The sequence below is a fragment of the Ahaetulla prasina genome, chromosome 2, assembly GCF_028640845.1.
Source record: "Ahaetulla prasina isolate Xishuangbanna chromosome 2, ASM2864084v1, whole genome shotgun sequence".
NCBI lineage: Eukaryota > Metazoa > Chordata > Lepidosauria > Squamata > Colubridae > Ahaetulla > Ahaetulla prasina.
This window is the reverse complement of record NC_080540.1, coordinates 83,108,394-83,180,482: the sequence shown is the minus strand read 5'-3', so window position 1 is coordinate 83,180,482 and position 72,089 is coordinate 83,108,394. Positions and strand designations below refer to the sequence as shown.

At 38.4% G+C, this 72,089-nt stretch overlaps 1 protein-coding gene across 2 annotated transcripts; it reads right to left on the bottom strand.

Moving 5' to 3' along the window:
* Positions 1 to 34,956: 34,956 nt before the first annotated feature.
* Positions 34,957 to 69,249, bottom strand: LOC131192077 (serine protease inhibitor Kazal-type 5-like). Of its 2 annotated transcripts, none has more exons than XM_058170878.1 (15): positions 69,098 to 69,249; positions 67,341 to 67,366; positions 66,169 to 66,299; positions 63,835 to 63,898; positions 58,017 to 58,147; positions 57,866 to 57,926; positions 55,156 to 55,289; positions 53,260 to 53,377; positions 44,848 to 44,951; positions 41,279 to 41,363; positions 39,440 to 39,567; positions 37,371 to 37,434; positions 36,450 to 36,571; positions 35,715 to 35,763; positions 34,957 to 35,243 (listed from the first exon to the last, which is right to left on the bottom strand). In XM_058170878.1, exons 1-15 carry the CDS (start codon positions 69,147 to 69,149, stop codon positions 35,232 to 35,234), a joined length of 1,281 nt encoding a protein of 426 aa, XP_058026861.1. In that variant the 5' UTR covers positions 69,150 to 69,249; the 3' UTR covers positions 34,957 to 35,231. The 2 variants fall into 2 exon arrangements, with proteins under 2 accessions (XP_058026861.1, XP_058026860.1); XM_058170877.1 differs by having other exon boundaries at positions 55,156 to 55,292; positions 69,098 to 69,247.
* Positions 69,250 to 72,089: the final 2,840 nt, after the last annotated feature.

Below are 72,089 nucleotides of genomic sequence, written 5' to 3'. Positions count from 1 at the left end.
AGAATCACATCAGATACCTGTACAATTAGCACAGGGGGCCCACAAGGCTATGTGCTCTCTCCACTTCTCTTCTCTCTATATACCAATGACTGCATCTCAAATGATCCATCTGTTAAAACTACTGAAGTTTGCAGATGACACAACAGTGATTGGTCTCATTCGAGACAATGATGAATACGCATACAGAGGGGAGGTTGAACAACTAATCTCGTGGTGTGACCAGAACAGTCTGGAACTGAACACACTCAAAACCGTAGAAATGGTGGTGGACTTTAGGAGAAACCCTTCCATACTACCACCGCTTACAATACTAGACAACACAGTATCAACAGTATAGACCAGGGGTAGTCAACCTTTTTATACCTACCACCCACTTTTGTATCTCTGTTAGTAGTAAAATTTTCTAACTGCCCACCGGTTTGGGGAAGATGCACAAGCTATTCTGAGACGAGGCTCTTTTGTTTGCGGTCGCACTATAGCGCCATTTAGTTTCACTTACGTAACGTGAACTAAACTTAAGTGCTGGCGATACAAATGGTATATTTTCAGAAATTTAAATTGTCATGGGGAATTTTATGAAAACCTAATGAAAATGTTTTTAAATAATGTTATGAAATTTTTTTTAAAAGTCAATTAAATAAAAAAAAATAAAGTGCTTCAGTATTGGACAAAACCCATACCGCCCACCATAAAAGCTGGAACGCCCACTAGTGGGCGGTAGGGACCAGGTTGTTAGACCTTCAAATTTCTAGGTTCTATCATATCTCATGACCTAAAATGGACACCCAACATCAAAAATGTCATCAAAAAAGCACAACAAAGAATGTTCTTTCTGCACCAACTCAAAAGGCTCAAACTGCCCAAAGAGCTGCTGATACAGTTCTACAGAGGAGTTGGTGAGTCTGTCATCTGCACCTCTATAACTGTCTGATTTGGTTCCGCAACCCAACAAGACAGACACAGACTTCAGAGGAAAATTAGAACTGCAGAAAAAACAATTACTACCAATCTGCCTTCCATTGAGGACCTGTATACTGCACGAGTCAAAAAGAAGGCTGTGAAAATATTTACAGACCCCTCGCATCCTGGACATAAATTGTTTCAACTCCTACCCTCAAAATGACGCTACAGAGCACTGCACACCAAAACAACTAGACAGAAGAACAATTTTTTCCCAAACGCCATCACTCTGTTAAACAAATAATTCCCTCAATACTGTCAAACTAGTTATTAAGTCTGCATTACTATTAATCTTCTCATTGTTCCTATCACCCTTCTCCTCCCACTTACAACTGTATGACTGTAACGTTGCTGGTATCCTTAAGATTTATATTGACTGTTTCCCTATGACTATCATTAAGTGTTGTACCTTATGATTCTTGATGAATGTATCTTTTATGTACTCCGAGAGCATATGCACGAAGACAAATTCCTTGTGTGTCCAATCACACTTGGCCAATAAATAATTCTATTCTATTCTATACCTTTATCACCATCAGACAATATATGCTTTTTACAGGTCCTTGGGAAGGACTTAATATGTGGACAAACATGCCAAATCCATTCTGACTCTCTGTCAAGCCACAGTAATAATAATAACTTCCTAATAAATGAGTCACAGCACTAGACAATTAAACAGAACAAACTTCAAGGTACAGTCCTGAATTATCTACTTATTGAAACCCTGTCTGCAGCAATGAGAGCCATTCCTTCATATAACATCTTATATAAAGATAGCTGCCCCTCAAAGCGTGATTCTGGGCAACAAACAATCATACAATTAAGACACAATTTTGAAAAGAAATTAATTACAAATATCAGCCAGGATTTATTATGATCCATCAGTATCAGCATAATCAGAAAATGGGGATCTTCACACATTCAGAACCTCAGGTCCAGGTACATTTCAAGGCATTTCCAATGCCAGCAGAGTCATTCTCGTAATTCTCACGAACAGAGAAGAACTGATAGAGGGAGTTGAAATTTCAGGAACCTTGGATGAGAATGTCCATGTCATATTGGAATTCAATATAATGCAAATACAAGCAATAGAACATAATGATATCAGAGTCTTAGATTTTAAAAGAGCTGATTTTGGCAAACTCAAATTTGCCAAATTTGAGAGAGCTTATAAGAGATTCCTTGGATTAAAATCCTAAAGTGGAAAACAACTCAAGAAACTTGGGAAACTCTGAAATATATGATGATAAAAGCCCAGTCCAGCACAATACCCCTGAAAAAAAAGAAAAAAATCCAAGAAGAAATCAGTATTGTGGCCCAAAGACCTGTCTAATAAACTGAAAGACAAAAAGATAAGTACAAAAAAATGGAAAGAGGGACATATAACTATGCAGAATATCAGCAGATAGCCAGAAGAAAGCAATGGCTCAGAATGAACAAAGACTTGCAAGAAAAGTCAAAGAATAAAAAAAAAGTTAACTTCAACTTTTTGACAAGAAAAAAAATCAAGGAAACAGTCCAGTAAAGAAAGGAAGTAGAGAGGCAGTAGAGAGAAAGCAGAGCTGCTTAACTCATTCTTCACATCAGTCTTCACACAAAATATATTTATATATATATATATAGCCAAACCTACCAAAAACGTAACTGTAAAAAACAAACTAGAAATAAAAATTAAAATAAGCAAGAAAATAGTAAGAGAACACCTGTCTGATCTTAATGTATATAAATCACTGGGACCTGATGGATTATATCCCAGATTTCTAAAGAAGCTGACAGATATCATTTTAGAACCATTGCACCATAACTTTCAAAAATCCTGGAGCACCAGGAAACTACCTGACGATTGGAAAAGAGCTGATGTGGTCCCCATCTCCAAAAAAAGAAGGAAAAAAACATATCCAGGAAACTACAGACTAACATCAATATCTAGGAAGATACTCCATATTTTTTGGAGTATAAGACACACTTTCTCCCCCCGCCCCTAAAAGTAGGTGGAAATTGTGGTGCATCTTATACAGAGAATGTTGCTGAAGCCCCACCCACCTTCCGGCCCCCAACCTGCAACCAGTTTTGGCCTATACAAATCGCATTTTCGGCCTCCACACCAGTGTGGCAGGGGAAAGATACTGTAAAATCTCCATTCCCTTCCCACTCCGGGGGAAGGATATTGCAAAATCCCCATTTCCTCCCAATCAGCTGGGACTCGAGAGGCAGAGAATAGATGGGAGCAGGGCCAGTCAGAGGTGGTATTTACTGGTTCTCCGAACTACTCAAAATTTCCACTACTGGTTCTCCAGAACTGGTCAGAACCTGCTGAAACCCACCTCTGCTCCTCACACTCCATTTTAGATTGGTTCCTGGCTGTGGGGATCACCACAGCACATTGCCGCCAATCGCTGCCTCTAGGCCTCCGCATGGCCCATTTTTGGCCTCTGCACATCACGTTTTTGGCCGGTTCCAGGCAGCTGGGATCAGCAGCAGCCGACCCCATATTATATTATTATATAGGATGTAATAATATATATGATATAATATCATAATTATATGGAATTATACTATATAATTCCATTATACTATATGGACAAGTGCTTATGCCATTATGAGGAAAGTTCTCCTGATTTAGCTGATACCAGCATTTAATTCTTGGTTCCTGTTATTTACATATACTACATAGAACATTAGTCCACTAACATATTATGTTATATAATTATAATACAATTAGATGGAATTATGCTATATAATTTCATTATACAATATGGAGAAGCCCTACAAAAAAAATCCATCTATGGTATAATATAATATCTTTTAAAATAAATATTCACAAGAATAAATGTAAACATTAATTTATAAATTTATTTGTTCAAGAAGGACATTGCTAAATGTAGTAATGCTTTCTTCTCTAGCTAAACAGACTACATCCTATATTTAGAAATACTTCCTGTAGAAAAAGACCATTGCAGTAATTTTGGTGGCACAGTCTGATGGGATCTTGAGAGGGTAAATGCCTGTTTTGGGCACTGGAGAACTGAGTAACGTTATAAAGCGAATGACAAATTATTCACTTTATAGCTTTAATCCATCTTTCTTTTTAATGACATAGAAAACAGGATCTATTGCTGTAATTAGTATAAACTGTGACAGAATTATTGTTACTAAGTTGCCAAGTAGTAACTCCTTCCTATGTAAGACTGAAGGGCATAGGACCATGTGGTCCTCTCCTCTTCTGGGTAGTCCTCCCTTCCCCAATTTAGCCATCCTTCAGAAGTGACCATTTACTCCTTCTAATAGGGAAGCTATTAAGAGGGATGGGTAATGATATCTCAAGTGGACCCCAATCTGCAATAAGAGCCAAAGGGAAAAAAGCACAAGGAATCTATGAAGGTATTTTAAATTAAATTTCTTAATTCTGCTTCTGTAGAGATTTATTTTTTTCTTGACTGTATTATCCCAAATACTTGGCTTTCTTCAAGTATGAATAAAAAACTTATCTAAAAAATCCAGTATGGCAGAAACAAGTATCAAAAGAAGATTCGTGGAGAAATAATGCTTTGCTTTGTTTATTGATAAATTCACCAAAGGCATTTAATAGAGCAACAGGGCAGAATCGGAGGGAAGAACAAAAGTTTGTATGGGGATGAAGGCATGAACGGGATGAAGGCAAGGCATGAAGATGGTGAAATATTCTTGATAAATGTTCCTTAGCCTTCTGCATTTTAAGATTTCAACAAATTCCTAAGCATTTCAGCTGAAGTCTTCTTCCACTGCGACTAATGGGAAACAGGAACAAAAATTAAATTAAAAACCAACCAAAAGTCTGTAATAGTCAGCAATATTACTTGGCATTTTTTTTAAAATTTACATTTATATCCCGCCCTTCTCCGAAGACTCAGGGCGGCTTACATTGTGTAAGGCAATAGTGAATGAATATGAATATTTTAATTTGTATACCGCCCTTCTCCCGAAGGACTCAGGGTGGTGAACAGGCAGATAAAATACAGATATACACAATAGTTAAAACATCCCTTAAAAAACTAATTTAAATGTGCCCAAATATTAAAATAACATACACCCCCATAAGATTACAAAACTTTAAAAACCCATCAAATTAAATTAAAAATTTAAAGGTAAAAATCAAGCTAGTCCAGCCATACGAAATAAATAAATTTTAAGTTCGCGGCGAAAGGTCCTAAGGTCAGGTAGTTGTCGAAGTCCGAGGGGAAGTTCGTTCCACAGGATCGGAGCCCCCACAGAGAAGGCCCTCCCCCTGGGGGCCGCCAATCGACACTGTTTGGTTGACGGCACCCTGAGGAGTCCCTCTCTGTGGGAACTCACCAGACGATGGGAGATAGAGGCCGGCAGTAGACGGTCCCGTAGATAGCCCGGTCCTAAGCCATGGAGCGCTTTAAAGGTGGTAACCAATACCTTGAAGCGCACAAATAGTCTCATCCTATTTGTATATTTATATACAAAGTCAACTTATTGCCCCCCCAACAATCTGGGTCCTCATTTTACCTACCTTATAAAGGATGGAAGGCTAAGTCAGCCTTGGGTCTGGTGGGACTCGAGCCTGCAGTAATTGCAAGCAGCTGTATTTAATAACAGGCTGTCTTACAGCCTGAGCCACCCACTGAAAGTGACAACTTGCCTATGCTTCCCTTTCCCCCTAAAATTAGTAACGTATTCTCCTTGGAACCCCCATGCAACTTATCTGTGGCAGAAAATGGTTTTTGAGTGAATACTTGAAAGGAGGATAAGTTGGCACACTTCTTTTTTGAAGCCTAGAAATCCAGGCCTACCGATCCAAATGCTTTCTTCTTCAGTTGCACTGAGTGAAACATCTACTTACACATAAGCATTGCAGAAAGTACATTTGTTAAAATAAGTCTTGTCATCAGAGCCACAATGGGGTTCATAAATCAGGGTGCAGATATCGTTTGGGTACCCTTGACAATAGTCCTATGGGAAAAAGCAAAAAGCAAAAAGCAAATTTCATAAGATTGCCCTGCCTTTCTTTTTAAAGGGGCAGGTCTGATGATAATTTGAATGACTTGGGCCTAACTGATTATGCATTTTTTATCCTGTTAGCTTTTAATTCTTTTACTCCTGTTCCATATGGTGCTCCTTGTACTGTAGTACATCAGCAATCAGAAAATGGATCTGGGTTTTTGATGAATCATATCTTATAGTCATTATATTGCTGTTTAGATCCGCATGGTTAGCAACACCTGTCCCACAATCAGAAGTGGCATTCAGCTGGTTCGGACTGTTTCAAGTGAACCGCTAGCAGTAATTTTAATTGGTTCACCAAACTGGTAAATGCTACCTCTAGCTGGCCCTTCCCCTGTCCATCCACTCACCCCACCCACCCCCACCCTATATATGTTGCCTTCACTATGCAGCCCAGCTAATCGCCTCGCCAGTCGCCTCCGTGCCTTACCCACTCTGCTCAGCTCACCAAAGGTAAGCATGCCACTCACTCGCCCTTTGCTTTGGGTTGGAACCAGGGACCAGGGATGTGCCCGAGGCCCCAGAGTCTACCACCCGCCTTGACTGGATCAGGGAATGTGCCATTCCCCGGCTCTGGCCTTCCCGGGGCCTCCTCCTGATGCTGCCTGCTCTCCCTTTGCCACACATCACCCATTTCCCCTCCTTCAGAGGCCCCGGCCTTTACTCAATCTCCCCTCTTACTCCCCCACAACTGCCTCTTTCTTCATCCTGCAACCTTATCTTCCTCCCATGGCTGGCAGCCAGGGAAGGCAAGCCAGGGCTGAGCCATCGTCACTGGACTCCCCACCAGCCTGCATTTGTTTGGGCCCCCCACTCCTTGTCATGAGATGCCTGCAGCTGCCACCTTTTTTTGGGTGCGAGAAGTCTGCCAGCCGTCACTTTGCCAGCCGGAACCAAGCCAGCAGTAGCAACTGGCTGCAGGCTTCCTGCACTGAAAATTACTGGCCTCCACTTCTCAAACATGCCAAAAAAGAGCTTACAGTCAGTCCCATCACCATTATCGCCAATCTGTTCTTCGCACCGGCCATACACATGCACCCCTCCAGTTCAGCAGGCAATGGGGTACGTGTGTGAAACCAGCACAAAGAACAGGGAAGTGATGGCAGTGACAGTCATGGGACTGAAGCTCTTTTTTGGCACGTTTGAGAAGCGGAGGCTGGTAGTTTTCAGTGCAAGAAGTTTGCAGCCAGTGACCACTGCCAGGTCATTTGGCGGTGGCTGGGAGGCTTCTTGCACCAAAAAAAGAGGCTGTGGCTGCAGACATCTTGCAACAAGGCTGGCGAACAAATGCAGGCTGGCAGGGAGCCCAGAAGTGATGGCTCAGCCCTGGCTTGCCTTCCCTGGCAGCCAGCCGCGGGAGGAAGGTAAGATCACAGGATGAAGAATGAGGTGGTCATTGGAGATGAAGCAGGGAGATTGAGTAAGGGCTGGGGTCTCTGAAGGTGGGAAAACAGGGCAATGTGTGGTGAAGGAAGAGCTGGCAGCATGCCAGAGGAGACCTTTGACAGATTCTGAGTTTAGGCACCTCAGACCCTGGGCAGAAAATAGGTTGAAAGGCTGTAATAGCTTATTACCCACACTTCTGGGTCTATCCAAGGACTTCATTTAATAACTAAAATTTAATAAGTAAAAGCATTCACCGCTGTATCGATTCTTTGCGCAGCAATATCTGGGAGAGAAAACCATGCCAAATGTGAATGTTTGAAACAATTCCTTGTTATCTCCTATTTTATATATATAATAGGTGCATTTCAATTTGTGCTGTTGCTTGCTCCGTCTCTCCCTTCCATTAACATCCTTGATTGGCTGAAATAAAAAGAAAACATTAACACAAAATCCAGTGAAAACCAACCGTTACAAGTGATGGGGATGTCAGTAGGAACTTCAATACTGTTGATTTCTACAGGAATTCTGCTTCTATTACACCTGAAATTCCAACTATTGGGAATGCTGCATCAGACCTCTTATGAGTCACAACTGGAAAACCCCTGGTTAGGGGGTCTATTAGTGAAATAACCAATGCTGCACACTTTTTATTTGCTTCTTGGGCAGATCCCCTGAGCAAGAATTAATTCCCACTGAACTGGCCTTGGGAGTATCTATAGACTATTGTCTGCTTCTTCCTGGAGACGAGGGTGTCCTCAAAACTCTCAGAAAAGGAAGTTAGAATAGTAAACAGAACTTACCAGAGTACAAGCACCTCAGACCCTGGGCAGAAAATAGGTTGAAAAGCTGTAATAGCTGTTAAGTTCAATTTTTTTTTCCTACTGGGTTTTCAGGGCATGGCTTGGTGAGCATGGCCTAGTGGGAGGGAGGGTCATGTGACTGAGTGGGCATGGCCAACTCGATGTCATTCACAGTAAGATGCCACCACCACCAAACCACAGCCCACAAGCCATGCCCACAGAACTGGTAGTGGAAAAATTTGAATCCCACCGCTGGTACGTATGCATGTAAAATCGTCTGAAAGAAACAGGTCCATAACAGTAATATAAAACAGAGAGACTTCCGGTTTGACTCCGCTTCGTGGAGAGCAGCTATGATTTAGCTGCTAACTCCCTAGTCAGTAGAGCTGTCAGGACATTGTAAATCTGGGTCCGACAGCTTGGAATTCTCTCCTTCGGGCAAAGAAGGAAAGATGAGCATTCAGGTTTGAAGTTGAGAAACCCTAATAAGGGAGTTCTCCTTCTATAGCCTGATAAGCTCCTGGCTGGGCGAGGCTTCTGCCTTTATGGCGGACAAACAAAGCGTCCAATTTCCATGGCTGGAGTTGATTTATGATGGGCTGTAACATGGGCGGAGCAGAAACTGGAGTTTTAACACTTGTTTGTAAGAAGATTGCAAGCCCCTGAGGATATATTTGCTGCGAAGATAGGAGAGAAGAAAGCAAATGGCAGTTTTGTGGAATGTGTGTTTTGAAAACGAAAATTAAAGCTAACAGCTAGTGTCGAAATAGAAGATATATAGGAATGATTAAATGGAAGAAACGAGAATCTTATGATTTATATTTTTTCTTCTTCTTTGGGATTATAGTGATTTAGAAGAAAAGTTTTTTGAATTTTTCTTTTTGAATTTTTTCTTTCTTCTTCTTGATCCATTATCAAGCTATATTTTTCTTTTTAAAAAAATGGCTTTTAAGCAAATAGTGCCAAAAGTCATTAAAAACTTTGAAATTTCTTCAGATTCAAAAATTAAAAGAAGAAATTAAAAAGGAATTAAGAAATTCTTTACAGGAGTTTTTGGAGAGTCATTTTTTAGAAATAGATCAAAAATTTGATGAAATAGAAAAAGAGATGTTGGACTTTAAGGAAGTGGTGGAAGAGCAGAAGAGGGAAATGAAAATAGTAAAGGATGCAATTGCGCAAATATTGAGCTCTTGTATTCAGATGGAGGATGATCTTGCAGAAATTAATAAAGCTAATTTAGAGTTGAAAAGGAAAATAGAAGAAATTCAAAAAAATCAAAACAATTGGAACTTAGATAATAAGATGGAAGATATACAGGCAAAGGTAGATAGGGCAGATGAAGAAAGAGTAATATTACAATATAGATTAATGGAATATGCTATAAGGGTGAGGGGGTTGAAACAAAATAGGAAGGAAAATTTAAAGGAGATTTTTATGCAAGCCTTTGCTCAGATAAAGGGTGTGGAGCCGGAAAATTTTGAGACTAATATTGAAAGAATTTATCGTGGGCAAGACAAAATAGAGTACCGAGGGATGTGGTTATTTATTTTACAACTAAAAAGGTTAGGTATGAAATTTTGCAAGCCTTTTATAAAAATAAATTCCAAATATTGGGACAAGATATAAAAATGATGAAGGAAATTCCTCCTAAAATGTTAAGAAAGAGAAGAGAATTTGCTTTTTTAGTGGATGAGTTTAAGAAACATCAGATATATTTTAGATGGGAAGTCCCAATGGGTTTGTCAGTGAATTTTAGAGGCAGAAAGTATTTTCTTAATTCAGTTATGAAAGCAAGACATTTTTATATTAATGTTTTAAAGAGTGGGAGTCCTTTGTTGTTAGATGCTAAGTTAATTGGTTTGGAAATGATGGAAAATAGAATGGGAGAGGGGAGGAATGTTTAAGATGTGAATATGATGATTATGGTTAATTTTTGGAATTGATTTGTTTAGGATATATAAATTATAGGATTTTTGTTATTTGCTATTCGTATGGTATAAATTTATGGGATGATATTATTTAATTGTGAAGGATGGAAAATGAAATTTATGAATTGATAATGTGGATGTAATGATTTTAACTGCTTACTGTTATATTATGGATGTAGTCTAAATGATTATTTGTTTTAAATGATATGTTTATAGATAGTAAAGTTGGAAGTTAAGTTGGAAATACTATATGTGAGAGATTTTATTCGAAATGATATTTGATTGATGGAGTAGTATTGGAAGATTGGATATTAAATCTTATGACAATTGAAGAAATATATAAGTGATGAAAATTTGAACTTGAGAAGCTGGATTGTAAATTAAGAAATGGACTTATGAAATTTGAAGGTATATACAAGTGGCTGAAAAAAAAATTGAACTTTAGAAGATGGACTAATTTTTAAAATGGACTGTAAGAAGAACGGACATTAAATGTTATGGCAATTGAAGAAATATATAAGTGATAAAAATTTGAGTTCGAGAAGATGGACAGTAATTTGAGAAATGGACTTATGAAATTTGAAGGAATATACAAGTGGGAAAAAAAATTGAATTTGAGAAGATGGATTAATTTTAAAAATGGACTGTAAGAAGAAGTAATATGTGAAGTTGGTATTGCTTCTCTTCTTTTTTTTATTATTCTTTCCTATCTTTTTACTTTTATTGTGAGGGGATCTAAAGTTTTAAATTTTTAAAGGTGGAAGGTTATGTATATTTTGTATACGTTAGTTTGTGATTGTTGGTCATAATACCCGGTATTTGCTCTGGGAAGTCTGGGGGAGGGGAGGAGGGGGAAGGGGGAAATGATACATGGATTGATTATTAATGTACAGTAATTTTGAAGATATGAAATTAAAATTTAATGATATTGGGGATGCTCGACTGCCATTTCAGGAAGAAAAGGAGAGAGTAGAAGGAGGGAAGAAAGTAGGTAGGAATGAGTAGAGAAGGAGGAGGGGAATAAGAAGGTTAGATAGGGTGGAAGAAGGGAGGAGTGGAGAAGGAGGAGAGGAAGTAGTAAAGTGAAGGAGATGAGGATGGATGGGAAAGTAGTAGAGGGTAGAGAGGGAGGTTGTGAAGAAAGGAAGTGGCAATCGGGCAGGCCTGAATTAGTAATAAATAAAAATTTAATGATTAATGATGGATAATTGTTTGTACATAAATATGATGTTAGAAAATGGAAATAAAAATTATTTATATAAAAAAAAACAGTAATATAAAACAGTGGTTAGCTTGTTATGTTTCCGATTTTGCAGTGCAAATGTTTTTAATTTTTATTTTTTTTATTTATTTGTCAAACACAACAGTATATATAAGTATAAGCATGAAATAACCATACGAATTGTATACAATCAAAGGGAACATTAGGACAGGAATGGTAGTCACGCTCATGCTCTTATGCACGCCCCTTATGGCCTGATGGAGGAGGTTTAGAGAAACTGTCTGAAAAATCGTTCTTATTGTATCTGAGCTTACAATATGTTGGCCACAAAGGTGGTGGTGATGGGGAGGAACAGGCATGGGCTTATTACCCACACTTCTGGGCCCTATCCAAGGACTTCATTTAATAACTAAAATTTAATAAGTAAAAGCATTCACCGCTGTATCGATTCTTTGCGCAGCAATATCTGGGGGAGAAAACCATGCCAAATGTGAATGTTTGAAACAATTCCTTGTTATCTCCTATTTTATATATATAATAGGTGCATTTCAATTTGTGCTGTCGCTTGCTCCATCCCTCCCTTCCATTAACATCCTTGATTGGCTGAAATAAAAAGAAAACATTAACACAAAATCCAGTGAAAACCAACCGTTACAAGTGATGGGGATGTCAGTAGGAAGTTCAATACTGTTGATTTCTACAGGAATTCTGCTTCTATTACACCTGAAATTCCCAACTATTGGGAATGCTGCATCAGACCTCTTATGAACTATGAGTCACAACTGGAAAACCCCTGGTTAGGGGGTCTATTAGTGAAATAACCAATGCTGCACACTTTTTATTTGCTTCTTGGGCAGATCCCCTGAGCAAGAATTAATTCCCACTGAACTGGCCTTGGGGGTATCTATAGACTATTGTCTGCTTCTTCCTGGAGACGAGGGTGTCCTCAAATCTCTCAGAAAAGGAAGTTAGAATAGTAAACAGAACTTACCAGAGTACAAGAAGAAGATCAGCAGAGTAAGCAGCAGAAAGCTTCCTGGCTTCATGACTCCTCACGGAACTTGGTTGAAATAGGATTCTTTAGAGTAGTATATGCTGAAGGAGAGACCTTTAATTTTTCTCCTGCCCTTCCAGGCTATATATGCATACCCTGACTACTTTGTTGAAGAAATTTCTTCCTCCTGGATGCAATTGCTATTGCTGAAGTGGGTGGCAAGCTTGCCAGTTTGTAAACTTCCTATTACACAATTAACCCAATATTTAAGAAGCACTTCTCTTCTGATTAAAATATTAACTCAGTGCTAACAGTGACAACAGCTCTTTATTAGTAGATCAGTACAATCCAGCAGCCAGCTTGTCTGATGGCTTGCCCTTTTATAGAGATATTGGGCCACCAGAAGTAGCTCCGGGCCAGGGCTTTCATGACTATTCCAGGATGTACCTCATGTAAGACTTCCAGCATTGCACGTCTTAATTTAGGGGGTATGATAACTATCTCCCCCCATAACAGACATCCCTTCAATACAGACAGTTCAAGAAAACACATAATAAGGTTGCACAGACCCCAGAATAGGGCTACCCGGCCACCCCAGCTATACAAAGTTTATTATTTACATCAAATCTCTATCTTTAGCTGGGTGTCTAGCAATTTTGGCTGCGGTAAGTGCCCAGCAGCAATGTCCTCAATTAGGGGAATTAGGGCAAATGGGGGCAGGGTCTTCGACCAGGGTAGGCAGCGGGCAGTGACTGAGCACATCTGCGTGACCCAATGACTTTTCTGGCCAGTAAATCAGCTGGTAGCTGTAAGCCACCAGGAAAATAGTCTACCTGGTCATTTTGGGGGTCAAAATTGATGGAGTGGGGCTTTCTGTCTGCTTCCCCACTTCAGAGCAACGAGCTGGCCTTCAGCCAGTGGATTCACGGCTGTTATCAGTCCTGGCAGAGAAATCGCAGCTGCTTGCCAAAGTTTGAACAAATGACTCACAGAGTAAGACTTTCAGCTCTCTTTGAAATGGTTCAGCTAATTTTTGCTTCCCGTGGAATGAGAGCAGTCCCAAAGCTCCTTAAATATCCTGTGGGGTGGGGCTCCTGCCCCACCCTTCCCTTTAATGATGCCGACTCTCTAATCTTCTGAAGCACAGGTCGATCCAAGCTTGGTTATTATCAGCTGTGTTTGAAGATGTAGCCAGGGGAAGGGAGGAATCAGGGGATTACGGCCTCATTACGTCCTCCGACTGGTCTGGTTCTGGCTCCTGGAGCCAGGCCAAAAGCATCGATGCTCCCAAGGTAAGCCTTACTGGCCCTTCCCCCTCACTCTCGGAGTCACTTTCGGGCATGGGGCCAGATTCGGGGGCTGGAGTCACAACAGGGGCGGTCTCTGGCCAATAAACCCAGGAGGGGCTTATAATCAGTGACAAGCACAAAGTCTCTGCCATATAGGTAGTCTTGGTAGTCTGTCCAGCTGGCTGTAGTTAAGCTCGGCAGAGGGCAGGGTCCTAGAATAAAATGCAATTGGCGCCTCATGTCCATTGGGCAAGCGGTGGCTCAGGATGGCACCAACCCTGAAAGGGGAGACATCACAGGTCAGGACTAGAAGCAGAGTCTCGCTATAGTGGACCAGCACGCTGTCCGAAGATAAGAGTCCTTTAACTGCTTCAAAAGCAGCAGTTTCAGCATGATCCCAGACCCAGGAAGCCTTTTTTCCTAATAGCCTATGCAGAGGTTCTGCCACAGTTGCTTTTTGTTTTAGGAACATGCTATAAAAATTAAGCAAGCAATGCTTACAATTCCTTCTTATACTTGGGGGTGGGCACCTCTTTTATTGCCAAAACTTTGCTTTTAGTTGGGTATATCCCAGACCCGTCAATCATGTACCCCAGGAATTCTACCCTAGACAATCTGTCATTTTTCGCATTTTACTTTAAGCCCAGCTTCTCTGAATTTATTGAGAACGGTTCTCAATCAGTTGAATAGAATTGTTTCATTAGCTGCAGACACCAGGACATCATCAAAATAGGAAGCTACCCCAGGAATGCCCTGTAATAGCCATTCCATGATGCTCTGAACCAGTCTGGGTAGCACTCTTACGCCAAATTATAGCCGATTACATCTGAACGCACCTCTGTGTGTGACAATCGTTTGTGCCTCGGCTGTGCTGCTGTCGACTGGCAGCTGCTGGTATGCCTATACCAAGTCGAGCTTTGCAAATGTTTGACCCCACCCAACGAATGAAGCAAATGGTGAATGATGGGAACCAGATAGGTACTCTGCTGGAGGGCCTTGTTGATTGTGCACTTATAGTCTGTGCAGACGCGGACTGATCCATCAGTCTTGATAGGTGTGATGATAGGTGTTTCCCATCGAGCATGATCAACGGGTTCAAGGATTCCCTGGCCAATTAACTTATCTAATTCTTTGTCGATTTTAGGTTTGAAGGCAAGGGGGACCTTCGTGATTTAAGCCTAATTGGGGCAATTTTGGGATATAGGCTGAAAGAAATAGGCATTCCTTTATACTTGCCCAGGCCATTGCTGAAGACATCTTCAAATTCTCAGATGAGGTCATCTGCGTCATCGTGGTGGATGGTGTTGATTCCGGACACCCTGAATCCCAGGGCTTCTAACCAGTCCAAGCTGAGAAGGCAATGCTCCAATGATGACAGTTAGTTTTAGGGGTCCAAAGAACTCCTTAAATCTGACCTGGAAAGTCCTGCTTCCCATGACAGGGATGCAGTTCCCTTGGTAGTCCTTTAGCTGTATTCTCTGGGGACTCAAGTCCCTTAGTTTGATGCCAGGCACAGCCTTCTGGATTATTTCTCAGGACATGATGGTCAAAGAGGACTTGTATTGATCTCCATGTCACATTGCGAGCCTTCTATCTTTACAGTGATGTGTATTTTCTTTGCTTTTTTTTTTAAAAAAATATTTTTTAAGACAGACAAACATAAAAACCTCTTCAATGCAAATACAGTGTGCTGGTTGGTTGATTACAAATCTTTTGTGCAATTTCAACATGTACATCTCATTAACTTATCTAATTTTACATTTTATCAATCTGATATGTATCCAAGTATTTTTTTATTTTATTTTTTATTATTATTATTATTTTTATAAAAAAGTTTTATTTCCATTTTCCATCAACATATTCAATATACAGTCTCTTATTTAACATCAATCATTAACTTTCATTTGTTACTTATTCGGGCCTGCTCAGCTACCACTTCCTTCCTTAACACAACCTTTCCTCTTCCCTTCTGTACCTTCTTCTACTTTCTCCATCCTTCCTCTCCTTCACTTTTCTACTTCCTCTCCTCCTTCCCCACTCCTCTCTTCTTCCACCCTTTCTACCCCTCTCTCTTTCCCCTTTCTTCTTCCTCTCCTTTCCCCCTCTTCTGCCTCTCTTTCCTACCTACTTTCTTCCTTCACTCTCTCCACTCCTTTCTCCCTCTCCCTTCCCTTCTGAAATGGCAGCTGAGCAGCCCCGATTTCATTTCAAATTATCTCTATTTTTTGATTACATATCTTCAATCATTCCTGTACATTAATAATCCTTCATCTTCCACCCCCTCCCCCTCCCTTCCCCTCCCTCCCCCCAAGACTTCCCAGAACAAAGTACAGGGTATAAAACTAACAATCATAAATTAAAATACAACATAAGTCATAATCTATAGTCACTCCTCACCCTTTGTACCCTCAACTCCTCTCCCGATTAAACATATAAACTAGTATAATACAATTCCTAAATTCACTCATAAGCTAATTGGTACTTTTTAGTCTGATACTTATTTTGAATATAATCAATCCACATTCTCCATATGTATCCAAGTATTTTAATCACTTAATCATTTAATTAACTATAATATTTCATTTTCTCATTTCATGTATTTTCTTTGCTTTTGAAGCACTTGTTTGCCTGATCTTTGTTTGATATGCCTCCTTTTCCTCTGTTGGCAGGTCCCCTCTGTGCTTGGGCTTCCAAGCTGTCAGCTTCTGTCGGTCTGTGGCTGTGCTGGGCTGCTGTCATGTGGGGAATATGGTGGGCTAGCTAGCGCAGCACACTCTAGTGAGATGCCCCTTGCAGTTGCATCTCTGACACACAGTTTCTTTATATCTGCATGCTGCTCTGGCATGCTTGTCCCCACATCCTGCACAGAGTGACTGTCTTCCTTCTTCGTCTGGATATCACTTCATTTTCTCCCTCTCTGATTGTAGCCGGCAAATGTCATTTTCATCTTCCGATGACTCAATTAACTCAGTGCTCTCCTGGTGGACTGCGGTGGACTGGCGTGAAGCCGTGGCATTTCCCACCTTTTGTAGGGCAGCTGCAGACTTGTGCAAGGATTCTGTTGATCTGGCCTCGTCAAGCGCTATTTGTAGAATGAGGTTAGGCTTTGCTAACAGCCACCTTTGCAAATTAATGTCCCTCACTCCACTGATGAGCTGCTCCAGCAACACGTCCTCCATTTCTCTAAACTCACAAGAGGCTGCAACCTTCCTTAGCGCCGCCACGTAATGATTGACGGTTGTGCCCTCCTTTTGTACTCTGCTATGGAATTTGTACCGACAGACGAATTTGGATTGCACTGAAGTATAGTGTGCTTGTAGTACATTCTGGAGATTGGCCCAGGGCACCATCTATACTGCGGCCGGTGCAACAAGTGCTTTGGCTGTGTACAAAAACTTCATTTCCACAGTAGCTGAGAAACAACACTCTCTTCCAGTTGTCTGACAGACCCAAAAGGTCGTTTGCTTCTATAAAGCACTCGATCCTGGTAATGTATGAGTCCCAATTGTCTGTGTCTGGGGTTGGCGGGGCGTGAGCAGTCATCATGATGGCCGATGCAGGTTAATTATGCAGTGGTATCCTTTTGATGCCTGCCAATAGTTCCCGCTTCCTTGGGATGGTGTAGATCTGCTTCAGCTCTTTTTTGTTCACTGGTCTTCCGATCCCATCCTCCTTGCCAGTGTTAGATCAGGTGATGGAAGAGATAGGACTCAGTGCTAACCGTGACAACAGCTTGTCTGATGGCTTGCCCTTTTATATGGAGCTGTCAGACGGGTCGGCCAATGAGATTTGAGTATTTTCCTGCTGGATTGGTGGACCTGAGTGAAGCCTATGCTCACTCAATTTCAATATGTAACAGGTGGCAAGCTTGCCAGTTGTAAACTTCCTTTTACACAATTAATCCAGGATTCAAGAAGCACCCCTCTCCTGATTAAAATATTTTCAAACTTCTCCATAAAAATGAAGAAACTAAAATGCTCTGAGACAAACAAACAAACATTTACCATATAACACAACAGACTTAATTGTTGATAAGAAAAACAAAAAAGTCTGGAAAGTGGATATGGGAAAGATAATAAAATGCAAAGACTTGCAAATAGAAATTGAATCGCTATGGCAAAAGAAAGCAAGGGTAGCACCAATAATAATAGATCCCTTGGTGCAATCCCAAAACAACTAGAGCACCACTTGAAAACTATCAGCATTGATAAAATCACCATTGGTCAATTGCGAAAGGCAGCTTTACCTGGAATTGCTTATATCCTGTGATGATACCTTTAACACCTTCAGACATCAATATCTGCTTTTCACAGGTCTGTGGGGAGGACTTCATATATGGACAAAAATACCAAATCTAGTCTGAACATCTGGCTGACTGTGTGATGAACCCTAGTAATAATAAAAGTATCCCAATAAATGGGTCTCAAGATTAGGTAATTAAGTGGAACAAGCTTTATGGAGCAGCCCTGGATTATCTACTTATTGTAGATAAACTGGGCAGTCCTCAGCCAGTAAGGTGCTGCCTTCCCATGGTCTGCCAACCTCACAAGGTACATGGGGTTTAGGGTCAAAGCCGACAAGCAGATCGATAACATTGTGCCATGCAACAAACATAAGAAAACTCTAGCTCTTTACCAATATCTACTAGATATTAGATATTAGAAGATGAACAAGTTAAAGAGACGATGATTGCTTGGGAAAAAATTTTGGACAAGGGATTGATTTAGAGGTATGGCAAAAACTTTTGACTCAAAATTATAAAATGACAATGTCTACCGTTTACAAAGAGAACTTGTATAAGATGTTCTATAAATGGCATTTACCCCCGACAAGAATAGCTAGAATGTTCAAGAACAAGTCTGAAAAATGTTGGAAGTGTCATCAAACTCCTGGTTCATATTACCATATGTGGTGGACATGCGTAGATGCTAAAAGATATTGGTCTAAAATCCACACACAGTTGGAAAAGATGATAAACATATTGACTTTAAACTAGAGGTTTTTTTATTGGAAATCATAGCTGACACATATAATAGAGAATTGAGATATTTGATTGTAAATGTTTTGACAGCAGCAAGGATCGTGTTTGCTAAAAATTGGAAAAATGAAAAATTACCATTGCAAGATGAAATTATTAGGAAAATGATGGAGTGCGCAGAAATGCGTAAATTGACTTTAGAAATTAGAGAACAAGAAGATAAACAATTCTATAAGATATGGGATCTCTTTTATCAATGGTTAGAAGGGGAATTATGTTAAAGGGAATTAAGAAAGGTTAGAATATAGGGAAATGTTCAAATTATATAATTGTTTTTAGGGAATGGATTAGAAGATGTATAATATTAATTTGGAAAGTCGACTTCAAGGGAGAAATTGAAATGTTATAATTAGTTAGAAATTATTTGATTATAGTTGAGATACATATCAGATTGATAAAATGCAAGTTTAGATAAATTAATTGGAATATATATGGGCACATTAGATTGGGGATCAACCCACCGACACAATGTATTTGGATTGATGATTTTATGTATGTTTGTTTGTTAAAAATAAAAGCAAAATTACAAAAAAAAAAAAAGAAAGAAAGAAAGAAAAGAAAACTTTAGCCCTAAAGTTGGACACTTGGAATGTTTGGACAATGACCCCCAGTCTTTCAGATGATTTACAAGAAATAGATGATGTACGTAAGACAGCTGTCATAGACATGGAACTGAGCAGACTGCAGATGGATATCATTGCCCTTCAAGAGACAAGGCTGTCAGACTCAGGATCTGTTAAGGAGAAACACTTCTCATTCTTCTGGCAGGAAAAACCATCAAACGAGTCTAGGGAATATGAGGTTGGCTTTGTGGTCAGAAACACTCTACTAGGACTTATTATTCCACCTGTTGCAGGGAGTGAAAGAATTCTGTCCATGCAGCTTCACTCATCAGCAAGCCTGTCTACTCTTATCAGTGCATATGCACCAATAGTATCATCTTCAGCAGAATCCAAAGATAAATTTTAGGATGATCTGGCTGTTACTATCAAGAAAATCCCTGAGAAAGACTGTTTATTCTTGACAATTTAAATACCAGAGTTGGAGCTGACCATAATTTTTGGCCCACCTGTTTAGGTCAGTTTGGCATCAGGAAAATGAATGAAAATGGCCAACGCCTGTTGGAGTTTTGCTGCTACTATGACTTTTGCGTTAGCAGTACATACTTTAAAACAAAGCCTCAACACAGTGTTTCTTGGAGACATACAAGAGCGAAGCATTGGCACCAGCTCGACTTGATTCTTACCAGGCGCTCCAACCTCCCCAATATTACAATCACACCAGGGGTGAATTCTAAAAAATTTCCCTACCGGTTCTGTGGGCATGGCTTAACTGGTGGGCGTGGCTTGGTGGTCAGGTGATCGGGTGGGTGTGGCCAATAATAATAAATAATAAAAATAATAAACGTACACAAAACAATAAGAGGTACCAAAAACCAATTTTCACACTTCACACACACACAACACAACACAACTGACTCACACACAATGTAAAAGCAGCTGCACCTCACCCAAAATGGCCCCTGCAACAAGCAGGAACCTCACACAGCCACAAAAAGCCCAAAAACCAACTTTTACACTTTACACACACACAACACAACACAATACAACTGACTCACATACACACACAAAATGCCACATACAGCTTTATGAGATTTTGTGTGTTTGTGTAGTTAGAGTGAAACACTACAGAAACACACTAAATCTCAGAAAGCTGCACAAATATTTTTTATTATTTTATTTTATTTTATTTATATTTTTAGATAAAAGCAGCTAAATTTAAAACTTCCTTAACTTTAAATTGCTATGTCTAAAAAACAAAAAATAAAACTCCTAAAAAAAAACCCTATTAACTATTTTTTTTAAAGCTCTGTGGCATGTCTCTTCTTAGTGTTGTAGGGAAGCTGCTTGCCTGTGTCGTACTGAAGAGGCTCCCGATGCCTGCAGAGAGAATCTATCCAGAATCACAGTGTGGATTTCGAGCCAACAGGTCCACTATTGACATGATATTTTCCCTTAGACAGTTGCAGGAGAAATGCAGGGAACAAAGACAGCCACTTTTCGTAGCCTTCATAGATCTTACGAAGGCTATTGACTTGGTTAGTAAGGATGGCCTTTTTAAAATTCTCTCCAAGATTGGATGTCCACCTCAGCTCCTTAACATCATTAGGTCTTTTCACGACAAAATGAAAGGCTCTGTAGTTTTTAATGGCTTAACATCAGATTCCTTTGACATTCGAGTGAAGCAGAGCTGTGTCCTCGTGCCAACTTTATTCGGGATCTTTTTTGCTGTCATGCTTAAACATGCTTTTGGAACTTCAACAGAGGGTATCTATCTCCAGATCAGATGGAAAACTCTTTAATTTCTCTAGATTAAGAGCAAAGTCTAAATTTCAGCTGAAATGCTTACGAGATTTCCTCTTTGCTGAGGATGCTGCCGTTACTGCTCACACTGCTGAAGATCTTCAACAACTTATGGACTGTTTTAGCAAGGCCTGCCGAGACTTTGGGCTAACAATCAACCTGAAAAAGATACAAGTCATGGGTCAGGATGTGGATTTATCTCCCTGTATTACAATCTCTGCACAAGAACTGAAGGTGGTCCATGACTTTGTATACCTCGGTTCAACTATATCCGATACTCTCTCTTTAGATACTGAGCTGAATAAACGTAGTGGTAAAGTGTCCACCATGTTCTCCAGACTTACAAAGAGGGTATGGCTTAATAAGAAGCTGACGGAACATACAAAGATCCAGGTCTATAGAGCCTGTGTCCTTAGCACACTCTTGTATTGCAGTGAGTCTTGGACCCTTTACGCACAGCAGGAGAGCAAGTTGAACACCTTTCATATGCATTGTCTCTGACGTATTCTTGCCATTACCTGGCATGACAAAGTTCCAAATAGCGCAGTCTTGAAACAGCAACATCTACACTGGCTTGGGCATGTCATGAGAATGGCTGATGGTCGGATTCCGAAAGATCTTCTATATGGAGAATTAGTGCAGGGAAAGTGCCTTAGAGGGAGACCACAGCTGTGATATAAGGATATATGCAAGAGGGATCTAAAGGCTTTGGGAGTGAACATTAACAACTGGAAAACTTTGACCTCTGATCATTCAACTTGGAGGCCAAAGACACAGCATGGCCTTCTCCAGTTCAAAGAGACACTTGTTTGACAGGCTGAGGCAAAGAGGAACCAGCGAAATCTGGGGGCTGGGCAGGGAATAGAATGTATCTGCCCTCAGTGTGGAAGGGATTGCCACTCTTGAATTGGCCTTTTTAGTCACACCAGATGCTGTTTCCAGAGCACAATACCATAGTCTTTTGAGACTAAAGGTTGCCAATAATGATGAAAGAGTCTGAACTTCTGGCTGACCACGTGATGAACCCTAGTAATAGTAAAAGCATCCCAATAAATGAGTTCCAGGACTAGTGGAACGAGCTTTATGGAGCAGCCCTGAATTATCTATTTATTGTAATCCTGTGTGCATCCATGAGCGCCATTCTAGACATGATATTTTATATACAGATAAACTGAATTCTGTCTTTCATTTTGCTTAGATTCAGTTATTCCATTCAAACCCTAACCGTTCATACGCAAGTGTTTCAAGGAGTCATACTATGAGTTAAAAGAATTATTGTGATGAAATAGATTGGTGTGTCATCCAATGATCAGCTCTAAATCAATTGATGATATCTTCCGGTTATTTAAAATGCATCAGTCAATAAATCAATCCTATCTTTCATTTCCCTTTAGCCTTTTGGAATAATGTCAAGGTTCCAGAAAAACCTCCTCTGCATAAAAAAAACTCAGAAGCCATTGTCTTTCAAAGTTCTTTACTAGCATAAGGAAACTGGCACACGATGAGTGAAATTCCAAAACTGAAACTTCCGGATTCTTTTCCCAGTTATACAAACCCAAGAGTCCCACCCCCCTTAACCCCTTTGCCGGTCACATGGTCCAACGTTCTTCCACTTTATTCGAAACCTCTTCTTGCCACTTCTTCTGCAGATGTGAACACAATCCGACCTTGACCGCTTGAAGAATGTTACCATACCCCTCAACCCCCCTTCTTCCCCTCGGGGAAAAATGTGGCAGCGTCTGGAAACCTAAGGCCTAGTATGCTTTCCAGGCCTGACACCTTATTGTTTACAATTTTCTTCATAATAGGATTAATTTCTGTACATAGTGACTTGTACATAGTGTACGTGTACTATGTATGAGTTAGAAGAAAAAACTCCAAGTCCAACTCCTTGAGTTCAGGTTCCCCACAGAGCTGTGTCTCAAGTCCGCTACTGTTCACCTTGATGATCCACAACTGCTGTGCCAAATCTGCTACAAATCATATTGTGAAGTACGGGGATGACATGGCAGTGGTGGGTCTTATCCTGGATGACAATGAAGATGCATATAGGAAAGAGGTGAAGGCTCTGGTGGACTGGTACAATAAAAGTAACCTGGTTCTAAACGTTAATAAAACAAAGGAGTTCACTGTAGATTTTAGAAAGAGCCGGAATGGTCATACTCCACTCAGTATCTAGGATGCAACTGTAGACAGCAGACAACAGTATTAAAGTATCTGGGGGTGCAGATAACTAACAATCTGAACTGGTCTCTCCACATGTCATCCTTAGTGAAGCGTGCAAAGCAGCGTCTGCATTTCCTGCGTCAGATTCTTGCGTCACATCTTTCTCCTTCAATCCTGGCCACTTTTTACAGAGGCACAGTTGAGAGTGTTTTAACAAACTGCATCACTGTTTGGTTTGGTGGCAGCAGTGCCTCTGATAAAAAGTCCATTCAAAGAGTGGTAAGGACAGCCGAGAAGATTATAGGAAACTCGCTTCCTGTCATTCAGGATACTGCTTATAAGCATTATGTGCATTATGTGCTTTGGCATTGTCAGAGACCCACACACCCACTTCACAGTCTGCTTTTGTTGTTCCCCTCTAGGAAGAGGTTTCAAAGTATTACTAGCAGAACTTCCAGATTCTGTAACAGCTTTGTTCCCTGTGCCATAAGATATACGTATACATCCAGACTAGACTAGACTGTGTTCTTTCTTCGTGTCATATAATATATTTGGGTACATGCATCATTTTGTATTTATTTATCTTGTCATGTTTATGTAGTGTATATTGGAGGTGGAGACTCTTTGAGAGTTTTAGGCAACAAAGTTTCATTTTAATGTATGCCGTTAGTGTACATTCAAAGTGACAATAAAGTTATTTTAAGTTCTAAGTTGCATGAACCTGCATTATCTATCCAACTACCTTCCCTTTCCCACCACCAATCTGTAGCAAAGTTGGGGAGAACATTTTTTATTATCTCAAACCAGAATCAGAAACGATCTCTGAGGTCACCTAGTCCAAGCTCCTGCTCAAAGCAGGAACACCTGAAGCTTGTCAGACAGACATATGCCCAGCCTAAAGAGGACCTGGGAAGGGGATCATATGTGGGATAATTCCTATTTCCACTAATACATGCTCTTGCCAGTAGAAAATCCCTACTTATATCTCATCTGGATCAGATTCCTTTCATTTTCAACTCAAAGATTCTGGTCCTTCCTCTGAGAGCAAGAGAAAACAGATCTAGTTCCTCCTCTCGATGACAACCATCTGTCTATATTCTGCACAAGGGTGTCTCCGTGTTTCTCCTAACTACTTTGATGGCCAACTATTATCCCACTCATTAGAGGCCACATCCTATTTGTGGACCATGTAAATTTCAGCATTAATTTTCATATGAAGAGACAGGGAGTTTTAACTACTAATTTAGAATAGGAACTAGTTTCTCAGGAAAGAACAATATGTTTTAAAAGTAAATATTAAATTAGATTTCTACCACTGTGCAGGCTTGCCAGGTTTACTTTCCTTAAAAAAATTCAATCTATGCCTGAACAATAAGGAGGGTGGGAGGATGCTAAAATATGGTCTATGCTAGAGTCTTTCTTCATCTGTGCTCCTTCACTACCATAGATGCTAACCCTCAGAGCCTATTTTTTCACTCTATTCCTTCCCCAGTTGGAGCATAGCATTGAAACACTCTTCATCACTGTGTGCATTCTCTGTGGCTCAACAGTTATGTTTTTAACTCTGTGTTCTTTCAATGGACTTTGTGGTAAAAGTGAGACCACTACATGTGTGGAAACTAAGTAGAATCTTATTGCAGTAATGAGGCAGTGTGGTTCAAAATACAATGCAATTGTTTCTTCTTCCACCACAAGATAAACTGTTGACAAACCAAATGTTCAGTTAAACCACAACATCTGCCAAGTAAACAGGATTGGATTTCTGCAATATTCAAAATTTCTAAGAACACAAAATGGAACCAAGCAAGATCTAAATTTAAAAAATCTTGGAAGTCCTGATCTGCTTTATTTTCTTTCAAAACAGAAGACATGAAATGGAGTGTGTTGTCAAGTTAGAACTGAATAATTCTGCATTACAAAATTTAATTTAAGGAGCAGAAGGATTCAGTTAATTTACACTGTTGCACAGAAGATTAACTGCTTACTCTAAGCTAATTATCGAAATTCCTGTATCGTGAATGGCTTTGCCAACTTTCTTGATTCAGGTGAGTGGCAGCATATCATTAGATCTAATTTGTTTTTGTGGCCAGATCCATAGTGATTCTATGGAGCTAGAGAAAGTGATATGAAAAAGCAGCAGCACCCTCAATGACCCTTCCCTGTCCTTTCCTTTACCCAGAATCATAAAAGCCCAGCAATTCTCAGTCTTATTTTATTTCATATTTCTTTTTTTTTTTCCAATTTTTGTATCTGCCCACCTCAAGCCAGTGGTTCTGGGCAGCAAACAATCATAAAAACAATTAAGACACATTTAGAAAAATAAACTAACTACAAATAGCTAGAAAATATTGTGGGAGGGGAAATGTCCATGTTGGGAGTTGAGAAGTCAGCCTTTGAAAGAAAATTTTAAAAAGCCATATCTGAATAGATACAAGATAATGAAATGTAGTCTAAGGGAGTCAAAGACCCCTTTGGCTATATGTTTTTTAACTTAACTCCTGACAGTCAGAACTGAAGAAGCTTGTTGGGTAAGAAGCAAAATATTTTCAAGGGGGGAAAAATCAGAAAAGTTGGGCTGCCTTTTGGAAAAGCACTTTTGGGACAATCATAACCTGGATGGTTGAGAATCTCCATAGATTCTTGGTTCAGATGCCTAACATTTAATAACAATATCACTAACCAAGGTGGAACAAGAAAAGCTCCTGTCAACAGACAACCTGATTTTACCTCCTTCCTAATTTTAAAATTAGGATGGTAAAAACTTGGAAAATGTCTAACTTGACTTTACTGGTGTATCCCTGCAACAAAAGAAAAAATGTTCTATATTCCCCCTCCATCTAGACCAGCCTGAATAGTGGCACTAGCCAGGGGTGGGCAGCTATGGCAACTATGGCAACTGCACCATCTTTGATTTCACTGGCTTGGATACTATTGGTAAAGGTCTCTGAATGATTTCGGAGCTCTTCTTGGAAATGTATCTGTGGCATAAAAGTTTGGGTTCTCGGTCTTTGGGTCTGCAAAATCTGATTTGAGACCCCTTACTCATTGTTATGGGGAAGATATTAGCAATGGGGGGGGTGAGGCCCCAAGTGGATCCCAATCTACAATGAGGTCCAAAGTATTAGTTGTTACAATTCATGAGATATTTATGCAATTTTCTATTAAATTTCCTAATCCTGACTTTGTGGAGATTATTTTCTTGAGTGTATTTGGATTCCTTCAAATATGACCAAAACCGTATCTCTACATGATGAAAAGTAGTCAAATAAAAAACAAGTATGGTGTAAACAAGTTCCAAAAGGAAACTCATGGAGAGATAGCACTTTGTGCTATCTATCTAATGATAAGTCAACAAAAGTCATTTAATACAGAAATGGAGAACCCGAGAGAAGAACTGAAGTTTTTTTGGGGACATTAATGAGCAAGGCATTAATGAGCAAGATGATGGGATATTCTTGACTGATCCTTAATCTTCTGCAAATTTCACATACTGTCCAAGGTATCTCAGGCGAAGTCTTCTGCTGCTGCAACTGATGGGAAAACAACCAAAAATTAAACATAAGAACCATAGGGATGCATCCACCATCATGGCCCAACCAACCACCATCATGGCCCAACCAACCAAAAGACTAGAATAGTCAGCAAGTTTACTTTTGGACCTCCTGAAACTGGCAAGTTGGCTTTGCTTCCCTCTTCTCCTAACATTAGTAAAATATTCTCCTTGACACCACTACAAATCCATCTGTGACAGAAAATGCTTTCTAAGAGAATATTCACAGCCAATGTGAAATAAGCATTTTTTCTGAAAGCCTAGAAATCCAGGGCTACCTAAACAAACAGTCTCTTCTCCACCATAGAGTGAGCTGCATACTTACATATATGCATTGCAGAAATAACACTTGTTTTTTATAGAATTTTTTGTCATATGTTTGCTTGTTGTTGTTTATAGAATTTGTTGTCATATGTTTTGCCATCAGAACCACAGTGGGGTTGATATTCCTTGGTGCAGAACTTTCTTGGGTACCCCTTGCAATATTGCTATGGGGAAAAGCAAATGATTTATTTCATAGTGCCACCCTGCCCTTCTTTTTGTGGCATTCAGTGATAATTTGAATAATCTGAGCTAAACTGATTATCTGTTCTTATCTTGCCAAGTTGTAATTCCCTCTTCAGCAAAGTTCACTCCTGTTCTGATTGATCCTCCTTGTCCCATGTAGGCCATCATGCATCAGCAATGCTGGAAAAAGGATCTGGGAGTTTTTACAAATTATATATTGCTGTTTAGATAAATTCTGCATGATTTACAATGTCCTTATTAAGGGGGTGTGGTGTATGTGTATGTGTCTATCTATAGACCTGGTCTGTTAGGAGAGGATGAGAGGAAACTGCCTGAAAAATCATTCTGAGACATTGTATTGTATTGTATTGTATTGTATTGTATTGTATTGTATTGTATTGTATTGTATTGTATTGTATTATGTATTGAGAATACATCATGTTGGCAACAAAGATGGTGGTGATGGGAGGAGGCATGGGGTTATTATGTATGCACACTTCTGAGTCCTACACAAAGACTTCATTTAATGATTAAGAACTGGTACTCACTCTTTTTATATTGAAATTTTGGGCAGCAATATCTGAAAAAAACATACCAAATGTGAACAATTGAAATAACTCCACATTATGTCCTATTTTTTTTAAAAAAAACAGTTGTATGTTTCTACTTGCAGTGTCCCTTGCTCCCTCCCTCCTTCCCGCCAATTAAAATCCTTAAAATAGAAAGAAAAAACTAACATAAAATCCAGTAAAAACCAACTGTTCACTACTAATAAAACTGATGGGGATATCATTGGGCAGTTCAATACTTCTGATTTCATCAGGAATTTTCCCGAAAGCACCTCTTGATACCAATGCTTAGCACTGGTATATACAGCACAGCCCCAAAATGAAAGGTGGTCAAATGATCCCTCCCTTGTCTAAAAGTAAATCAAAAACAATTAATAAAAGCAATGTAATGGGCTCTTTTCCTCACAATGCCTCTTCCTCACTTTTGTGAAAGCTTGTGCCTGCTCTCTGAGCTGCTGCAGAGCTCTTAGAAACTGTGAGTCACAACCTGAAAACCTCTGGTATACAGAATCTTCCAGTGAAAGTGTCAATTCTATACTAATAATCTCCAATTTTCATTAGCTTCTTGTGAAGATTCCCCTGAGCAAGAATTATTTCCCACTAAATCAACCCTGAGGATATTTTTGGATTATTGTGCTTCTTGTCCTCAAATTTCTCTCAAAAAAGGAAAAATCTGAATAGTTAACAGAACTTACTGGAGTACAAGAAGAAGAGCAGCAGAGAGAGCAGCAGAAAGCTTCCTGGCTTCATGATTCTGAACTGAACTTGGTTGAAGTAGAACTCTCTGGAATAGTTGATGCTGAAAAAGAGGCCTCAAAACTTTTGTTTATTGTTTGTTTGACTTTTGGAATAATGACCTCTTGTGGGGATTTTAATCTCATGATGGGATCAAGATAATAGGTAATGGAAAGATAATAGGTAAGACTGCACAATTAAACCCCGTCCCCTTTTCATGTTTGTAGATTTTAACCAATCTTCAATCTTACCTCCATGTAACATGTTGCTAAACTGCAGAGCAATGAGTGTGTGTAGACTAGTCAGATTTCAAGCAAAAATCATGAGTTAATGCTTCATGTGATGCTGACCCATTCTTGGTCTTCCTTGCCATTTTCTCCACCATTTTTGCAGTTATACCAAGTTCTTTTATTTCAATTTGCTTTTTATTCTTCATTCTACATTCTTGTATTTCTTTGGGTTATCCCAGGGATGCTCTTCAGCAGGTTCTGACAGGTTCTGGAGAACCGGTAGTGGAAATTTTCAGGAGTTCAGAGAACCAGTAGTGGAAATTTTCAGGAGTTCAGAGAACCGGTAGTGGAAATTTTCAGGAGTTCAGAGAACCGGTAGTGGATATTTTCAGGAGTTCAGAGAATGAGCAAATACTACCTCTGGCTGCCCCCAGAGTGGGGAGGGAATGGGGATTTTGCAGTATCCTTCCCCTGCCATGCCTACCAAGCCACGCCCACAGAACTGGTAGTAAAAAAAATTGAATTCCACCACTCTGTTATCCCATAGCTGCACCCAGAACTGTGATGTTTCTTCTTCATGAGATGTTGATTGGCTCACTGCAGCCTCTCCACCGATGGATTAGTAGAAGCATTTCTGATTAAACTGAAGATTCTGCAATTTGAGGCACTATCTGCAGATTTTCTGGGATATAGCTGTTATTTGGTGCTTTATTATTTCCAGGGCTTTCTTAGCCATCATTGCTTTTAGGTGATATTTCTTGATCCAGTATTTTTTGGTCTGCAGTTTTGTTTCTTTTATGTGTTCAAAATTAATTTTTATAAGGGGTTAGGGAGAGCTTTAAGTACCAAATAAAATAAACAGTTTGTTACTGTATGTTTTAGAAGTAAACAGTTTTGCCACCATTAAAATTTGAGGGGCTACCACATAGAAGAGGGGGTCAGCCTATTCAAAACACCTGAAGGCAGAACAAAAAGCAACGGATAGAAACTCATCAAGGAGAGATCCAACTTAGAACGAAGACATTCCCTGAAAGTGAGAACAGTTGATCACTGGAATGGTTTGCCTCCAGAAGTTATGGGTGCTCCATCATTCGAGGTTTTTAAGAAAAGATTAGACAGCCATTTATCCAGAATAGCATAGAGTCTCCTGCTTGAGCAAGATGTTCAACTAGAGGACCTCCAAGGTGTCTTCCTACTCCATTGTTCTATATTCTATTCTGTACAATAATTTCAATTTTTATAGATATGCAGGCTTGCCAGATTTAGTTTCCTGCAAAATATTCAATCTATTCCTAAACAATGAAGGGGAGACTAGAATGTGGTCTATGCTGGATTCTTTATTTAGCTGCTCTCTCTCTCTTTCTCTCTCTCTCCCTCAGAATGCTAGATGTTGACACTCACAGCTTTTGTTTCCCACTTTACCCCTTCACTGACTGGAGCCATAGAAGTGAAACACCCTTCATCATTCATTGTGTTCTCTATGATTCAATGCTTATGTTTTAATCTCTGCATCCTTTCAGTGGACTTTGTGATAAAAGTGATCCCACAAAATTGGAAGCCATACTTTAAGAAAAATTGTATTGCAATAATGAGGCAGTATGGTTTAAAAATAGTGCAATTGTTCCTCCTTACACCACAATATATTGACAAACTAACAGTTCAGTTAAACCACAGCCTCAGGTAAGAAACTAACTGGATGTCTACATTATTCCAAAAAAAATTGAGCAAAAAATGGAACAAGAAAATTGAATTTAAAAGGTCATAGAAGTCATGATCTGCTTTACTTTCTTTTAAAATGCTTGGAAGACATTAAATGGAGCATGTTGTAAAAGCTAAAATTGAAGAATTCTACATTCCAAAATTTATTTTAAGGAGCAGAATGATTCAGTCAATGTACACTGTTGTACAGAAGATAAGCTGCTTACTTTAAACTTGTTACCAGAAATTACTGCATCAAGAATACCTTTGCCAACTTTCTTGATTCAGGAGAGAGGCAGCATGTCATTAGATTTAATTTATATTTATGGCCAGATGCTACCATCCATTGTGATTCTATGGAGTATAGAGTCTTCCTCTTTTTATGTTTTTGAGAAAGTCATATAAAGTTATATAAAGGGCAACACTTCCCTTAATAATTCTTTCCTTTATCCAGAATCACAATATGACAGCAATTCACTGACTTATATCATTGCATATATCATTGTTTTTTGTACAGCTCTCCATCTCAAATCAGTGACTGGGCAACAAACAATCATAAATACAATTAAAACACATTAAAAAATTAAATACAAATAACAGCCAAGAGATATTATAATCTGTCAGTGTCAACATAACCAGGAAATAGAGCACACTCAGGACCCACATCCTGAGAGGCACATAACCCCAGTGTTCAAGGCCTTCCCAAAGGCTTGAACACTGACCCCAGCAAGGTCAGATCCAACCTAATCCCTGGGAGAAGATAATAGTATAATAGAAGATAATAACAGATCTCAAAAGAAACCAGCATGAATGCATAAAAAACTATCTGACAAATTGAAAGACTAAAAGGACAAGTATAAAAAGTGGAAAGAGGGGCAAATAACTAAGGCAGAATATCAACAAATAGCCCGAGCCTGTAAAGATGAAGTGAGGAAAGCTAAGGCTCACAATAAACAAAGGCTAGCAACAAAAGTAAAAAATAACAAAAAAAGCTTCTTCCAACATGTTAAAAACAAGAAAAAAGTCAAGGAAACAATTGGCCCATTGCTAGGAGAAAGTGGCAAGAAGGTGACAAGCAACAGGAGAAAGCAGATCTACTTAACTCATATTTTGCATCTGTCTTTACACAAAAGGAAAAAACAATCCAACCTATCAAAAACAGCACCACAAAAAACAGATTAGGAACACAAGTTAAAATAGGGGGGAAAATGGTAAGTGAACACCTGTCTACCCTAGACGAGTTCAAATCACCAGGACCGGATGGATTACACCCCAAGGTTCTGAAGGAATTGGCAGACGAGATCTCAGAACCACTGAACTATATCTTTCAAAGATCCTGGAGTACAGGGGAACTGCCAGAGGACTGGAAAAGAGCTGATGTAGTTCCCATCTTCAAAAAAGGAAAAAAAACAGATCCAGGAAACTACAGACCTATCAGCCTGACCTCAATACCAGGGAAGATTCTGGAAAAGATAATCAAGCAACGAATCATTGAACACCTAGAAACAAACAAATAACCAAAAGCCAACATGGGTTTGTCAAAAACAGATCATGCCAGACTAATCTTATTGCATTCTTTGACAAAGTGACGAAACTAGTAGACCAGAGGAATGTTGTTGATATAATTTACTTGGACTTCAGTAAAGCATTTGATAAAGTAGACCATAACCTACTACTAGATAAAGTGAAAAATGTGGGTTAGACAGCAACACCACCAGATGGATTCATAACTGGCTGACCAACTGCATTCAACGTGTAGTCCTCAATGGAACTACATCCACATGGAGGGAAGTATGCAGTGAAGTACCCCAAGGCTCTGTTTTAGGCCCAGTACTCTTCAACATCTTCATCAATGACTTGGACGAGGGGATAGATGGGGAACTCATCAAATTTGCAGATGACACCAAGCTGGCAGGAATAGCCAACACTCCAGAAGATAGGCTCAAGATACAGAAGGATCTTGACAGGCTTGAACATTGGGCGCTATCTAACAAAATGAAATTCAACAGTGAAAAAAGTAAGGTTCTACATTTAGGCCAAAAAAACCAAAATGCACAGGTACCGTATATGTGGTACCTTGCTCAATAGTAGTACCTGTGAGAGGGATCTTGGAGTCCTAGTGGACAACCATTTAGATATGAGCCAGCATTGTGCAGCAGCTGCTAAAAAAGCCAACACAGTTCTGGGCTGCATAAACAGAGGGATAGAATCAAGATCACGTGAAGTGTTAATGCCACTTTATAATGCCTTGGTAAGGCCACACTTTACTGCATTCAGTTTTGGTCGCCGCGATGTAAAAAAGATGCTGAGACTCTAGAAAGAGTGCAGACAAGAGCAACAAAGATGATTAGAGGATTGGAGGCTAAAACATATGAAGAACGGTTGCAGGAACTGGGTATGTCTAGTTTAATGAAAAGAAGGACTAGGGGAGACATGATAGCAGTGTTCCAATATCTCAGGGGTTGCCACAAAGAAGAGGGAGTCTGGCTGTTCTCCAAAGCACCTGAGGGTAGAACAAGAAGCAATGGGTGGAAACTAATCAAGGAGAGAAGCAACTTAGACTAAGGAGAAATTTCCTGACAGTTAGAACAATCAATGAGTGGAACGACTTGCCTGCAGAAGTTGTGAATGCTCCAACACTGGAAATTTTTAAGAAAATGTTGGATAGCCGTCTGTCTGAGATGGTGTAAGGTTTCCTGCCTGGGCAAGGGGTTGGACTAGAAGGTCTCCAAGGTCCCTTCCAACTCTGTTGTTGTTGTTGTTGTTGTTGTTGTTGTTGTTGTTGTTGTTGTTGTTGTTATTATTATTATTATTATTATTATTATTATTATTATTATTATTATTATTATTATATTCTGAAAGAAGGGTATTCCAGAGACAGAAAAGGCATTTCTCCTGATACCTGCCAGCTGTAATATGACCAGAAGCATGCCCATCCTGCTGGACCAGACTAGACAAGTAGAAATAATTGGAAAAAGACACTCCCTCAATTAACTACAACATGAAGGGCTTTATACTTTTATTACACCTGAAAACACACTGTCAACCAACGCAGCCCCTGAAACAGTGTTACATGTGCAGAGTAGCCAACACCATTTACAACTAGGCAGCTGTATTCTGTACAAGCTGAAATGCCCAAATGCTCTTTAGGGGCAGCCCCACGTAGAGCACATTGCAATGATCCAAATGAGAGGTCTTTCACCAAGGTCTGCTATATCAACTATATCTAATGGTTTCACTTTTCAGGCAACTACTCTAATTCTGAAGTCATGGTTTAGAGCACAGGTGTCAAACTCGATCGCGTCAAGCGATGTATCGTGACATATCACAATGTTTTTTGCTTTTGCGGAGCCAGGATGTGTGTGGCCTATATGTGACGCATCTGCCCCACGGGTCGCCAGTTTGACACTCCTGGTTTAGAGACTTCTAACATTGATAGAGAAATACCAACATAGCATGTTCTTTTCCAAATGTGCTTGGTGTGAGACTTTTTGACTCCTGAATGTCAGATTTATCTATTAAAGAACTTTAAACACTGCAAGATCCAATCTTGGTTGGTCACCAGAACCAGAAGTTTACCCTTCCAAGCTTTCAGACATATACAATTAATAGAGGTGAGAAGAAAGTTTTAAAAATTCCCTTCTCACTCATATGGGTTGTAGACATCTTCCTCTATGTTGGTCCTTTACCAGAGGTCTGGGAGTCCAAGGGTTCTGTGCAGTATCTAACTGTTCCTAGCATTGCATTCTTCTGGACAGAGAGCTCTGATATCATTCTGAGACCATCTGTTTGAGCCACTTTCCCAGGCCCAAATCACAGCCCCAAGTGCTCCTACCACTACTGGGACTGCTTTCCATATCTTTTCTCCTTCAGACTCTGGTACTTCTCCAATTTTTCATGATCCTTCATTCTGGTGTTGCAGGTCACTTGTTACCATTATATCTATCATATCTGGTCCCTGTCTCCTTCCACAATGGTTGATTGGCTATTTACCTGCCTGCCTGTTTAGATTTGGAAGTTCCACAGGATCTTCGCCCTCTTATTCTCTATGATCTCAAGTTGTGAGAACAGCTTCCTTTTCACTATGTTGAAATGCTGGGTAAATGCCATTTCTCAGTTTGTGTGGATCTTGTGTACATCCATAATTCCCGCATACATTTCATATATCCCCTCTCATTAAGTCTACTGTTCTAGTAACACTGTTGTAGCAACACTGCATCAATAGCAGGTTCTCTTGTTTCATCCATGTCTGTGGTTTTGTTCCAATAGCCCACCTACTTGTGATGTGAATCTTATTAATCTGAGTGACAGCTGAGTCAATATGACTGTGTGTGTGTGTGTGTGTGTGTGTGTGTGTGTACACACAACATTCGAACGTTAAATTGGCCTTCACTCTTAACAGGAATATATTTGCACTAATTTAAGTTTACATGAACAATTTATTAAAAACTATAATAACTGAGGAAAAAGTAATGACATTTGCCTGGAAAATATGGACAAAAATAAAAACGGTAGAGAGCTTCCTTGTTTATTTTATTGAACATGAATAGTGAGATTTATTTAGGTGAGAAAATACTCAAGTAAGTCTGTGGTGGTCATGAGAATGAAATCAATGACAAGATGAGTAGATCTGATAACTTGAACTTTGACTTTGGACAATGTCTTCCCATTTTCACCTAATGTAATGGTTATTGTCCTTTTCCTATAAGCTTATCATACTCTTTAAAAATAGGATGAAGACCGATTTGATACCACTTGAGATATGACTGTTTTGTTGAATGTCAGTTCTTCACAGTTTCCTCTAGAGAAAACAGAAGGAATTTAGTACTAGCAAGTTGTCCACAAAATAATATGTTTCTAAGTTGCTATTTATGAAACTGATTATGATTACTTGGATTCACAATAGATGTGTGCATATGAGGACATTTCTTCCAAATAATATTGTGTAACTTACTACTACTACTTGTTTGAATAAAACAGATTGGCTTTCAAAGATATATATATTTTTTTGCTTAATGTACAAAACAATGTGTGTTAAAACCTTCTTAAAACACATTTTAACATAGATTGTTTTTCATAAAATATATAAACTTTTCATTTTCTTAGAAACAATTTTCATTTCATTTTCAATTGTCTTTTCAATAGCTATATATCATACAATCCCTGATTCTGTTATCTCTGGCTTTATGACCGTAGTAAATAGGAACATGCTATGTTCTTAATCGCTATAAACTATTCTGGAATCAATCAATACAGAATGAACAGAACAAACCTTGGGGCATGGTCCTATATTCTGTATGCCAATGTCAGATTTAGTTTTCCTAGAAAAACAAAGGAGAGATAGAATGACCACAAATAAATTCCTAATTTAAAATTGAACAATATTGTGAATATTATGGCTATTTATACAAGCGTAAATCCAGCTTAATTCAGTTGAACAATATTCCAAATTTTTCTCAGAAGATATTTAGTATTAAGAGGAACTTCTAATCCACCATCAAAATTTAGAAATGTTCTTTATCCTAATTCAGTTCAAACATTTCAGTTGTATTTTTGCTGATGACTCTTTCTGCCCCTGTAACCGTGTCTTTTACAAATCATGACAGTGTCTTCTTTCATCTGGAAAATCTGAGTATCTTATTGTCCTTATAATTGCGTGAGGATAAAAAGGGATGCTAGATAATATAAGCATGTATGTTAATTTCTTGAAAGGAAAAGACACCATATGCAGAAATAAATCAGACAAAGTAATCTGAGAAATTTCAGTAATTGGTTTATATCCTTCTTGGTTGCTTTTGATGGGGAGGGGGGTAATTTGGTGCAATGGTTAAAGGTGCTAGAGTAAAAGTTGTGAAACAAAAATAAATAAATTCTTTATTCAGCGATCATTTGTTCCAATTTGCAAAAACCAAAGGCAAATACTTTGGTCTTTTAGCTAGACAAAATTGTCCAGGATGACTACAGGTAAGACAAAATGTGGAGAGGAGAAATGTAAGCATATACTCACAGAATTTGATTGCAGAGCACACATTCATTCTTATATGTCACACCATCAGTGCCACAAACTTCTAGAGGGCTTGGTTTGCAAAGGACTTGTCCTCTGGTTTGGGGATACTTGCTGCAATCAACCTAAAGAAAATTACTGGTATGGGTAACTTGCGGAATCCAACTAGACTTGATTCTTCTCTGTGTCTTCCCACATTAAACATACTTTGCAAATTTGGAAAATAAAATGCTTTGGCAGAACTTAGCATTTGAGTTATTCCATTTCATTCCACCAGTAAAAAGGTATGGCAGGCACTATGGAACTGATCTCACTTTTGATATCCCTTGAACTGAATTCAGCATACTACCCCCCATTTCTTCTTATTTAAGAATTCTCTATGATGGTAGATATTATTTGAAGTTGAAATGACACTTGAGTATTTATGATTTTATAACTATTGTTACTATCACAGCAGATCGCTTTAATTAAAATTAGTGTTTCCTTTAGTGTTCATGTTTGAAAACAAAGGCTACTTGTTTCATAAATACTCTCTAATTCCAGGACAGCCAACAACAAAACATTCAAACAAGAACCTTCCCAATGATAGTTTACCAACTTAGTACTACCAGATCAAATGCTAGGATTTCTTTTTGCTCAGTTACACAAGGGTGCTTGGAGAAGAATCATAGGATTAATTAAGTTGTTCAATTATAGTTCTCTAGTTCATTCTATAAATCTTCAAAGATGAAGATTTGATATCAGTTTCTCTGTTATGGTTCCTCTCTTTATACCCATCTGTGAAACTTCCAACATCTTAACACCCAACCTACATGACAATCTGTTGCATATTTTTGAGGAAATAAATTTACTGATAGGTTCCAAGCAAGCATGACAAGCATTATATTCCTAGTCCTGGCACTGTCATTAAAAATATAGTCTTACCGTTTCATGAATGACTTCTATACATTCACCTTCATGTTTTATTGCAGGGATATATTTGGCATTCCTGTAAACAACATACAAAGCGCTATTACATGAGTTTTGATCATCCCAGCTGCAATCATCATTGTGATGATCAGTCAAAAATCCAATGGTTAGGTTATGGTACAGAACAAATAAAACTCACAGACACTCTCACGTTTACAGAAGACACAAAAATGTCAATTTAAAAGTGGAGAAATACCTCAAATCTCAGCGCAAGCATTGGGAATTCTGATAATTACACGTTCTTGAGTTAATATATGGCTTAGTAGCCATTATAGACCTTGGCTGTTGTGCGTGATCTAGAATGACAAACTGGATTCTTCCTTTCCAAATTGCTCCAGGTTTGTAAAATCATCAAATTTTGGAAGAACGCATGCTAAAATGCTGACATTTCTGGAGTAAACAAGCAACTTGTATCACGTTTCAGCTATTTTTATATTTAAAATAATGTGAAGTTATCTGAGAGAGCAAGCCTATCATGGAAGGAAGATGACCACTCTAGTACCTTCAGGCCCCATACTGCTGCCCTCTGACTTGTATGGCTATGTTATGGCAAAATCAATTTGCCAATTTATTATTGGCAAAAACCTTCTAACTCTTGGAGCTGCAAGGACTTCCCCCTTTTGTTTCAAGTTATCTTATTTCATTGGTGTTTAAAATTATGTTTTTCAGTTGGTATCTTCCCACCAACTGATGTGCAAAACAGAATAACTAAAATTCCAATAGTAAGAACAATGAAATTACAAGGGAAATCCCAAATTGTTTAGTGGCCAACTCTAATATATCTTTAAGGTTTCAGCAAATAAAGTTGTCAGTTTTGAGGATTTATTCACGGGGAATATTGTTTGAAAGTTTATGCTAAAACAAAGGCACTCCCACAGCGCCTGCACAGTCTTTATGTCAGCTTTGGAAGCCATATTATCCCAGAAGCTTCCATGCTGCTACCTTCTCGTGTGTGGGAAAGTAGGAGGGGGGATTTAGTAGAAGGAATGTATTTAGACAAAATAGCATTCTTCTTTTCGGTTAAGGTCAGGACACTCCTGCATCTAGAGAAAGAGTGGTTGGAGTGATATCTCGAGATGAGACGGATGGTGATTGGAGCATGTGATGGACTGATGAGTGAGGGGATAGTTTTAGGGGTTTTGATTTACTGAGGGAAAACCCGGAACTCTCAGATTTGGGTTTTCCCAGTGTGTCAGTATACCTACTCTAATAAATGGAACTTTGAGAAAATGCCTCATAGTTTTTAATTGGAGTTGGGGTTTTCTGGAACGCTGATGCTGTACACTTGAAGCACAAGTGCTTTTATGCTGCAAAACCCAGATAAATTTACCCAACACTTAAAGACTTGGCACACAGACCTTTTAGATTGTCTACCACCATTCATCATCCAGTGGGTTATACAATTGGTCAAGTGAACTTCACAAGTCATTGTATGGATGCTTGGTAATTTGCATCAAAATTTTAGAATCTGTTCCTGATCTTCATACAAGATGAGGTGATGGCTTTACATTTCTACAGTTGCTGTTTCTTGTCAGCACTATTAAATTTAGAATTTTTTTAGATCATCTAGTTCAGGCCTGTCAAATTCATGGCCCATGGGCCAGATGCATCATATGCTGGCTACGCCCATGCCCGGTTTAGCAAAAGGGGAGAAAGTTGCAATACATCACATGATGACGATATGACGACGCAAGTTTGACACCCCAATCTACTTTATTTGCAATACTCTGTCTCAAAATAAACACCACATACACTTCATTATGAGACAAATTTTATCTTAATCAATCATTAAGCAAGCCTGAAATCTCCAACAGAATAATGATCAAGATAATATTTGTATGTGCATCACACTTATCCTGCATTGTTTTCATTTTAATTGAGGCTTTTCTGTGTTCGTCAGGGCAAATCACCAATCAAATATTAGATAGCTTGCTATGGTGTAAACACAATTAATACTCTATTGCAAAGGCGTACATGAGTCAAATTACCTTTACAGTGAAACAGGAAACAATGTTTATACTCACACAATTGCTAAGCACAGGAAACATTTATTGCTGTATGTTTTTGCATCGGTGCCACAAACAGGAGACCACAAAGACTGGCAGGAAGTCTTGTTTTTTTTAAGGTTGGCTAGAATTATAATGCAGTTCAACTAAAAAGCAAACAAAAAACAAAAAATCCTAGGATCATTCCAAGCATTGGCCTGTTTTTTGATTTGCTCAAGTAATGAAAGCCGGCTCTAAGGACAGATATAGCTATGTAATTCTTGCAAGTGGCCTCAATTGGAAATGGAAGCACGAAGCTGAAGCCTGAAGATGACGAATGAGACTTCGTCGAAACGTTGCCAAGACACTTCCAATTTTACACAGGAGAAAACCCGAATAACCAAAGACCTACATATATATATATACGTGTGTGTGTGTGTGTGTGTGTGTGTGTGTGTGTGTGTCTGTGTCTGTGTGTATAAACTCTGAGAACATCTAAGAGTTCTTAATATGAACTGACTATCAACATCTTTTCCCCTCAATTAGATTTTTTTAAAAAAAACTAAAATGCTTTAGGGCCAACAACTTGTGGACCACCAAATGTTGTCTCGTTTCATCTTCCGGCAGTTCTAGCTCACATGGCTAATGGTAAGATATAGTGGGAGTCATAGGTCAACAAGTTCTAAATTGCACAAGTGACCTTTCTAAAGCCATTATTTCTGTTAGAATTTTCATTTATATTGTAATTTGGAAATAGTTAAAAGATTTGTAGAGTCACCCCTTTTAAACGACAACTCTGGGCAGCTCAAAACAACAAAACTACAAAAACATAAAACTTTACTTTTTATTGTACTGATTATATATAGATATCACACCTGTACATCCTATCAGTTCACTGCTAGTATTTCTGATCAGTAACATTTATGGTTTTCCTTACCCCAGCAGCGATTCTCAGTCCAATCGTTCTTTGGACAATAATGCAGAATATGTATAGAAATGTTATAACTTTGTTCCGTAAATGGAGTTAAGCTTGTTTATATCTTTAAAACAGCTGTTACATTTAGTGGATACAAAATTCTATTTTTTCACGGGGGTGGGGTGGGAGGAGGACTGTCAAAGTCTTTGCTTTCTGATTCCTCAACTAATCAGCAATATAATTTGAAGAGTTATATTAATCCCCACAGTCTGTCAAATATATGCCAGCTTTGTCAACATTTATACACAAGACTGCATTTCTATCAACTGCAAGTCTCTTAAAAATATCTGTGATTCAGCTGTAAAATATATGCAAAATGTAATGTAGCTGTTTGCAAACCCAAAATAAAAATGTGGGAGAGATCATGAAACATATACAGCTAAGGGATAACTGCTAATCTTCATAGATTTGGCTTGATTAAAATGTCTTGAATTCACTATAAACTCAAAACTGCCACCTGCTGAACTGACAATAGAATTGAAGATTACTACCCCACAGCATTATATACCAAGTAAGGCCTGATGGATTAATAAATCCAACCTACTCAACAACACATCTGCATTCTTTGTATCCAGATGATATCCTGTGAAGAGATCATCTTTGACAGAAGAGCCAATAATTGAATAAATGATAGAACTGCTTTGATTTCTGCCACTAGAGGGCAACACTTCTGCCCAACAATGACACTATCGATAAAACTGTTCTACAATGTATGGAACAGAATTGTGTGCCCATTTTTAAAGGTGTTTTGTACTTAAACATAAATGCTACTTTTTCTGTAGCAACTCTAGAATCATGAAACACCAATCTCTGCTAATCTTACTAAAATTATATTGTCTAAACACAGGTTCTTGACCAGTGATAAACATTTATTCCATTTTTATATTAGGAAAGACTTTTACCTTGCTGTCAAAGGTAGTGCCACTTTTCTTTCTGTTCCTTAAAAGATCTTTTCGACAATCTGCACTATATGAAGAGTCTTCTGTCCTAGAAGAAATAATATGTACATTTGTCTAAGTTTTTAAGAATGACTCATGGTGAACATATATCCAATGATGATCTCACTGATGCCCAATGCTAATGTGGTCAAGATAGGTGCAAAATTGCATCATGATCAACACAACATGTTCTTGCATGGTTTGAATGAATTGGCTTCAGATGCTATCATAAGTAGGATTGTGCTGACATAAAGACTAAGTTGACCTTGATAGACATATGCAGAAACTGTTGCGTAGGCAAAAGGGGCTGCAGGGTTTGTTAAAGTCCGAGATAACATTTGGTAGTGGATCAGGAAAACACCTCCCTAATTCAGAATAGAATAGAATAGAATAGAATAGAATAGAATAGAATAGAATAGAATAGAATAGAATAGAATAGAATAGAATTTTATTGGCCAAGTGTGATTGGACACACAAGGAATTTGTCTTGGTGCATATGCTCTCAGTGTACATAAAAGGGCCTCTGGTGGTTCAGACTGCTAAGACAGTCTGTTATTAACACAGCTGCTTGCAATTACTGCAGGTTCAAGTCCCACCAGGCCCAAGGTTGACTCAGCTTTCCATCCTTTATAAGGTAGGTAAAATGAGGACCCAGATTGTTGGGGGCAATAGTTGACTTTGTATATAATATACAAATGGATGAAGACTATTGCTTAACAAAGTGTAAGCCGCCCTGAGAATTCAGAGAAGGGCAGATATAAATGCAAATTAAAAAAAAGAAAGAAAAGATACGTTCATCAAGGTACAACATTTACAACACAAATGATGGTCAATATAGCAATATAAATCATAAGGATTGCCAGCAACAAAGTTACAGTCATACAGTCATAAGTGGAAAGAGATTGGTGATGGGAACTATGAGAAGATTAATAGTAGTGCAGATTTAGTAAATAGTTTGACAGTGTTGAGGGAATTAATTGTTTAGCAGAGTGATGGCCTTCGGGGAAAAACTGTTCTTGTGTCTAGTTGTTCTGGTGTGCAGTGCGTCATTTTGAGGGTAGGAGTTGAAACAGTATAAGTATAAAGAGGAGGGGGAAGTATAGCATAGCCAAACTTGCAAGGTTCTGTTATTAGAGCCAATCTCAATAAAAATAGTAAAATAGTTTTAGCCTTCCTAAGGAGTTGGTTCCTTGGTCTGGTCTACCAGATGGCTACCAAAGATTCGTTGCTTGTACTTTATAACCTGAGAAGGGAAACTGATGAATCCAAGGTCAGCTGCAAGGGTTGGGTCTTGGGGTCCTATGCTTCATTGGTTCTGCTCCTGCAGAGTGGCACAGAGTTAGGCCCAGGGTGGCACAGAGGTTAGAATGCAGTATTGAAGACTGACTCTGCCCACAGTCTGGAATTTAATCCTGATGAGTTCAGACTTCAGAGGATAATTAGAACTGCAGAAAAAATAATTGCTACCAACCTGCCTTCCATTGAGGACCTGTATACTGCACGAATCAAGAAGAGGGCCGTGAAAATATTTACAGATCCCTCACATCCTGGACATAAACTGTTTCAACTCCTACACTCAAAACGACGCTATAGAGCACTGCACAACAGAACAACTAGACACAAGAACAGTTTTTTCCCGAAGGCCATCTCTCTGCTAAACAAATAATTCCCTCAACATTGTCAAACTATTTACCAAATCTGTACTACTATCAATCTTCTCATAGTTCCCATCACCAATCTCTTTCCACTTATGACTGTATGACTTGTTGCTGGCAATCCTTATGATTTATATTGATATATTGACCATCAATTGTGTTGTAAATGTTGTACCTTGATGAACGTATCTTTTCTTTTATGTACACTGAGAGCATATGCATCAAGACAAATTCATTGTGTGTCCAATCACACTTGGCCAATAAAATTCTATTCTATTCTATTCTATTCTATTCTATTCTATTCTATTCTATTCTATTCTATTCTATGAGTTTGAGATAGACTCAGCCTTCCATCCTTCCAAGGTTGGTAAAATGAGGACCCAGATTGTTGGGGCCAATACTCTGATTCTGTAAACTGTTAAGAGAGGGCTGTAAAACCTTTTAGAGCTGTATATAAAGCTAAGTGCTATTGCTATCATTATCTGATTGGATTACTGCAATGTTCTTTACATGGGGTTGAAGCCTCCCTTGGGAGCTCCAATGGATGCAAACTGTAGTGACTTTTATGTTACCAAATTAAAGGCATGACTTTTATATAAGACCCATTTTATCATTTTATTTATAAATTACCCATTTTATAGGTCGTCAATATTTTTTCTGGGTAAGATTCAACATGCTGGTATTGGTCTACCCAGAGCCCTATATGGTGTGAGATTAAGGTATATTCAGAACTGCCTTCAGCAATAGAAATGATGTTCCATCAAAACCTTAATGTTTAAGATGAAGAAAGACATGTGATTGAAAAGAGGTTTTTTGTTCCAGCCATCAAATTATGAACTACCTCCTGTTGGAAATTAAGCTGTTAGCCTTGTTTTTGGCCTTCTGGAAGTTATATTATTTGGGGGAAAATACAGAAAGAAGCATTCAGTATACAGCCTTGAGCAGGAGCTGCATAATAAAGATGAGAAATAATAAGATTTGGCAATGGCTAAAATCAGGAAAACTGAAGAAAGAGACAGAGGGGCTAATTCTGGCTGCAGAAAACCAAATCTTAAGAACAAGTGTATACAAAGCCAGAATTGAGAAGACAGCAACAGAAAGCAAATACCAACTCTGAAAGAAGCTGAAGAAACAGTAGACCACCTAGATAGCTGCTACAAGAAGTTCCCATAGAAACAATGGCATGAAAAAGTAATAACAATGGTGCATTGGAAGATTTCAAGAAATATAGTTTGCCTGCAAACCACAACTGGAGGGGACACAAAATAATAGAAAGTAAGTGATAAGTGCCTTAAATGCAATCCCAAAACAATTGGAGCACCACTTGGATACCACTGGCATTGACAAAATCATCGTTGTTCAACTACAAAAGACAGCTTTGCTTAAAACAGCCTACATCCTGTGATGATGGCTTTAACACTATGAAGCAGTAATATCTGTCTATCCCAGGGTATTTAGGAAGGACTTAGTAGGTGAATAAAAATGTTAAATCCAGTTTAAATATTTCGCTAATTGTGCAACCAACCAGAACAGACAGATAATTTCTGGGGGGGCCTTGAGAATAAACTGACTCCACCTGCACATATTTATATTTTGATAGATTTCCATTTTAGCTTGGTTTGTTTTTTTACTGTTTCATATTTGTATTATGTGAACTATTGCAATAATTTTGAAAAAACAACAATATGAACATAATAATTAAATCCATAAGCAAGCTCCTAGATTATCTTTTGAAATATTTCATTATGCCAGGTGCTTTCATGAACGTAAGTCTACATTGTCGGAAGCCAGGTTGCTAGAAAACTGACTGTTTTTTATGTTTCCTCCTTTGCACTATAGCTACTCTTACACAGTTCTTTGCCTACTCAGCATACTCACCCTCCACAATTGGTACTTGTTCTGTAATCACCATGTGCAATCTTCTCTCCTGTGCAGGAGTTATACCCCATATTGGTCAAACCATCACGCTGATCGCAATTTCTCTGTCAATAAAGAAGTATATTATTTTCTTGTGGACAAATGGAGGCCTTGAGAGACAAGGTGCGATTGTCTCTTGTCCATTGAGACAGATGACCTTAGAAGTATTTTGTTATTTCATTGATGGCGGAAATTTCAATATTCAAAAGTTCAGAATTTTAAACAGCAACACTTGTATCCTCCAAGTCTTTTATGTAAAATTCATCTCTTATTTAGACCTTGGAAAGGTAGTCCTTGGAAACTTTATGTGTTATAGATTATGCATTCTTGGCTCAGAATGTCTCCATTTAATCATCCAGTCCTCAGTCTACAAATTGCAAGAAGTCTCACATGGACAGCCAGATCCCTGAATAAGAGACCATATACGGTTGTTCCCAAGTGGGCCATTCCCACCACAGTCATCAGTAACCATGGAAAGAGATCATTAATATGTTTGAAAAGTTTAAATTTTGACCATGACTCACAAATTTTATATTCACTAAGGTAATCAACTAATAGAACGGGTATTATGAGATAACCACTGTATGTTGATTTTACATATGGAACTACCTGTTTTCCATAACCAGTATTTCTAGGTATATTCCAAATAGGGGTAGAAACTCCTAGGTGGTACAAATATATCAGATTAATGTTGCAGTTGTGATGCAATCCTTGAGAAATGTCTAGAGCAATCTACAGTCTTATGAAAGAGCTTGGTGGAAAACAAAGAATGAAGCCAAAAGAAGATGAAGAATAAGCAAAAAAAAGGGGGAGGGGAAAGATGGAGGAGGTTTTCATCCTAATATAGTTAATGGAAAGAGATGTTGGATATAAAGATTAGTGGATCACAAACAAATCTGTCAAAATTCCTATGAATGTGGTCGGGGGCCACATTCTAAACTGACTGTAAGTGTCTTCTGCTTTAACATGTTAATACTTGTTACCTGTCTAAATAGGAAATATGATTTATATAAGGCTTATTGTGGAAGGAAGAAGCAAAGTTACTTAAGAGACAAAGTCATGAAAAAGAAAGCAACAATTTGTTAACATGCAACATTGCATCCTGAAATGAAAATTACTGTGCCTACGAATTATTTAATGCCCTATGATTTAAGTATTTCAAAATAAGTTGGTAGGGCATTTGGAAAGAAGGCTTTGAAAGAAGTACCTCTGAAAGAGAGAAATAGAGTTGGAGTGGTGAAAAAAATAACAATAATAATAATAAGTTGACTTTGTATATAATATACAAATGGATGAAGACTATTGCTTGACATAGTGTAAGCCGCCCTGAGTCTTCGGAGAAGGGCGGGATATAAATGCAAATTTTAAAAAAATGATTTATTGATGGAAGTAACTGATATATTAGGCAAATATATCAAGTTTGGGACCTTACTTGTTAAAAAAACCCAAGTTAAACAAAATGAAATAAAATTCCACTAAATTATGCACAATATGAAGAAATTTGTTTGTTGTTCTCTTCTTTGTCTGTTATGAAGGCGCTCCTGTTGGATTTGTCCACAAAAAGATCCAGCAGGAGCTCCTCCATAACAGACAAAGAAGAAAAAAATAAATGGAGCAATGTTGTCATTCCATATCTTGCGGGAATATCTGAAAAGTTTGGGAGTAGTGATGGGTTTCTACCAGTTTGCCCCGGTTTGGGTGAACCGATAGTGGCGGCAGCGGCGGGAGGCTCCACCTACCCACCCACCCAGACATCATCACAGATGCTGTGTGCATGTGTAGAAGGTTCTGTGCATGCGCAGAAACACTGCACGCGAGTGCGCATGCGCGCATGCTCCCGATTCCGAACCGGTAGCGAAGGTAAGTGGAACCTACTACGGCTTGGGAGGATCCTCAGCCAACACAATATACGTGCACACTTTAAACCAGGAATACATTGAGGCAGAAGCTTGTCCACCCCAAGGACAGAACACCCAGACACAAATTGAACAATATGGTATAGCCAATGCAATGCAGTGGGATATGTGCAGACCTGTACATTGGGGAAACAAAACAACTTCTTCATAAATGCATGGCACAACATAGAGGACAAACTCATCAGGATAGGATTCAGCAGTCCATCTGCATCTGAAAGACCAGCGTCACTCTTTTGAAGACAGCAAAGTTGACATTCTGGACAAAAAGGATCACTGGTTTGCAAGAGGAGTCAAAGGGACCATCTATGTTAAAATTGAACAGCCTTCCTATATAGAGGCGGAGGAATACAACAATACCTATCTCCTGTTTACAATGGAGTCCTTTCAGCATCCCAAGAAGTTCCACACCCATCTGTACTCTGATTCAGGTGACTCTGAGGATACAGATAAACCCTCAAGCCGACTCAGTGACTCTCAGTGCTAACAACCAGATGACTGCAAAGAATATAAATCCTTCCATTCTTCACCAGTCAGTTAGAACTGAAGCAGATGGCAAGTGAAATGTTTGCAAAGAAAAAGCAAAGAAAGTCCAGTTGCCTTTTGAAAAAAGCACCTTTGAGATTATCTGGATTCAAAGGAGAAAAGGTGATTCAGAGTACGCCGTCACACCAGCTGCTTCTTACACCAAACACGTATATTCCTAGAACTGTTGGCTCTCTGATGGTACTCTTCCTCCACAATTAAACTACCTATGATCTAATACAATTTCATCTAATGAAATTACATTATTGCAGATTCAGATCAGAGAAATAAAGTACTTTGTTACCTAGCATACATGGCATAAACTGCTGAAATGACCAGCACAGTGAGGGTGAACCTCAGGGGCGGGTTTCAAAATCTGTCACTACTGGTTTGCTCGTGGGCACACACGCACTTGTGTACGCAATGCTTCTGCGCATCCGCAGAAGCGTCTGAGTGAGTGGGCCTCCTGCCGCCGCTGCTACCTGTTCTTTCTTTCTAGCAACCACCACTGGTGAACCTATGACATAGGTGTCAAAGGTGACATGCCTGTTCACCAACACTGACAGCTTCTAATCTCAAAAGCACATCCTTCCTCCCATGATTTTAGAGGGGCTACCAAATGGAGTGGGCTCTTGCATGGCATTCAGAGCCTCCAAATATCTTACACAAAGAGAACATGCTTTTGCACAATTTTTGGAGGCTGCATAGGCAGCAGGAGAGTGTCCTCTAAAGCTGCTCCAGGAACAAAGGCCTCAAGTGGATGTTTTTAAGAAGAGTCTAGACAGTCACTTATCTGGAATGTATAGGTTCTCCTGCTCAAGCAGGGGGCTGGATTAGAAGACCTCCAAGGTCCCTTCCAGTTCATTCTATTCCATTCCATTCCGTTCCATTCCGTTCTATTCTGTTCTATTCTATTCTATTCTATTCTATTCTATTCTATTCTATTCTATTCTATTCTAGTGATCCAAAGCTGCCTCAGATAGGCCTCAGGCTTCTATCATCAGAAAGAAAACACCACCTAAAGGTAAGTAGTGAGTGGCAGATCCTGGAAAAGAGGGGGTATCACACATATGATTGGCCAATATTTTTTTTTTTAAAAAAAGAAATGAATATATAAAAAATTGTTTCTCTTCATTGAGGATGGGATTTTTTTGACATGCTAGTAGAGTCAAATTAGGCATTTTCTGACATTTTGACATGCCGATCCCAAAGAGTTCACCATTACTGGGCTATTACAACATGTAGCCGTGGGTGCCACTTTTAAGTGCTTCAAAGGGAAACGAGGCTTGTTCATGTAGTCTGTGATCAAAGTTTGTTAGTCTTGATGCCTATCTTCAGTATCAAAAGCAGCATGCTTGTGATTGCTAGTTGCTGAGATAGATGAGAAAGAGATTGTTGTTTACTCATTCTCTGCTCCTTGCTTTTTGTGTGTGGTTAATCCCTAAGGGGAAAATGTGCAAGATATAAAATATGCAATTATTTTATACCACCAGAACTACCAGTAGAAACAAGACATACAAGACAAAATTAAATTCCTCATCCTTCTTTTTAAAAGAGACTCGCAATATTTGATTGATAGTGCTGTTTGGTAGAACTCTGATCTATTAATTTTCCAATCTATAAAGTTAGAAACTGAAACCGACAATACCACTGATAATTCTTGTATACATCTAATAAATACACAAGAAAAATGTGTGGAGATTTAAGATACATGATGCATTTAACAGTAATAAGATTTTCACAACTAATCCCTTATTTGGTTTTTGGCCTTCCTTTAGAAATAATGGATGAAATGCACAAAGTTGCCCTTGGATTCCACTTGGAAGATTTGCACTACATTCTTAACTGAGCTTCTAATCATGATTATATTAACTCAGTTTCCTGAGCTTGGTAAGATTGTTTCACCAGCACGTATGCATGTGGATATCACCTGTAAAGTTAGATTTTATCAACCAATGAATGTAATAATGGATACACATTGATCAAAGGCAGAATAGGTATCCACTTTGCTAACAGAAGTAGTCCTTGACTTATGACCACAATTGAGCCCAAAATTTCTGTTGTTAAGTGAAACATTTGTTAAGTGAATTTTGCCCCATTTTATGACATTTCTTGCCTCAGTTGTGAAGTGAATCACTGCAGTTGAGAAGTTAGTAACTCGGTTGTGAAGTGAATCTGACTTCCCCATTGACTTGGCTTGTCAGAAGGTCGCAAAAAGTGATCACATGACCTTGGGACACAGCAACGGTCATAATTATGAACCAGTTGCCAATTGTCTGAATTTTGATCACATGATCATGGGGATGCTGCAAAGGTTGTAACTGTGAAAAATGGTCATAAGTCACTTTTTTTCAGTGCTGCTGTAACTTTATTTATTTATTTATTTATTTATTTATTTATTTGATTTTTATACCGCCCTTCTCCCGAAGAACTCAGGGCGGTGTACAGGCAGAATAAAACCAACAAAGAACAATATACAATATACAAAGTTAAAATCAATTAAAAACTTATTAAATGAGCCTGAAAAATTTAAAAAATTTACCATAAAACCAAAAACCCCATTAAAATTGCTAAAAATTTGAGTTTAAAATTCCATTCAAGCCAGCCCCGCGCAAATAAAAAGATATGTTTTCAGTTCGCGACGGAATGTCCGAAGGTCAGATATCTGGCGTAAGCCCGGGGGGAGTTTGTTCCAGAGTGTGGGAGCCCCCACAGAGAAGGCCCGTCCCCTGGGGGCCGCCAGCTGACATTGTTTGGCGGACGGCACCCTGAGGAGTCCCTCTCTGTGAGAGCGTACGGGTCGGTGGGAGGCATGTGGTAGCAGTAGGCGGTCCCGTAAGTACCCAGGTCCTTACGAAACTTTGAAAGGTCACTAAACGAACTGTTGTAAGTTGAGGACTACCTGTATAACTACCAATGCTACTCCAAAGAAAGAAAGAGACATCGTAAATAATACATTTGTTTTAACACTGTCGTCTTCTTTCAACAATGAAGATCCTGTTCAATATAGTAGTAACATCTAGTTGCTAGTTGCTCTCAGCCTAAGGCAAAAATAGTTTGTGTCAAAACTCAGCGTAATAGGAATGACATACAAATACAGGATGCTGGAGCTATTATTTGAGATTTCATCATCTCCCAACACCTCATTACACGTCTGTGCAATTTTACACCAGAGCTTTGATGAACCTTCAAGTAAATCACAGGGTTCCCTGCATGTATTGCTTAGTATCAGCATAGCAAAAAGCAAAACTGGACAACTTCCAAGTATTAAACTTAGTAATGTAGGGAGATGTGTTTGTTAAATAACTAGCAACATCCAGCACAGAATTCACAAAAATCTTCTCTGGCTGCCTGCTGGTCATCTTTATGTCACAGGACCCTTTTTCCATAAATGGAATGGAATTTGTAAACCAAATACTTCCTTTTAAAAACTACATTTACTGCAGCTACTCAAGATCAGGTGCTATTCAGCAGGTTCTGACAGGTTCTGGAGAACCGGTAGCGGAAATTTTGAGCACTTTGGGGAACCGGCAAATACCACTTCTTGCTGGCCCCAGAGTGGGGTGGGAATGGAAATTTTGCAATATCCTTCCCTTGGAGTGGGGTGGGAAAGGAGATTTTGCAGTATCCTTCCCCTGCCATGCCCACCAAGCCACACCATGCCCACCAAGCCACACCCACAGAACCAGTAGTAAAAAAAAAATTGAATTCCACCACTGCTCAAGATGACAATGAAAGGAGTTGAAAAACCAGCTTGTAGTCAAAATACTTCAGATCTCAGAAACTGAATGCAAAGTTAATAGGCAAAGAAACAAAAAGAAACAAAAATCTAAATTGCTGCAGCAAATCTCTAAGACCAAAACAGACAAGAACCTTCTGCAAAAGTCTTGATCATTACGATAATTCTCCAGTAAAATTACATAATTTGTATTATTGCAGGATGGCATCAAAATGCCTTTGAAGCTACTTGCCCTCCTTTGCCTCCCCATAGGCACCCAGGATTATTTTTGTACTTTGACAAAGAAATTTAAGACGACTTCTGTGACGTAACAAAATTCAAATTCATTTTCAGATTTCACACTATTGGAGCTAGGATCCATAGAGACATAGAGAACTTAATTCTCCCTCCCAAAGAGTCTGCTATTACCACCTTGTCCCACTTGGTGGCTACCAGCTATGCAGCATCATCAGAGAATTCTGGAAATGTTAATTTCAACATCTTGAGGAGCTTCCCTGTTGGGGAAGCTGAACATAAACATTCATTATCTTATTCCAACATAATTAAGAACTGGAAATGAGCAACAGTCATTATGTCTGGATTTGTATGTCTTTTGACAGGCTCTCACATTCAGACAAATTCTTTTGTCATAATTTTGGCACATTTACTTCTTATATTGCTGGGAGTTGCCAGCACTTCTGTTTAATACTAGGAAGATAAATCTCCAGTATTACTGCTACCTGTTCTCATTCAACTGGAAGAAATAGAATTTGCTATAGAATGTCTTGAAAAAGAGAATGTTGGTAAAATTCTGGTGTGAATTCTGTTCTTCTTTTACTTTTCTTTGCAATGTCTCTGATTCCCCATCTTTCAATTATATGTCAAAAGAAGTCAATATGAGAGAAATCTCCCTCTGCCCTGCTCCTATTGGGGTTTTTCAGCAATGACTCTACTCCAGAGAAATCTGCCCTTGGAGTTTTTTCTGGACATCTATTTCTTCCCCTAGATAAATTTAGAGCCATCAACCATCTTATTTCTCAGCCCATCTCTTGAATGGGGGAAAAATGGAACACCATTTGTGTTCTTTTCTACTAATAACATTTCATGCTTCCTGCCCTCCAGCTTTCTGCAGTCTTCAGCATGATCTTGCCTCTAAGCTACTTATGCATGTTGCATATGTACATTGCTCTTAAATTACATCTTATGCTATAAAATAGTTTGGGTTCAAAAATTTCCACTTTCTGAAATGCAAATGGTGCTGTTTATCTCTCTTCAGCTCCAAGATAACTATTTATTTCCCTCTGAAAAGACTTCATTCTAGATAATCTTCTCAAATTTGGGCATTCCTCAGAAAGAGCCATCGCAGAAAATATGGGTTTTCTGGAAGTTGCTGAATGTGAATTTCCACCAAGCAAGCAAGACCCACATAGGAGAATAGGAAATGTCCATTTGTCCATTTCCAGATGTATCTATATTTTTATTTTAAAATAAATAAAACTATATCTTACATACCATCTATTTTCTCTTCCCATATGTAAGTCTCCACCATATTATATTTATATTCCTTGAAATTGAATTCTGAATTTTCTTTGTTATGATATCTCCCAGTATATCATAATGTATATAAACTATGGTTAGTCTTCTAAAATAATTTGAACGCTACTGCCTGCCAGATGATGCCAGACTGCCAATCCTGAACTGCTGCAAAGGACAATTTTTGATATGTTGCTTCTGATTTCTTTTGAAAATATGGAATCTTCTTAACCTGAGAAGGCTTTTGAGGCTATGATTGTCACGATGTAATATTTATTATTTTATTATTTTATTTATTTGAATTTATATCCCGCCCTTCTCCGAAGACTCAGGGCGGCTTACAATGTGTTAAGCAATAGTCGTCATCCATTTGTATATTATATACAAAGTCAACTTATTGCCCCCAACGATCTGGGTCCTCATTTTACCTACCTTATAAAGGATGGAAGGCTGAGTCAACCTTGGGCTTGGTGGGACTTGAACCTGCAGTAATTGCAAGCAGCTGTGTTAATAACAGACTGTCTTAGCAGTCTGAGCCACCAGAGGCAGCCATTTGAGCTGCCTCTGCTACAAATGCTATAAACAAATGAATCACTGGAAGCAAAACAAAATGAGAAAAAGAATCTGTTTTCACAGTTCTGGAGGTAATGGTTAGGTAGAAGTTTGATTAATATTCCTCCTCACCTCATTTAGGTTTCCTTGTTTATAATCCCCTTGAGTAGCTCTGTTGTCATTTGAATATGGGTTTGGTTGTCCTTTTCCGCTTCCACCAAAAATCTTGCCTTGTCTTGCTTCTTTTTTGCTAGAAGACACGGAGCATAGAAGAACAGGAATTGATTTTCATAATCCAGATGCTTGTTAGAACTCAAAGTGTTTAGTAGAAGACCAGAATAAAAGCACACCAAAGCAAGATACAAAAATGAAAACAAAAAGAAAGACAAGGCCATACCTATGCCCAAAAGATGGCGTGAACAAATACTAATGAAAACACAATTGGGATATTTACGTGTAACTTAATTATAAGTTATTTTTTTCAGTATTGTGGCTTGGCTTGCTGAAGCAGTTTAACAAAACTAAGAATAAGCTAAATGGAATAAATCTAGGGTTTTTTTAAAAAAAAATAATGTTGAGATCCTGTCCTAGCTGAGAAAGTGACTGGATGACTTGAGTCAAGCCACAATATCTATCTCAGGTATTTCTTATGTTGGATAAGAAGGAGCAGAGAAAAGTTAATGTCTATATCCTTTTTTCTTATGGAATGGGTAGAGTTCAGATTCAGTAAGTAAGGTGAATTTCACAAAGAGGATCACAGTAAGAAGACTCCACCAAGTTATCCAGCTTGAACAGCCCATTAAAAATCATTAGTTCTTTGCAAAAAATTATTATTTTTATCATTGCTCTCCCCCAGAATACCACATATACTGAAAAACAGGATTGCTTTGGAAGAGTGTCTAAGAATGTCATGGTCTGAATTCTATTATCTGTCAGTTTTGGAAGGCAATTTTCTTTTTGCTTCTTAACTGCCACATATTTTAGCTGGGGAAGTTGGGAGGGGATTGTTGTTAGAGTGGTAGAAAGTTAGTCATAACAACATTCTGTATTCAAGGACATCCAGCATCTGTTGGAGACTGCCTGAAGATTGTATCCAATTGAGTGTGAAGAGTTGATTGGACAATGTGATGAACTTGTGGGTGTGGGGCAGGGCTGTGAACTGTCAAGTGGGTGTGGAAAACCTGGAAGCTTTCAGTTTTGGGTTTTCCCAGCTGTGCCAACATGACATCTCTTTGAGGAACTTTGAGGAACCTCAAGCCTCAGAGCCTTATTTCATTGGGGGTGTTCCTTGGAACCCTGACATTATCTGGCCAAAGTGGATCACTTCAGGTGAGAGAGATTTTTATAAACAATGAATGGACATTGAAGATAATGAATTAATGAATCTTGTCACAGACTATCCTGGGACTATCTGGAATGCAGCTTCTAATCAACTTCCTCTCTCTTTCTCTCTGGATGAAAAGGCTGAGGTCTAAATGCTATAGTATTACTAAACTGCCATTCTTCACAGACTTGACTATATCATTTTTTGATGTACTCTTCTTCTATGTATTTTAGAAAGTCAGCACCTACCCCCTCCTAGAAGAATGAAATGTTTTGGAAAAATATTAAAAAGACAGAATATTATATTTTCCCAAAGGGAGAAATAGAGAAACATGGTTTTTTTTAAAGACAGAAAGAGAGACTCAGTCTTTCTTAATAGCCCCATCAGATACTGAAGAGGCAGCTTTCAGAAATGCAGATTTGGTAATCCATTCAAGGCAGGATATTTTGAAACTCCCTGCAGCAAACTTTAAACAAAGGCAGAATTAGGTAAAATAAGAGAATTAGCCCTCACTCAAGATCCAACACAAGACAAAGCCATTAAGCGGTCAGCTGCACTAGAACCACCCATGTGGTTTTGTTTCATCATTAAACATCTTTCCAATCAGCCTCTATGTTTCCAGTGTCTTTCTCCCAATTTGGAACTGAACCAGATGGATATTTCTTCCCACAGTATAAACAACATTATTTAGTTACAGCACTTACAATTGCTCTGCACACATGATGCACTTGTTGCTATAAGTCTGGCCAGAATCATCACGTACTGGATCATTTTCACGTGTGCAAGTAATTTCTCCATTTGGCCCGATCTGTGACCGATATTCATAGCAATTATCAATCTTCTGGAGAGAAAGGATATAAAATGATTTGTACTGATTCTTAGAAACTATTATGCAAATGCATCATTGATATACATTATCTTTATATATCATAAGGTCAACCATGTCACCAGTCACTGAAAACCTTCCTTGAGGTTATTATAAGCATCATTTGGTGTTGTCTTGATATTGAGTCCAATTATCTTTCTTTTGCAAGGGTATTCAAAGTGTGCCATTGATCCAGTTAATAACATTTATTTCAGCAAGCTTGAAATACAGTCAATTTTCCCTAATCAGAGTAGCAATTGCTAGGTAGACAATATCATGAAGATAATTCAGAGAATGCACACTTCTGCTTCAGTTGCTGATGAAAATATAAGTATTGCAAAATAAATACAATAAAAATGAATAAGGCCCACAATATGATCTTCATGAGCTATGACAGATCGTTATATACTTGTTGCTTTAGATAGAAGATGGAAATGAAAATACATTTTAAGTGTCATTTATTTTTTCATGTTGAATCATAACAGATATTATAAATTATCAGACAAAGATGCAGATTTAAAAATAATACTGAATTTATTTAACCTAAACTTCCCTGGTAAACCCACATAGTACCTGCTATCAAGAAGGAGGATAATTCAGTCTGTATGTAATTTAATGAATGAGATTTTTTTATACTTTAAACAGGACAATCATATTTTTTAATACAAGACGTATACAGGTAGTCCTCGACTTACAACCACAACTGAACCCAAAATTTCTGTTGTTTAGTGAAACATTTGTTAAGTTAGCTTTGCCCCATTTTATGATCTTCCTTGCCACAGTTGTTAAATGAATCTGTGCAGCTGATAAATTAGTAATCTGGTTGTTAAGTGAATCTCTCTTCCCCATTGACTTTGGTTCTCAGAAGATTGCAAAAGGTGATCACATAACCTTGGGACACAGCAACGGTCGTAAGTATGAACCACTTGTCAGGCATCTGAACTTTGATCACATGATCGTGGGGATGCTTCAAAGATCATAACTGAAAAAGTTGTAAGTCACTTTTTTCAGGGTCGTCGTAACTTTGAACATTCATTAAATGAATTGCTGTAATTTGAGGACTACCTGTACTGTGTGTGTTAGTATGCTATATATACCTCCTGGTTGTTAGATTAAGACAATAGAATGTTGGCTTGCAAGGCAGTCACTAGATTAGGGATCCTAGCCTTTAGAGAACAAGTTTGGAGTATACTGGCCTTTGATTGCACCTATTGATATTGGTCTGTTGCAGGGGTCACCAACCTTTTGAACCTCAGGGACCACTAAATTCCTAATTTTAAATCCTGCGGACTATTAATATGATTTTTTTAAAAAGATAAATAGTATTTAGTGCAATATAAAAAAATGCAAATAATTTTTCTGCGGACCACCAAAATTTTCTCACAGACACCAGTGGTCCACAGACCACTGGTTGGTGACCCCTGGTCTATTGGTCTATTGATCCATTGGTCTATTGGTCTATTGATCAAAATGTTCCCTGTTCCAAACTAACTGATGAGGGAGTGCTAGATATAGAAGCTATCTCAAACAGAGCAAAAAGAATTATGTTATAGACTGCCTTGGAAGGTATAGAGTTCTCCTTAAGAGGAACTTTTTAAAAAGGCTCTGGGTGAGAAAAATGAATGCATGAAAATAACTGCTGCTTAAAATGGGAAGAAAATATATGTTGTTTAGGGAAAAATAGTAGCAAATAATGTATTCAAAGAGAACAAGTAATTTCACATTATAATAGGCAGTGGAAATTCAGCAGTATTTTGATGAAAGGTGAAAGGAAACTTAAAGAAGGAACCTACAACAGAGTTAAGAATGAAAGACATGAAATAAATTGGAACGGAAGTATTTTAGAGATTGATATGGGGATGAGATTGACGTCAAAGAATTTAATTAAAATGAATGCTGTATATGTTAGTGTCTATGGAAAAAAATGGATGAAAAGAAGATCACAAAAATTGCGAGAATGTTGACAAGTGGTAAAGGGTTTGCATGAAGATGGTATCTCAGATTGGAAGAATGCCCTTATTTTCCCTTGTACAAAGTGAAAGGTAGCAGACGTGAATGCAAAAAATACAGGGGAAGAAGACTGATTAAAGAATATAAGAGGTGACACTGGGCAAAATTTGGGAAGTGAAAAGGGCCTTTGTGCAGGGCAGGAAAAGCTCAAACCAGATGTTCCCTGCGCAACAACACAACGTGAAATAAGAATGGGCTGCATGGATAAAAAATTATGGAGAAGTATAAAGATTAGTGTGGGTGTAAACCAGCTTTAGTTATGCTTCTTTTCATTTTCTTTTCAATAGCTTTAATTTCTTTGGTTTACTATTTCTTATTTCTTTCCAGCACTCTTTTTCCCTGAAGTGGTATAGTCTAATTCATATATGGTAGTGTAATAAAAATATTTGAGTGTGTGCAGGACACAGGAAACTCTTGATGGTGTTAGCATGCTAGAATATGTCTGGGATGTGTGTGGTTTTTCTTCTTCTTGGTCATTGTGAGCAAGAAATGCAGAATGGTAATGGTGATAGAGAAACCTGGGTAAAATTTGATCTCACCTCATTGTTTCCATATTGTGGCTGTCTCTGTTCAAGAGAATTCATCTTACCTCCATTTTTGCTGCACAAAAAAGTATAAAACATTTTTTTAACTTTTCAGCAGACAGTAATCTAATATAGTTGAAAATCAATCACATTATCATCTACTCACAAGTGCTGTAGGCACATCATACAGTTATTATTGTATTGTTTGCCTGAAGCATCACGAACTGGGTTAAGCTCTCTGGTGCAGGAAACCCACCCTTTCATGAAGTAAGGCCAATATTCACGGCAACTTTCATCCTACGGTAGAGAAAAACAAAACTTTCTTCTTTTTGTAGTCTCAGTTGAAGACACTATTTATAACAAGTCACCAACTCTGTGCTAACTGAGTTGCACTAAGGAATAATGCAGAATAATAATGCACGTAATTATACTCTCTTACAAAGTGCCCCAATTGCTGGTTTTAAAATTAGGATTAAATACATGCTATCCTTTCCTATACAAGTCAATAGAATTTATTGTTAAGAAAATTAGTTTCTTTCTTTTCTGTCTCTTAAATCTGTTGGTTGGTGAGAGAGAGAGAGAGAGAGAGAGAGAGAGAGAGAGATGCACTTTTAACACTTCATAGTCAGTATTCTGATTTTTTTTACTTTAAAAAAGCAATTTTAATATAGAGGAAGGACTAATTCCCTATCTTCCCGTCTTGTGTCAGCTAGACAGCTGGATTCAACCTTATGGCATTTTGTTCTATGAAAGCTAGCTTTGTGATCCTACAAATGAGATCAGTTTAATTAGAATGAATCCAAATTGTGCTGTGTAGAAACAAAGAAATTGAGAAAGAAGGGGTCGTTAATGAAACACTTTGCTGTCTAAATGAGAAAAGGCAGGGCCAATATAAACAAGAGACAATAAGAGCTTGCTTGCACATGGTTCCACACCTTGCCCTAACTGGAGCAATCATAGCTTTTTCATTACTCAATTACATATTAATGGAGTGCCAACAAACTGCTTGGAATTTTCTAAATAGGCTCTGCCCAGGCAAGTATACACAGCACAGTTCCATATGTGTCTTTGTGCATATTCAGAGTTCTAAAGGCCACTGAATTCATCCAATTTCAGTTTGAGAAAAAAACACCCAAAAAAGCAAAATAAACTTCAAGAGTGCTGATTAAAGTATATAATTATAGCCTCAATGCATTTAAGCCCTAAATGACACCCCCCCCAAAAGGATTATACTGTATAATGATGATTTTAAAATAATTCCTTTAAGGTGAAGCTCTTCTGGGAAACAAATCTCTCATTAATGGATCTTTTGGCTGTGGCTGTTGAGAAGTTTATCTCTTCTTTTGATTTAATAATATAGAGTAATGCCCCAAAATTCTTGATGATCTGGATCTTGTTCAGCTTTGGGTCTAACATGGATTAGGGACCAAGACAATTCTGATCAGTTATTTATGCTTGGAACTGAAAAGCAGTGTTTGAACATTTGAACATTTCAGTAGTGTTTGATCTTACTGTTCAAAGTATACTTTTGAGAATTCTGGCAAGGACAAACCTCAGATGTGTGGTTTTGAATATGAATGCCACAAAGGCCATGTTTCATGATGTAATACAGGGGTTTTCCATTTATCCATGTGATCTTATCTTATGATGTATTCCATGCCACTACTGTCTGTCTAATTCATGAAGATCTACAGTCAGTGAAGAATGAGATGTAAGGCTTATCCGCAGTGGTAGGTTTCAACATTTTTTACTACTGGTTCTGTGGATGTGGCTTGGTGGGTGTGGTATGGCTTGGTGGGCATGGCATGGCTTGGTGGGTGTGGCTTGGTGGGTGTGGCTTGGTGGGTGTGGCAGGGGAAGGATACTGTAAAAACTCCATTCCCACCCCACTCCAATGGAAGGTTACTGCAAAATCCCCATGTCCTCCCGATCAGCTCGGACTCGGGAGACAGAGAATAGATGGGGGTGGGACCAGTCAGGATTTTTACTACTGGTTCTCCGAAGAACTCAAAATTTCCACTACCGGTTCTCTAGAACTGGTCAGAACCTGCTGAAACCCACCTCTGCTTATCGGCACTTAATATTTCAAAAGTTCTGGTACTGTGCTCCTGATGACTTGATGCTAAGCTGATTTAAGAATATCTGTCTGGACTGAGGTGCTCTGGCAGCAGCCTTCAGGGGAGTCACTCTTTGGCAGCCTTGCGAACTAGCCCAGACAAGAAGCCCAGCCAGGAGTACTAGTTCTACCTTTATTGTTAGCTTACATTAAAAGAAAAGTCTGAAAGTACATCTTTCTCCCCTCGCTTTTACAGTCTAAGGAACTAGGGAGGGTTCCTTCTGAAATAGTTACAAGCCTTCATTCCTTCTGCGGGACTCAGCTGCCACTTGTCCAAATTTGGTCTAGCCTGCAGCATTTCTATCTGTCTCCCAATCTCATTCCTATGTACCATCACAGTCCGGACGGCAGACTATTGTGTTCTCCCATTGGACAAGTCCCCCATACTATAGGGGACACACACCACTATATCATACCAAACTATACTAAGAGATATATCAATTTTGCAAGCTTTTACCCAAGGCCCTTAACTCCCCATAGGTTGCTTGAAAATGATTTGAAATTTTCTGAGGGTGAATGCTTTTTATTACAAGCAAATCAGTTAAATTGGGAAATTACAAGTATTTGGAAAATAATAACAGTAAAGCGAATAGAAAAGGAGGAGACCCAGTAATATAAAAAGAAGGCCTTCTTCCTCCTGGGTTTCAAACCAGCAACATTCGGGTTACAAAGCAAAAGTTTGTAAAGATTATATCAATAGGTTAAGCATTAGAGTTAATGCTAAGCACTGGCTCGGTTGCAAAGGTGGTCCTTTCTCTGCCAAGTAGCTGAAGAACTGCTGAGATTAGAATGCACCAAAATAAAAGCACTCTGGTTGAAACGGACAGGAGCATTTAAGCTGATGTTGAGTGGACAAGCATACTTTTGAACTGGAGCAGGAAGGTGTGTACGGAGATTTCTTTAAGAACAGTTCTGCGCTTTTTGCTATATAACTAGTAAGAACTCCTCATAACCAGTAAGGACTGCTCGTCATGCCCAGAGTGCAGAAATGTGGCATCATCTTCCTCCCACTCCCAGGCTATGGCAAAAGCACCCCAAGCTCATGTTTTCCAGCTTTGGTTCATAACTAATGTTCCTTGACCCAAGCCGTCTTGAGACTTTCAAAGAGGATGGTCTTCAGCACTTAATTCTGCCTTGGTTGTTCTGATCAGTTCTGATTAACTGCAAAGCCTAGCGTGTCCCTGTCTCCAGAGGCTGGTCATAGGCATTAGAAGGGACTTTGGAAGTCTAGTCCAACCCCTTGCCCAAGGCAGGAGTCCTCCTACTATCTCAGACAAACAGTGTCCAATCTTTTCCTGACAACTTTAACAATGGAACACCAGCAACTCCAGGAGTCAATTGCATAAAAGTTCTCACTGTCAGGAAATTCCTCCTTGATTCCAGATTGGATCTCCTTCTGGTGACTTCCGCTCATTGTTCTTGCCTTACCTTCATGTGCTATAGAGAATAAATTGACACCCTGTCCCCTGTGGCAGCCCCTCAAATATTGGAAAAATATTTCCCCTCAATCTTCTCTTCATTAAGCTAAACATATCTAATTTCTTTAGCTTTCTTCATAGATTTAGTCTCCAGACTGCTTATCATCTTTGTTGCTCTTCAATACACTCTTTCATCATTTTTTAATTTTTGTGTGTATTGCGGTGACCAGAATACCAAATGTGGCCTCACAGTGTGGTATAGAGCAATACTATTACTTCCCTTAATCTTGATACTACCTCTCTGTTGATGCAGCCTAGGACTGCATTGGCCTTTTGGCAACTGCATCACACTGCTGATTCACACAGTTAGTACTTGCCTTACGACCAGTCACTTAGTGACTATTCAACGTTACGACAGACTCTCCCCAAAACCTTTATGGCCAGTTGCCGCATTTCACAGTTATGTGATCATGATTTACAACATTTTTTGCCAGTTTCTGGCAAAAATGTCTATAGGAACACATTGAGTCATTTAATCACCATGGTATTTGCTTAACAACTATGGTGTTTAGTTAACAACCACCTCAAAAAAGTCATCAAATTGGAGCCGGTCATGTGGATGCTTCAACCTACAACTATCATAACTTACAATGGAAATTCTAGGTTCCATTACGGCCATAGGTCGAAGACTCTCTGCACTTAAGTGGTGTCCCATCAGGACATCTAACCCATCTCATAAGCACTAATGTTAAATCAGGTGCTGCCCATGCTGTACCTGTGAATCTGTTTTTTCCTGCCTAAGTGTAGGACCTTACTTTTCTTGCCACTGAACTGCATCTTGTTGGATAGGGATCAACGCTCAAATCTGTTAAAATCCTTCTGAATCTTGAATTTATCTATCAAAGTATTAGCAATTCCCCCTGGCTTAGTATATTTGCAAATTTGATGAGCACCCCTTCAATCCCCTCATCTAGGTCATTTATGAAGAAGTTGAAGAACACGGGGCAGAATCTTGAGATACCATGCTTCACTCCATGTAGATGAAGTTCCATTGAGGACTGCACGCTGAGTAGGATTGGTCAGTCAAGTGCAAATCCATCCGATAGTTTTATGGTCTATTCCACATTTATCTTAGCAAGAAATAGCCCATAGTGTATTTTATCAAATGCTGAACAGCCATTTCATCATGAACTGCTAGGCTGCTATGTCCTCTCCTAGTTGCTTTTTTAAAGATAATTTTGCAATTGTCAGAACACAATCTTCATGCTTGGGTCACCTTCTGAGTGGATTATTGCAATGTGCGCTACATGGGGCTACCCTTGAAGAACATCCAGAAGCTTCAGTTGGTCCAATCAGGCAATTATGGGCATGACTCACTATGCCCATATGATATCTTTGTTCTACAAGCTGCACTGGCTTCACATTTGCTTCGAGGTTCAATTTACTTATAAAGATCTACATGCAGTGGTGGGATTCAGCCAGTTCGCACCACTTCGGGAGAACCGGTTGTTAACTTTCTGAGCAGTTTGGCAAACTGGTTGTTGGAAGAAATCATTAGGGCAGAGAACCGGTTGTTAAATTACTTGAATCCCACCACTGTCTACATGACATGGGGACCACCTATATTTCATGTTTTCTACTTGGTTCATTACATCAAGCCGAGTCAACCTTGAGCTTGGTGAGATTACAGGCAGCCAAAGGTCAGCAGAAGTAGCTTGCAATACTGCATTCTAACTACTGCAGCATCGCGGCTCTGCTTTAGTATCAAAGGAGAGAACATAGGAAGGGAGCTGAAGATAGCCATGTGTGCAAATACCAGGAAAAACAAAGAATGGTGCAGGGCTGCAAAAGGAAAGAACAAACCCTAAGGGAGAAGGCAGGCCAGGGTAGATTAGAAATCAGCCACCAAGGCTGCAAGGAAGTAACGGGCAAGGGGAACCATCAATCCACTCTTGTGGTGTCCATAGTCCAAAATGAGCCTCAATCCCGGCCCATAGCCAACCCATTGGCTCTGTATTGGAATGTCTAGAGTTGGCTTAAAAATAGCTGGGAGAAGCATGGGAGAAAAGCAGCTTTGGTTGCAGGATACAACTGCTCTTAGTGTGAGTTCTGCATAAATGGTCATCAGCCGCTTCTGATGACAAAGTAAGAAGTAAGTCCAGACTGATTGTAGCTGAATAAATAAAATAATTTATATTCTGGATAAAAAAGATGCAGTATTAGTTAAGGAAATGGCCAATCTATTATTGTTTTTTTACTTTTCATTATAAAGAACAGAGTTCGCTATAAGGGTGGAGAGTATAATTCAAGTTTCAGAGAAGTCTGAAGCTTTCATTTCAACAGCAAAAAACCCAGAGTTTGTGTTAAGTTTTTGGTTCAGAGTAGTGTGCTTAAGATTTAGTATGTTTTGTACTTTAGTAACAATCGGTATTTATCAAGTCCCTTCATACCACTCCAGAAGAAGAATCTTTAGACCAGCTACTTCCATTACTGTCAGCTGTTCCTCTTTTTCTCCTGTAATAAAGAGATGGAAAAAATATATGGAGAATGAAACTGCTACCTCCCTGTAAGGCAGCATGTTAGACTCTAGCTACCTACCACAAGGTAGATATCAACTATTGGCAGGGAGGAGAATTATGGTCAAAAATCATAAGGTCATTATCCCTTCATATTTTAAAATGAACTTTATAAGCTGCAGGATTTAAGCCCCATTTTTTTACTTCCAAAAGACTTTCTTCTTATAGAATTCCCAATACCTTGAATTTCATGACAACAAAAAGGAAGAATGAAAATGTACTAAAAATATATGCAAAAGGAAAAAAGAGATGTTAACATAGGTAATGATGAATGTTTTGGATATTGCATATATAGTTTCTCCCCTCACTGAAGTCTTTCTCATATAATCAAGTGTAAGTCCTACCACCATATTAGAATACCATCAAGAGTTTACAATCTTATAATTATCTATATTATAATTTTCTATATTCCATAGAAAATTTGTTGTGTTTATGTTCCATTTCACACTGGAAGACTGAGATGTTATCATTAGTAATGGAGACTGATCTTGAACTCAAATTGATTTCAAAACTATATCAGAAATTTTAAATTATCTTTAAAATTGAAAGTGCCAACAGTTATATCTTATGGAATAAACAGTTGTAATATCCAATAATGGAACATCAATAGATGTGTCTATAAAAATGTTGCATTTATCTCTTTATAATGATGTCGAAACTAATACATCCAAGATCTTATTCTGAGTTTATTGGATGCCCTCAAAGAATGTATGGATTGTAGACTTTCTTGCTGGGTGATGTAAGAAATTTGAGGCATATTAACTCATGATTTGGTTATTATTAACCAATATAACATATTTGGTCAATATAAAATATGTTATTTGGTTTAATAATATTGCAACATATATTCCATAGAAAATTTGTTGTGTATGGATAAATACACAACATGTATGGATAAATGTTGTCATGCAGGGGCGGGTTTCAAAACTCGTCGCTACCAGTTCACTCATGGGAGCACGTGCACTCTCTCATGCACGCGACACTTCTGCACATGTGCAGAAGCGTCCTGGTGGGTGGGTGGAGCCTCCCGCCACCACTGTTACCAGTTCACCCCAGATCAGACGAACTGGTAGCAATCCACCACTGTTGTCCTGTGAAAGATATGAATATTATTTTAAATTGTGATAGCTGACCATTTTTTAGGAATTTTGGTTGAGAATTACATCAAAAGAGTCCAAAAGCATTATTACTTTGGATATTAAATCTGGATTCAAGAAATGTGTAGCTTATCAGTTTTTGAAGAGGCTATTTTTTCCTATTAATCAAGATGAAGCAATATCCCTTTGCCATGTATTTAATAATATTTTACAAGAGCAGGCAGTTTTTATATGTAATGTAATAACTGGAACTAATTTAAATCTGCTGATCTACTGAAACTACCAGTTTCATCTCAATTATAGTCTATGCTCTTATTTACTCAATCTGTATGAATATGGAAAGGTAAACATGTGGTCTATCAGTATAATTAAAATCTAGTTCAGAAGCTCTGGTCATTCATTTGCCATGTTATAAGAACTATTAGATACTTAGAAGCTAAATACCTGAATAACTTCTAATGGTTTCTCTGGTTATTTCGATGCTTTCCTGGACACCTTTTTAGTATATCTTGATGAGATAGGAGAACAGGAGGACTTTAAACTGATCTCTCTGTTTTAAGCTTATACAGGTAGTCTTCGACTTACGACCAATTGAGACTAAAATTCCTGTTGCTAAGTAAAACATTTTTAAAGTGAATTTTGCCCCATTTTACAACCTTTCAAGCCACAGTCGTTAAGTGAACCACTGCAGATGTTAAATTAGTATCCCGGTTGTTAAGTGCAACTGGCTTCTCCATTGACTTTGCTTGTCAGAGGATCGCAAAAGGTGATCGCATGATCCTGGGACACAGCAAAGGTCATAAATATGAACCAGTTGCTAAACAACTGGTTTTTGTCACATGATGCTGCAAAGGTTGTAACTATGAAAATTGGTCATAAGTTACTTTTTTCACTGCCGTTTGTAACTTTGAACGGTCACTAAATGAACTGTTGTCAGTCGAGGATTACATCTATGCTGCTTTGTCTGCCTTGGCAAAGGTTTTCTGCTAAGCAGAAGAAACTACAAATATATTTTTGCAGTAGTAGGAGAAGGTACGGAGAAAATATTCAGTGTATTGCTTTCATCATTGCATCAACATCTCTGAAGCAATCACTTATTTCTAATACTTACAAGAGTTCTCGGCACATGACACACTTATTGGTATGGGTCTTGCCATTAGGGCCAATAATAGGGTCAATGTCTCTGTTGCAGTATAAATTCCCATTGATGAATAATTGTTGGAATTGCCAGCACATGCCCTCCTACAGAGATAAAAGAGTATTGAATGAAGCTTTCCTGATTCAGGAACTTCTGTGGAGAACCTCCCACAGTGTGGTGATCCTTCTAACTTGGGGAACTCAATGATTTTTTTTTTTTTAATCTGGAAAATAGACCCCCACACACCCACTTTATGGTCTGTTTCTTTTGCTTGCCTCTGAGAGGAGGTTTCAAAGTATCTCTATCAGGACTTCCAGATTCTGTAACAGCTTTGTTCCTATGCCATCCATCTGGTAAACTCACAAGGTTTGTTTTTCTCGCCAATACAACTATACATCCAACCTAGACTGTGTTGTTTCTCTGTGTCATATAATATATATGGGTATGTATACATAATTTTATTTATTTATGTATTTATTTTTTGTTGTGTTTATGTATTGTATATTGGAAGTGGTGACTTTCTGAGAGCTGTATGCAATAAAATTTCATTTGAATGTATCCCAATTAGTTTACATTTAAAGTGACAATAAAGTTATTCTAAGTCTAAGTCTAAGTCTAGTTCATTCTGAAAAGAATGTGATTGTGCAAATGTTCCTCCCCATTTTTGGAATTTAATGTGAAGAGCCAGAGACTGGATTTCCCATTTGTAAAACTCCACTTTTCATAATTCCTGCATGCTTTTTGTTACCAGAAGTATTAATTTAATTTAAATAATTGAGTAGAACAGGACGGTAGGAAATGCTAGGAACCCTCTCAAGGCATGCTAGCTTTCCTTATAATTCTATACCAAGTTACACCAATTATGCCCTGGTATACAGCGTCATAGTTGCTAATTTTGACCTAATTTTGACTGTTGATTAATATTACCTGCAGTAACTGACATGACTTTGAGGTTTTTTCTCAGCTCTGCTTAGATATGATAGACTGAACTTGGGATAAGAAATATGTTTTGTCACTGAGCACCTCTGGCCTTAATATGTCACATGTAAATGGACTATGAAAATAACCCTGAAGAAACACTGGGCAAGGACAGAAATGAGCAATGCTTGAAAAGACAAGAAAAGAGCAGATAAATCAGAACTAACCTGGTATTTAACTTGACTGGTGACATCTGCAACAAAAATAGAGACACAGATCTATTTTTTTTTTTTGGTGGTTTCATAGAAATGACTGAATTTTACTCAATATTAAAAGATGATAGGCAGTTAAATCTGATATCCTCCAATCTGGTTCTTGTTAAGCTTTGTTGCATATGAGATAAATAGAGATAGCCTTAGACATCATCAAGATTAGGGCCAGATTTCAAAAATAGTCTTGCCTGCCTCAGACTGGTCAGAGATAGCTCATCCCAAGTGTTTCTGGCTGATTGCATAAAACAAGAACAATTGCATTACCTCTACCTTTTCTAGTAATACATAAGTGGCTCCAAGGTCTCCCAAGCTGAATGATGACTTTGGAAAAATTGTCCTAAACACCTGACTGTATTACCATTCTTTATTTGATTGTGGTAATTCTTGGTTTAGGTAATTTATTTGGCATTCTTAAACTTCTGAATAACATTTGCAAAGAGCTTGATTGAGAACTGATTTCAACTTTCCCCCTCCTTTAATTCTCCAATCAGTTTCCTGCATGGCCCTATCGTTATCCAAGAGGAGCCATCTCCAAAATATTACTATCCTTCCAAAAGAACGTTATTGGAATAACTAATGGTTGACTGTTGAAGATATTTTCAGCTGAGGACATGCTAGTCAATCAGAAGTCATGAGCAAATGTAATTACTTTCTGGCTGGTTTTGGTTAGAGGAGAAGGCTTTAATTCCACATATTCCCATGATAGAAATAGACTTCCACAGACAGCCATTGGCCCAAGTGAAATTCATCTAAATAAAATACTGGGAAAGATCATGAGAATGGACCATTGTTTGAATCTGAACCATAGTCTAAGTAAGTAAGCCTCAAAAAGAGAGAGGACCTTTCAGCTTCAAACACAAGCAAATCCACTGGTCTAGAAAACCCAACCTAAAATCTTAGGATAATAATCCAGCTATTGAACTTTCAGTGTTACATCTGAGATCCTGCTTTTTACACCCATCATCATCAGCTAATAATCATTGCAAACAGGTGTCAATAACAGGCACTGAGGTTAAGAAAAATATCCAATAATTGAAAAAGATTTCTAGACCAGTCTAATTTAATGCTGCATTTAGCAGTTTTTCTGACTTTGAAAATCTACATATTTATGCAGGAAAAAAAATAACAACTTCACCTGTCTTAATTATAGTATGGCTTTGTTTAATATATTGTACATGGCTGAGTATCTGAAATTCAGCAGAACGCCCCAGATTTTTTCCTATCCTCTGTGCATTCTGTTAAAAACAATTTATTAAAAACAATTTATGTTTCATATTCCACCTACGCATTGATATGAAATTTGAAGTCTTTTATTTTTTCCCCTTACCTAGCACCAACAATAAATTACCCCACAACAATTGTGGCTGAGTTTTTACCACAACAGGTGTGCTCTAATTCAAGTGCCATTCTTTGGTGGAAATAAATGAATAAATAATAAACTATAATAAACTCTCTTTTTCTTTTGCAAAGAAAAATACTATTTATAAAGAATAAAAAGATCATTTATCCATATCATAAATAATCATGCCAAAAACGTTGATATAGTGTGAGTAGAATCAAACCAGATGATTTTTTTTTTCCAGCCCCTTCTGCAATAAATTGATATTGTATCTTTGTAGCACAGATGATACAGAATCCGGTCCACATGCAAAAGCAAGAAACTCAGTACATCTATCACACAGATCTAATTAGCTGCAACAAATGAAACTTACCTTCAAACTGGATGAAAAGGGCCAGAATAAAAAAGAGACCTATTGCCTTCATGGTTAGGATAATAGAAGCTCAAGATACTTTGATTCTATGCGTACATTACTCCTAAGAGTTCTCAAAGGGGAACTCAAAGAAGAACTCCTAATCATGTAAATACATATAGGAAGCCAGTTTCTCCACCCACCTGTTGACATAAACTTCAAAACAGCCCTCATTAATTGTGCAAACCAGTCAGATGAGAGTTGATTTTAATTCTAATAAGTCTGTCAACAGAACATCCATCAGGATGCAACAGTGCTAGGAAGCACACCCTGCAATTTGTCAAAGCATTTGCTAATAAGTTGTGACATTTTTCATCTCTGGCAGATAATGCTAGTGTGTGATGTTCACCTGATGTACATTCAAATCAAAGATGTTTTTATAAAATTATAATAATATAATTGAAGAGAGACAGGAAATATGTACAATAGTAATAAATACTAGCTTCAGAAGGCTGCATTTCAATACCAAAGGATCTTATAATTTAACTTATCAATCTAATATAGGGGTGTCAAACTGGTGGTCCGTGGACCAGATGCATCATGCGCAGGCCACGCCCATCCCAGCTCTGCGAATGGGAAAAATATCGCAAAATGTCATATGACAGCAACGTATTGACCTCACCCCATTCCTAAGAGGACTATAAGGGGCGTGCATAAGAGCACAAAAGTGCTACCGTTCCTGTCCTATTGTTCTCTTCATTATAGTATTATATGCATACTTTTACTTATACTTTTACTTATATATACTTTTTCTCGCATGATGGGTTATTGTTTATGCTGATGACTGTATATACTGTTGTGACAAAATAAAATAAAATAAAATAAAAAAAGTGACACAACGAGTTTGACACTCGTGATCTAATACAAGATCATGTCTTTTTTTTTCTGGGCAGGGGGCTCAAGACAGCGACTGTCTTGATCTAATACAAGATCAATCAATCAGAATACAGCTGGAAGGGACCTTGGAGGTCTTCTAGTCTAACCCCCTGCTCAAGCAGGAGACCTTATACCATTTCAGATAGATGGTTGTATAGTCTTTTCTTAAAAACCTCAGTGATGAAGCACCTACAACTTCTGAAGGCAAGCTGTTCCACTGGTTAATTGTCCTGACTATTAGGAAGTTTCTCCTTAATTCCAGGTTGCTTCTCTCTTTGATTAGTTTCTATCCATTGTTTCTTGTCTTGCCTTCTGGTGCTTTGGAAAATAAGTTGACCCCCTCTTCTTTGTGGGAGCCCTTCAAATACTGGAATACTGCTATCATGTCACCCCAGTCCTTCTTTTCTCTAGACTAGCCATACCCAGTTCCTGCAACCGTTCTTCATATGTTTTTGTCTCCAGGCCCTTAATCATCTTGGTTGTTCTTCTTTGCACTTTTTCCAAAGTCTCAACATTTTTTTTGGTAACGTGGTGCCTCTGTTTATACAACCAATAATTGTATTAGCTTTTTTGGCTGCTGCCACACACTGCTGCCTCATGTTTAAGTGATCGTTCACTAGGACGCCAAGGTCTCTCTCAATGAAAGTTGAATGCAATTTTTAAATAGATTTTTGATAAATACCTGATAAGGAATTGACGTCTCATCTAGAAGTTTTTCAGTTTTGTAAAATTACTGGTGAAAATCATGAAAGAACACCAAGCAACTGGACACTGCAGAAATTCCTGCCTCCCCTCTTCCCCAAAAGAAGCCATTTTAGGAGCTGACTAAACAATAACAGGATTCCGTATGTGACTTTGAGACAATCCATTTTTTGCAGTAATCAGGGAAAAGGAGTGTGGACACATTCATTTCATCAGTGATTCCTTTAAAAGCCACACCTTTTCCTGAGTTTGCACAGTAGTTGTACACTTCTGTTGTACATGTTCTACTTAGCCTACTGTAGTATGTGGTCACAGATTCTAATAATTCATACCTAAAAGGCCAAATATGATCTAGGTGGAGATAAAATGTAAGGGTATCACAGAGGCAATACCAGGAGCTGTTCTCCTTGACAATAGTCACTTGATTGCATATACTCACAACACTGAAGAGCCTTTTCTCTGGCACAATGTTATGTTTTCTCCTCAACTGTCCTCAAAAACCAATACATGAGGACCCTTATCCAGAGCAACAATTCCCCTGCAACTCTGGACCCATAAATAACAGAACATGTGCTTCTGAGACCTTAATATTAGCCTTACCTCACCATTTTGTAGTAATACCCACTGTCCTAAGGAGAATTTCATACCACCCTGCTTCAGTATACAATGTTGTCAAGTTCTATGCAGCAGTGCTCAAAATTCATTGTGGTGGTACTGAAGCAGCCACAGGTTTTCCAAATTTCAATCCCACAGGAGTAATGGGCCTCAAATATTGGATGTATTCTACGGTATAAGTTAGCCCATTTGAAGTACCCTGCCTGGCCTATTGTTGTTGCCCAGTGATGCAACTTTTTGTGCAATTGAAGATTTCAAACAGATAAACAGACACAAGAGCTTTAGTAGTATATAGATAGATGTCATCCTGATAACTATAATAATATAGTACACATTCAAAATGCTTCCCAAATATAGTCTCAGTAAACATCGAACTGACATAACTATCCAAATGTGTCCTATCTATGCAGGAGCATGTTCATTAAATAAGCAACAACATGCATTTAGCTATTATTATTATTTTTATTTAATTTTGTCATAACAGTATAGATAAACATTGTCATAAGTAAAAAACATATCAGGAATATATATATATATATATATATAAGTAAAGAATATGCATTAGCTATATTAATTTGATATAATAAAGGGAACAATAGGACAGGAACGGTAGGCACTTTTGTGCTCTTATGCACGCCCCTTATAGTCCTCTTAGGAATGGGGTGAGGTCAATAGTAGACAGTTTTTTGTTGAAGAGTTTGGGATTTTGAGTAGAGACTATGGAGTTTATTGAATAAAACACTACAGCTGGCTTCTTTTA

What these genes read in the sequence shown, in the direction of transcription:
- LOC131192077 (XM_058170877.1), bottom strand. Translation starts at nt 69,149, where the DNA reads ATGAAGGCAATAGGTCTCTTTTTTATTCTGGCCCTTTTCATCCAGTTT. An exon ending in ACAAGTACCAATTGTGGAGG is followed by an intron (nt 41,364 to 44,847) that starts GTGAGTATGCTG and finishes TATTTCTTCTAG; the next exon opens with GACAGAAGACTCTTCATATA. An exon ending in TTCCTGTGCTTAGCAATTGT is followed by an intron (nt 37,435 to 39,439) that starts GTGAGTATAAAC and finishes TGTTGTTTACAG; the next exon opens with GAATGCCAAATATATCCCTG.